This window comes from Hylobates moloch, unplaced genomic scaffold (genome assembly GCF_009828535.3).
Source record: "Hylobates moloch isolate HMO894 unplaced genomic scaffold, HMol_V3 SCAFFOLD_3, whole genome shotgun sequence".
Taxonomy (NCBI): Eukaryota; Metazoa; Chordata; class Mammalia; order Primates; family Hylobatidae; genus Hylobates; species Hylobates moloch.
In genome coordinates, this window is record NW_026652278.1 from 74,277,517 (window position 1) to 74,338,450 (window position 60,934).

General features: G+C 46.3%; 1 protein-coding gene across 3 annotated transcripts; it reads left to right on the forward strand.

Annotated features, from left to right (window-relative positions):
* The first annotated feature begins 23,383 nt into the window (after window positions 1-23,383).
* PRXL2A (peroxiredoxin like 2A) lies at window positions 23,384-49,143 on the forward strand. 3 transcript variants are annotated; one of them, XM_032141401.2, is made up of 6 exons: window positions 23,384-23,505; window positions 36,337-36,516; window positions 38,284-38,375; window positions 41,741-41,881; window positions 43,187-43,351; window positions 48,142-49,143. In XM_032141401.2, exons 2-6 carry the CDS (start codon window positions 36,339-36,341, stop codon window positions 48,253-48,255), a joined length of 690 nt encoding a protein of 229 aa, XP_031997292.1. In that variant the 5' UTR covers window positions 23,384-23,505; window positions 36,337-36,338; the 3' UTR covers window positions 48,256-49,143. The 3 variants fall into 3 exon arrangements, with proteins under 3 accessions (XP_031997292.1, XP_031997308.1, XP_031997297.1); XM_032141417.2 differs by having other exon boundaries at window positions 23,407-23,505; window positions 36,354-36,516; XM_032141406.2 differs by lacking the exon at window positions 23,384-23,505 and adding an exon at window positions 29,041-29,056.
* Window positions 49,144-60,934: the final 11,791 nt, after the last annotated feature.

Consider the following 60,934-nt stretch of genomic DNA (forward strand, 5'->3'; position numbering starts at 1 on the left):
GGGCTCAACAGATTCTCCTGCCTCAGCCTCCTGAGTAGTTGGGACTCCAGGCATGAGCCACCACACCCAGCTAATTTTTCAATTTCTTAGATACGGGGTCTCACTATGTTACCCAGGCTGGTCTCGAACTCCTGGCCTCAAGTAATCTTCCCACTTCAGACTCCTGAGTAGCTGGGATTACAGGCATAAGCCACAGTGCCTGGCTTGTTACTGTTTTAATCCATGAGACGGAAATAGGTCTCCATTTATTTAAACCATCTTTGACTTAGTTCATCAGTATTTTGTACTTTTCCACATGTAGATCCTATATATATTTTGTTAGATTTTTATACTTAAGTATTTTTGGTGCCATTATAAATGGAATTTTTTATTTCAAATTCCATTTGTACATGGCTGGTATATATAAAAGCAATCTTTTGTATATTCACCTTGCTGTACTCACTTATTAGTTCCAAGAGTTTTTTTGTTTTTGTTTTTGGTAGATTCTTCGAGATTTTTTTCATAGACAATCATGTCATCTGCAAATAAAGACAGTTTGTCTCTCCAATTTAAATATGTATTCATTTTATTTTCTTTTTCTTATTGCAGTAGCTAGGACTTTCAGTATAATGTCGAATAGGAGTGATAAGAAGGATATCTTTGCCTTGATCCAGATACTAGAGAGAAAGCATTCCTTCTATTTGCTACTTTTTTGTTGATCATTTTTGTGTCTATGTTCATAAAAGATATTGGGCTATAGTTGGCTATATTGGCTATAGTTTTCCTTTCTTGTAAAGTCTTTATTTAGTCTTTATTTAGTTTGGGTAGTAAGATAATGCTGGCATGACTTTCTCAAGTGTTTCTCCATACTCCCTTCCCTGGCTGCAACACTTCTAGCTTATTTTCCTGAAGTCTGGATACCTGTTGACTGTGTGTTTCCCCCTTAAGTGAGACAGAAAGGTTAGAGGAAACTAATGTTTCTTCTAACATTATGGAATGTTAGAATGTTATTTTTCCAACTGAGTGGAATGAATGTTCTTTTCCCAACTGAGATCAGCTTCTGCCAGAGTCTTTTCCTCTGAAGATTAGATCTCTGTTATGTAAAATATTCCAGGCATATTTCACAGGGATTACTCTTCTTCTCCACTTCCAGAACCACTAAACCATAAGGGGAACTTCCTCAAGTCTTCACCAGGGGTACCTCGTTTGTTTCTTGAAAATAAAGTCCATGAAAGTGTGGGGGCCAGCCGGGAGCAGTGGCTCATGCCTGTAATCCCAGCACTTTGGGAGGCCGAGGCGGGAGGATCACGAGGTCAGGAGATTGAGACCATCCTGGCTAACACAGTGAAACCCCATCTCTACTAAAAACACAAAAAATTAGCTGGGCGTGGTGGCGGGCACCTGTAGTCGCAGCTACTTGGGAGGCTGAGGCAGGAGAATGGCGTGAACCCGGGAGGCGGAGCTTGCAGTGAGCCGTGATTGCGCCACTGTACTCCAGCCTGGGTGATAGAGCAAGACTCCGTCTCAGAGGAAAAAAAAAAGTGTGGGGGCCACCACTAAGACTGCAGCTGTAGATGTTTGTCCTTCTCACACTAATCCACACACTACCTGCAGTAATTCATCAGAATTACTACAGATGCTCCTGGACTCATGATGCCGTTATGTCCCAATAAACCCATCATCAGTTGAAAATATCATAAGTTGAAGATGTATTTTACACACCTAATCTACCAAACATCACAACTTAGCCTACACTACTTTAAGTGTGTTCAGAACACTTACATTAGCCCAGCACTGCAAGAGAGCATTGTGCCACATATCACTAGCCCTAGAAAAGATCAAAATTCAAAGTATGGTTTCTACTGAATGTGTGTCATTTTCACACCATTATAAAATAAAAAAATTGTAAGTGGAACCATTGTAAGTTGGGACCATCCGTTCTGAGGCATCACTGAGCTGGCTTCTGCTCCAAGTAAGGAGATCTCAGCTGGACTTCTTGGAAGAGCCTTTCTCTCCAGAACTGAGATGGAGATTCGGCCTCCAAACTCAGTTTGCTGATAGATCCAGAAAAAGTCATTGATTTTCCAGTTTCCCCTATTTTTTTTTTTTTTGTAAGGATGAGAGTGCTTCTAACCTCTTTATATATCAGAATTGAAATCAGAAGTCCTCTAGAGAGACCACTTTAGATAGAAGGTCAGGGAACACTGAAAGTGACATTAGAATTGAGCTCCAAAAATAAGCAGGAACACAACAGCTCTGCCAGGCAGGTAATGGTCCCATTTTACAGACAACAGTCCTAGGGCTAGAGAGAGGAAGTGATTTTGCCAAGAGTCAAAGCCCAAGGCTTTGAAAGGGCCCAGCTGGCTTCAGAGTCAATCCTTTCTTCATTCCACCAAGCAGCCTCAAACTCATAATGCAAAGGGAGAGGCTGGAGGAGCCATCTGTCTATGGAAATGCTCAAATATATATTCAGAGACTTTGAAATTGTGCCTTCTGGCTGGGCGCGGTGGCTCATGCCTGTAATCCCAACACTTTGGGAGGCCAAGGTGGGCAGATCACCTGAGGTCAGGAGCTCAAGACCAGTCTGACCAACATGGCGAAACCTCATCTCTACTAAAAAAAAAAAAATACAAAAATTAGCTGGGTGTGGTGGCGCATGCCTGTAACTCCAGTTACTCAAGGGGCTGAGACAGGAGAATTGCTTGAACCCAGGAGACAGAGGTTGCAGGGAGCCAAGATCGTGCCACTGCACTCCAGCCTGGGCAACAGGGCAAGACTGTGTCTCAAAAACAACAACAACAAAAAGAAATTGTGTCTTCTTTTAGCTTTGCCTCAAATAAGCAAATTGAGTTTAAAGCTAAGCAACTGTGTTATGGTGGCTAGAGCTCTGGGCAGGGAGCCAGGAGACCTCAGCAGTAGCCTGGCTCTAGCAGGAGATTGCTGGTGACTTTGGGGAAGTCACTTACTCTCCCTGGGTCTTATTTTTTTCACCCTTAAATGAGAAATCATAGACAAATGACAGGAAGTTTTTTTTTTGCATAGTTTTTTCTTTTTTAACAGGAAATTTTGAGTAGCCTGAAAACATTGAATTTTTCCATTGAATGTCATTCTCCTTAGCTGTCTGCAGGCCAAAGTGAGTTAACCCTGCCTCAAGGTAGAGATTATCCATGTGAACCTCAGCACTGGTTCAGGTTCTGATGAAGGGTTTAGAGCAAGTCAGGATGAAATAGGGTGCAGACAAGGACAAGTTCTCCACCCTGCTGGCACCCTAAAGGTACAAATTTTCTGGACAAAGCCTGGCCTCTGGCCCCAGGCAAAGCCTCAGCATAGGTGATACTGACCATTCTCATTGTTGATGTGCTCATGGCCTTATTTAATTCTTCTTCAGTGCTTATCTCACTGAGGACAGCTATAAAGATGAAGCCAGGGAAAGAACAGAAGCCACTGTGCAGATCATCTTGGATAGTCTAGGGGCTCATTAATTTGGCAGCCCCAGGCTGGGTCTAACTGACAGCAGCCCACATTATGATGCTGGGCTAGGCTGTCTGGGGGAAGCCAGCTGTCTTCAGGCTTGCATGCCCAGGTTCAGATTTGAGGTGGAAATTGTGCAAATGCAGTGATGCTCCGTATGTGTTTCACATGGCCACCCGCACATCTCTCCATTCAGATGGAGACTGAATTAAAACTCCAAATCTACCTTTTCCTTGCTCTACGACCTTGACCAAGTCACTTAATCTCTTTAAGCCTCCAGTCCTCCTCTTTAAGAGGGTAGTAATGCTTTCCTTACAGAACTGATGTAAGGCTGGCAGATAATGTATGTAAAGCACTTAGCATGGTACAAGGCAGATCATGAGCATGTGGTCATTGGTAGTTACAGTCTTAACTATTACAACAATTAAGTTAATAGTTATAACCATTTAGTACCTAGCCACTGAGTACTAAGCATGAGCTAGGTCCTATGCTTGGTTCTTCACATGAAAGAGAAATTAGTCCAATATAATCCCAGCCCTAAAGAAGCCTCTAATCCAATAAAAGAGCAAATCATATACTAAATAATTACACAAGGCTGATTGGCATCATGTTCCAGGAGAGGAACCGCAGTCCTAAAATAATCCAAGGCAGGAGCACTTGCTGTGGATGTAGGAAAGGAGAATTAGGCTGGACTTTTGGATCTTACACAGGCAGGAGATGGAGGGGTAGAGGTCAAGCCCATGGACTCAGGATGGTGCAAAGAGAAAAGGATCCTACTACCCAGAGTTCCATTTACTAGTAAATTGGAGCACAGCCTACAGCCCAGTAGGAAGACCCATGCAATATCCTTATGCCTTTCGTAAGGGTATGTCTGTCTTCAAGACTTGCAGTGGCCAATAATGGGTCACGAAGGTATCTCCCTGAGGTCTCAGACTTCCTGTGAAGACAGAATCTGTGGAATCTTCTCAGAGAACTTTCCAGGATGCCCAGAGGAAGCCAGAGCACCTATGTCAGGTCCTGTGGCCTCCTGCATTCCATGACCACCCACGAGGGCACATTCAACAAACCCATCCTTAGCAGTTTCCTCACAATTACATTATTACCCAGACATGTACAAATCAATCTCCACCACAGATACTTTCTAGCAGAGAAGGTCAGTGAAGCCTTTAAAAAGAGGTTGGCATTGAGCTGAGTCTCAGTAGGATTTGGGGAAGATTCTCCAGGAAAGGGGAAGAGCAAAGCAACGCAGAGACGGAGGCTGGAACAACAGACCACCTCTAGATCTGATAAGTGAAGCTATTCTGCTGGAGCAGAGGGCATCTCTGCCAATGACAATGGCTCAAGTTTCCAAGTGCTTTAAAAGACAGTGTATCAGGTTCTAGACTAAGATCTGGAAAGCATTAACTCATCAAACCCTCACACACTGAATACTGTTATCTTCCCGTTTTTCTTTTTCTGTTTTTTTTTTTGTTTTTTTTTTTTAGACAGAGTCTCGCTCTGTCACCCAGGCTGGAGTGTAGTGGTGCAATCTCAGCTCACTGCAAGCTCTGCCTCCCGGGTTCACGCCATTCTCCTGGCTCAGCCTCCTGACTAGCTGGGACTACAGGCGCCCGCCACCATACCCGGCTAATTTTTTTTTTTTTTTTGTATTTTCAGTAAAGGCAGGGTTTCACCGTGTTAGCCAGGATGGCCTCGATCTCCTGACCTCGTGATCCTCCCACCTCGGCCTCCCAAAGTGCTGGGATTACAGGTGTGAGCCACTGCGCCCCGCCATCTCCCCGTTTTTCTTAAAAGAAAGCTGAGGCTCAGTGAGATCAATGATTACCTAAGGTTACAGAGATAAAGCCTAAAGCAGAATTCAACCCTGACCGAAATCCAGGCTTTAACCACTAAGCAATGTTAGTTTCCAATGAGAAACGATAGGAAAAGGAGATTAGGGTCAGAGCAGGTCACCTTGAATAACTAGCAAAGAGCTTTGCATTCAGTGACACTAAAGCTCTGCATCGAGAGTGTTTTGGAGGCCTCCAAGCTTGTAGTAGAGTTTCCTTAAGCCTGAGCAGAAAGTTGCACGCAGACCCAGGCCAACAAACAACCCAACCTGGAGGCCAGAAAAATTCTAATCTGAGATAAGGTAGTGTCTACTGGGAATGCGACTGCAAACCCCGGGCTTAGAAAGGTCTTCCCAGGTGCTAGGTGTGCTCATTTTACCATTCTTTGTCAACACTTTGGGCTTCTGTCATCTTCAAGACCCAAGGTGCCTGTCTCTGATCCAGGAGAAAAGTTCAAAAAAAGACCCAAGATGGCACTTGACTTGTTCTCATGGATATATATATTTGTGTCCAGGCTGAGCACGGTGGCTCGCGCCTGTAATCCCAACACTTTGGGAGGCTGAGGCAGGTGGATCACTTGAGCCCAGGAGTTTGAGACCAGCCTGGCCAACATGGTGAAACCCCATCTCTATCAAAAATACAAAAAAAATTAGCTGCGGTGGTGCACGTCTGTAGCCCCACCTACTCCAGAGACTGAAGCAAGAGAATCGCTTGAGCCTGGGAGGTGGAGGTTGCAGTGATCCCAGATCACACCACTGCAGTCTAGTCTGCGCAGCAAAGCGAGACGCTGTCTCAAAATAAAATAAAATTTAAAAATCTGTGTCCAGTAAAAATCGGCAACCCAGCAGGCAGATGAGGGTATGGAAAAGAAGACAGAGAGAATGATGAGAATCTAGAGCCTTGCAGAGCCTCTCCCCACTGACCTGGCTTTGTTTGGGAGCACCATAGGGCCTTGGGTACCTCCTTTCCCCTGCAGAAGAGGAGAGGGAGCTCAGGCCAGGCGCCGTGGCTCACGTCTGTAATCCCAGCACTTTGGGAGGCCGAGGCAGGCGGATCACGAGGTCAGGAGATCGAGACCATCTTGGCTAACATGGTGAAACCCCGTTTCTACTAAAAATACAAAAAATTAGCCGGGCGTGGTGGCGCGCACCTGTAGTCCCAGCTACTCGGGAGGCTGAGGCAGGAGAATGGCGTGAACCCGGGAGGCGGAGGTTGCGGTGAGCCGAGATTGTGCCACTGCACTCCAGCCTGGGTGACAGAGCGAGACTCCGTCTCAGAAAAAAAGAAGAGGAGAGGGAGTTCACCACAGCTACTGGAGCATGACGAGCATCTGGCTGTGAATCAGGTCATCTTGAGGAAATGAATGATGACCTTGGACAAGTCTTTGTGCTGTCTATAAAAGGATGGACCAGGTGATCCTGAAGACCCCTCAGCGTTTTGTTTGTTTGTTTAAATTTTTTATTGTGGTTAAAAAAACACATGATGGCTGGGCACAGTGGCTCATGCCTGTAATCCCCACATTTTGGGAGGCCAAGACAGAAGGATTGCTTGAGCCCAGAAGTTTGAGACCAGCCCGAGCAACATAGTAAGACCTTGTCTCTGCAAAAAATTTAAAAAGTAGCTGGGCGTGGTGGCACATGCCTGAAGTCCCAGCTAGTCAGAGAGACAGAGGTGAGAGGATAGCTTGAGCCTGGGAGGTCGAGGTGGCAGTGAGCTATGATCATGTCACTGCCCTTCATTCAGCCTGGGCAACAGAGTGAGACCCTGTCTCAAAAAAACAAACAAAAACACATAAAATTGTTCCTAATCATATCTAAACGGTTACAGTTCTGTAATGTTAAATATGTTCTCATTGTTGTGCAACACATCTCCAAGTTTTTCCGTGTCGCAAAACCGAAACTTTGTACTCATTAAACAATTCTCCATTTATCCCGTCCTCCCAGCCCTGGCAACTACCATCTATTTTCTGTCTCTATGATTCTTTTCTTTTTTTGAGACAGGGTCTCACTGTGTTGCTCAGGCTAGAGTGCAGTGGCGCAATCATGGTTCACTGCAGCCTCAAACTCCTGGGCTCAAGCCATCCTCCCACCTCAGCCTTCTGAGTAGTTAGGACTACAGGCATGCACCACAACACCCAGCTAATTAAAAAAAAAAAAAATCTGTAGAGATGGGGTCTCACTATATTGCCCAGGCTGGTCTCAACTTCCTGGCCTCTAGCAATTCTCCTGCCTTGGCCTCCCAAAGGACTGGGATTACAAGTGTGAGCCACCAATACCTGGCCTGATTTTGACTACTCTAGGTGCCTCATAAGATTCCACTCTAGGTGGAATCATACAATATTTGCCTTTCTGTGATGGGCTTATTTCATTTAGCATAATGTTCTTATGATTCATCTATGTTGTAGTGTGTGTCAGAATTTCCTTCCTTTTTAAGGCTGAATAATGTTCCATTTTGTGTGTGTGTGTATGTGTGTATGTGTAACATTTTGTTTATCCATTCATCTGTTGATAGACACTTGAGTTGCTTCCACCTCTTGGCTACTGTGAATACTGCTGCTATGAACATGCGTATGCAAATATCTCTTCGAGATCTGACTTGGCCTTTCAGGTTTAAAATGTAATGAATTTGGTTGCATATTTTACTACTACTTATTTTTATTTTTATTTTTATTTTTATTTTTTTTGAGATGGAGTCTCGCTCTGTCGCCCAGGCTGGAGTGCAGTGGCATGATCTCCGCTCACTGCAAGCTCCACCTCCTGGGTTCACGCCATTCTCCTGGCTCAGCCTCCCAAGTAGCTGGAACTACAGGCGCCCGCCACCACGGCCGGCTAATTTTTTTTTTTTTTTGTATTTTTACTAGAGACGGGGTTTCACTGTGTTAACCAGGATGGTCTCAGTCTCCTGACCTCGTGATCCGCCCGCCTCAGCCTCCCACAGTGCTGGGATTACAGGTGTGAGCCACCGTGCTGGGCCTTTTATTACTACTTATTAAAAACAACAGGGCCAGGCGCGGTGGCTCACGTCTGTAATCCCAGCATTTTTGAAGGCCGAGGCGGGTGGATCACCTGAGGTCAGGAATTTGAGATTAGCCTGGCCAAGATGACAAAACCCCGTCTCTACTAAAAATACAAAAAACTAGCTGGCTGTGGTAGCAAGTGTCTGTAGTCCCAGCTACTGGGGAGGCTGAGCCAGGAGAATCACTTCAACCTGGGAGGCGGAGGTTGCAGTGAGCTGAGATGGCGCCACTGCACCCCAGCCTGGGTGACAGAGTGAGATTGTGTCTCAAAAAAAAAAAAAAATGATAAAAATTTTAAAAATTAAAATAAAAAATAAAAACAATGGCTGGGCACAGTGGCTCATGCCTGTAATCCTAGCACTTTGGGAGGCCGAGGTGGGTGGATCATGAGGTCAGGAGTTCGAGATCAGCCTGGCCAACATGGTGAAACCTCGTCTCCACTAAAAATACAAAAATTAGCTGGCGTGGTGGTGGGTGCCTGAAATCCCAGCTACTCAGGAAGCTGAGGCAGGAGAATAGCTTGAACCCAGGAGGCAGAGGTTGCAGTGAGCTGAGATCATGCCATTGCACTCCAGCCTGGGACAGAACGAGACTCCGTCTCAAAAAATAAAAATAATAAAAAATAATAAAAAAATAAAAGCAACATCACCAATCTTCTTGAAGAATGAACAAATTAAAATTAACACTTCAGATGCTGCAAGGAGACATTCATTTTAGGAAGTTCAGACACTCAAAGCTAAGATTTTTGGCACTCAATAAAGTCCTAAAGCTGTACCACCAGAAGGAGCTAGAACAGTGGTAAACTTGGGCCCTGCACAGAGAGGTCTGGCATTCTGCAGTATAATTATAAATTTCAGTCACAGCATTATCTAGGAAATCTTTTCAGTAGAGATAATGGGTGTCTATTAATGTAAGTAATTTGCTGGATAAGCCATGCATTGACTTGTTGGAAAATATCAGAGATTACATGCTAGGTGTGCAGAAAACATCCTTCAGACTCAGTCCTGTGTGCTGTCCCCCTGGGGGAAATCCATACATTCTCCTTTGAAAGAAAAGTTTGGTTTTCTCTCCTGAGTAGCATAGTTGAAAGGTCTGGCTGAGGATCAGACTTGCAGACATGTTTGGAATCATTGCCTCCTGCCCCTCCCAGCATAGTGACTCAGTGGGCCGTGGGTGATAGTTAAATGATTAATATTTTAGGAGTGCCTGCTAATTGGGGTGCAGTTAATCACAGAATCCTTTTTAAAGAAAAATGTAGTGAAAACTTGGGCTGATTCATCAAAACTTTCCTCTCTGGGTTTATTTCCACAATCTGAATGTCCATCCCAGGGCAGTATAAGGACAGCCAAACCATTCTTCTCAATACCAATCACCAAACCTTTGCCTGAGAGTGTGGATATGAAGGGCACAGTCTCTACCCTTGAGATCCTTGTGCAGGGAGGAGACAGAGAGACGTAGGGAGTGTGCTAATAGACATAGGACCAAACTATGGGAGACCAGAAGTGAACTAACTCAGGCAGAAAGTGAAGAAAGGCTTTACAAAGATAATATTTGATATGGCACTGACGGATGAGGAGGAGTTTTTTTGTTTTGTTTTGTTTTGTTTGTTTTGTTTTGTTTGTTTTGTTTTGTTTTTGAGACGAGTCTCGCTCGGTTCCCCAGGCTGGAGTGCAGTGGCACCATCTTGGCTCACTGCAACTTCCGCCTCCAGGGTTCAAGTGATTCTCCTGCCTCAGCCTCCCGAGTAGCTGGGACTACAGGCGCCCGCCACCATGCCCGGCTAATTTTTGTATTTTTAGTAGAGACAGAGTTTCACCATGTTGTTCAGGCTTGTCTTGATCTCCTGACCTCAGGCGATCTGCCGGCCTCGGCCTCCCAAAGTGCAGGGATTACAGGCATGAGCCACCGCACAAAAGCACAAATAAGGGCAGTCTAGGCTGGAGGAATAGCATGTGTGCAAAGGCATCCAGGTGTTTGGAAACATGTAAGAAGGGCAATGTGGCTGAATAGCAGAGGGTATGTGAGATTGAGACTTGTGAAGTCCTCTTAATGAAATGTGAGTGCTCTAGAAAAGGGCCACAGTACCCCCCCAAGAATCCCCACTAGGAGCCCTGGGTGGATCCATCCCCATTGCCAGCCACCCTGAGTACGCACAGTGTCTGATCAGAGAGAAGCCACAGATCCAAGGGCAGAGAATAGGCGTTGCTTTGCAGGCTACACCAGAGCCACTTTCATGGCAACTATCAGGGGGATGGGGACCCTAAATCACAAAAGAGGAGACCCTGCCAGGCAAAAGCTTGGAGTTGATGTCCTCTCTGCTCAGGCTGAGGTGAGTGTGGAGAATGTCCACTTCTCAGCTCCTTCCTGCAGGAGCCCTGGCCACTCCAGCCACCTGAGGCTCACCAACATGCCTGGGATGCAGAAACAGTATCTGCTGGCCGGGCGTGGTGGCTCACGCTTGTAATCCCAGCACTTTGGGAGGCCGAGGCGGGCGGATCACGAGGTCAGGAGATCGAGATCACAGTGAAACCCCGTCTCTACTAAAAATACAAAAAAAAAAAATCAGCCGGGCGTGGTGGCGGGCGCCTGTAGTCCCAGCTACTCGGAGAGGCTGAGGCAGGAGAATGGCGTGAACCCGGGAGGCGGAGCTTGCAGTGAGCCGAGATCGCGCCACTGCACTCCAGCCTGGGTGACAGAGCCAGACTCCGTCTCAAAAAAAAAAAAAAGAAAAGAAAAAGAAACAGTATCTGCTGGCTCCACACAGCTCTCTAGGTGTCCTGACAATGTGCCTATGAGGGGATGCTGTTGATCATTTATGACATCAGCAAGAGAATAGCAGGTAAGGTGCCTGGAGGCAGGTCAGAGCCTTTTGTCTTCTCTCAGAAGAACTGGCTGGTGGAAGCAGGGTGTTATCCAAAACAAGTTATTGATGGTTTGGGAAACAATGCTTTTTACTGTCCCAACCAACTCTTCTATCTGGGACACATGCTATCCTGAATGAGACACCAGGAAAAGAGACAAAAATTTGAACTGTGTTAGACAAACCTAGACTCTCTCTACAATGCTATTTTCCTCTAAACATTTTTAGACTGAAACTGAGAGTCTCTTGGGAGACCCTCTAGTGAATGAAGCAGCCTGTCTCACCAGACAGGCTTCTGCTTGTCTGGGAGCTCTGAGTGTCTTTCCAGCCTCATTGAAAGTGTAGATGGTTTTTAATAGTAATTAATAATTAAATGAGAGATAGGCCCATCTAGGTAGCACTATAGAGAGCAGGGGCACACAAGATGTGGGCTATGAGAACTTGTATTTATTAATATTGTAGCTATTTTTGACCGGGTGCGGTGGCTCACGCCTGTAATCCCAGCACTTTGGGAGGCCGAGGCGGGCAGATCATGAGGTCAGGAGATCGAGACCATCCTGGCTAATACGGTGAAACCCCGTCTCTACTAAAAAATACAAAAAATTAGCCGGGCATGGTGGCGGGTGCCTGTAGTCCCAGTTACTCCGGAGACTGACATGGGAGAATGGTGTGAACCTGGGAGGTGGAGCTTGCAGTGAGCGGAGATCACGCCACTGCACTCCAGCCTGGGCAATAGAGTGAGACTCTGTTGCAAAAAAAAAAGAAAAAAGAAAAGAAATTTTAGCTATTTTTAAATTATTTTGCTTAAAAAATGCCAATACACAAGTCTATAAATTGAAAGGTGAACCTCCCCCTCTCCAGAACATACCCATTGTTACTGATTTGCAGTTTCCTTCTAGAGCTTGTTCTATGCACATACAATGTCAAGCACATAGTCAGACACAGAAACAGTCAGAAGAAAGACAGGCCAGAACTGGGATAGAGGCACATTTGATATCAGCTGTTTCTTCCTGTTCAGATTCCTGAACAGGGAATCTAAGGAGCTGAGAGTGAAGCCCTTGGGAATAGCGAGTGAGGAGTAAAAGATTCCTATTCTCATATAGCTGAAGGGGGTCACAGTGGAGCATCCCCACAGGGAAGGAGAAATGATGCAATGCTTGGAAACCAGGAGAGGCTGGAGAAGCTGGGTTCATGGAGATGTTGAGATTTCTAAGACTAAGAGAAGAGATGGGATCAGAGGTACCCAACATGATGTAGAGTCTGAGCCCTAACTGTCCCTGGATTGCTGCAGCATTTTTACAGAAACTGGACAATATGTACTAAAGCATTGAGAGTGGCTTCAAGGGTCTAGTAGCTAGGATGATGTCGGTAGAGGAAACACCAGGGACAATTGACAACACTTATTATCGGCAAGGATATACTGGAACTCTTTTTTTTCTGTTGTTTGTTTGTTTTTTGAGATGAAGTCTTGCTCTGTTGCCCAAGCTGGAGTGCAGTGGTGTGATATCAGCTCACTGCAACCTCCACCTCCTGGGTTCAAGCGATTCTTCTGCCTCAGCCTCCCAAGTAGCTGGGATTACAGGTGCGCACCACCACACCCGGCTAGTAGAGACCGGGTTTCATCATGTTGGCCAGGCTGGTCTCGAACCCCTGACCTCAGGTGATCCACCTGCCTCGACCTCCCAAAGTGCTAAGATTACAGATGTGAGCCACCGCGCCCAGCCTGAAACTACTTTTTTCTGTTTTTGCCCCCCCAAAACCATCTGCAAGTAGCAACTTGCATGTGTTGCTGGTGGGAATGAAAATAATACAGTCACTTTGGAAAAGAGTTCAACTATATTTTACAAAGTTAAACATACACTTACCACGTGACCACTCATAAATATTGATCCTAGGGAAATGACAATATATGTCCAAACAAAGGTAATACTCAAATGTTCTCAGCTGCTTTATTCATAATTGCTAAAACCTGGAAACAACCTGATTATATCAAATATATCCATTAACAGCTGAATGGATAAGCAAATTCAAGCACATCTATACAATGGAATATCTATGAGCAATTAAAAAGGAATGGAGTTCTAATGCACATGACAACATGAAGGAATCTCAAAAGCATTATTCTAAGTAAGAAAAGCCAAATACGCCAGGTGCAGTGGCTCACATCCTGTAATCCTAGCACTTTGGGAGGCTGAGATGGACAGATCACTTGAGGTCAGGAGTTCGAGGCCAGCCTGGCCAACATGGTAAAACCCCATCTCTACTAAAAATACAAAAAAAAAATTAGCTGGGCATGGTGGTGTGCGCCTGTAATCCCAGCTACTCAGGAAGCTGAGGCAAGAGAATTGCTTGAACACGGGAGGCAGAGGTTGCAGTGAGCTGAGATCACACCACTGCACTCCAGCCTGGGCAACAGAGTGGGACTCTGTCTCAAAAAAAAATTTTTTTTAAAGGCAAATACAAAATACTACACACTGCATGATGCCATTTGTATGAAATTCTACAAAAAACAAGACTAGGGAACAGATAGGAAACAGATCAGCAGTTTCCTGGAGCCAGGTGGCTGAGGGAAGGATTGACCACAAAGGGGTATGAGAGAATTATTGAGGGTAATAGAAACGTTCTATGTGATGATGATGGTGGTGATGGGACATGACTGTGTACATCTGTCACAAGTCTTCAAATCATACACTTAAAATTGGCAAATTTTACCTCAACTATACCTAAATTTAAAAATTATACTTTACTAAAGCTGACAAAAAAGTTTTAAATTCAAGCCAAAAAAGTGAGAAGGAAATTGATCTCAGGATAAGAAATGAGAGATAACTACAGGTAGATTTTTTTAATTTTTAAAATAAATTTTAGCATGTGTATTTAAGGTATACACACAATGTTACGGGATACATATAGTGAAATGGTTACTATAGTCAAGCAAATTAACATATTCATCATCTCATGAGCACCTATTTTTATTTGTTTGCTTTTGTGGCAAGAGTAGTTAAAATGAGGCCTGGTACAGTGGCTCACGCCTGTAATCTCAGCACTTTGGGAGGCCGAGGCGGGCGGGTCACGAGGTCAGGAGATCGAGACCATCCTGGCTAACACGGTGAAACCCAGTCTCTACTAAAAAAATACAAAAAAATTAGCCGGGCGTGGTGGCGGGCGCCTGTAGTCCCAGCTGCTCGAGAGGCTGAGGCAGGAGAATGGCGTGAACCCAGGAGGCAGAGCTTGCAGTGAGCGGAGATCGAGCCACTGCACTCCAGCCTGGGTGACTGAGCAAGACTCTGTCTCAAAAAAAAAAAAAAAAAAAAAAATTAACCAGGCATAGTGGCGGGCACCTGTAGTCCCAGCTACTCGGGAGGCTGAGGCAGGAGAATGGCGTGAACCCGGGAGGCGGAGCTTGCAGTGAGCTGAGATTGCGCCACTGCACTCCAGCCTGGGGCGACAGAGCGAGACTCCATCTCAAAAAAAAAAAAAAAAAGAATAGCTAAAATTCACTCATTTATCAGGAATCCCAAATATAGTACAATTTTATTTCCTATAATCCTCATGCTGTGCATTAGACCTGGAGCCTTGCTCATCCCACATATCCACTACTTCGTATCCTCTGACCTACATCTCCCCATTTCCTCTCCTGGTTCCCCCCACCACCCCTGGTGTTTGCTGTTTTATTCTCTACTCTGTATATTTGGCATCTTTTTTCTTAGATTCCACATGAAAGGGAGATAATGCAATATTTTCCTGAGTCTGGTTTACATCACTTAACATAATGTCCTCCAGGTCAACATGTGTTGTGGCAAATGGCAGGGGAAGTAGTTTTTAGAAAATCAGAAGTACATTTTAAACTTAATGGAAATGGACCATGTTTCAGAAAAATACAATCTAATAAACGGAATCTATAGAAAAGTTATTAACTAGTTTTACTATGCTGGCATAACCCAGAAGCGCCCAAACTGATCAAAGACATCAATGAGGTAGAAGCAGCACAGTCTATCCTACCCTCACTTCTGACACCAAATGTGAGTTTGGGGGTCCTTAAGATCCGTGGGTTTGATAATGCACCAGAGGAACTCAGAACTCACTGACAGCTGTTATGTTCACGGTTATAGTTTATTACAGGAAAAGGATACAGAGTGAAATCATCCAAGGGAAGAGACACATAGGGCAGATTCTAGCAAAGTTCCAAACCTGGAACTTCCAGTGTTCTCTCTGGAGAGTCCTGGACAGTGTTGCTTTCCTGGCATCAGTGTGTGGCAATACACACCGCACTGGCACCCAGAGAAGCTCACTCCAGCTTTACTGAGGCTCAGTCACGTAACCCTGGTTGGCTGCCATGTGGCCCACCTCAGTCTCTGGCCTCTCTAGGGGTCAAGTTAATACTGTTTGGTCTCCACCCAAAATCACACGGTTACTATCTGACTATATCAATACCATAGTGATTTGAATTGCAATGACTTTATGGTATTTTGAGATGTGATATGGAAAACTGACTAACACTGATTTAAGCAATACAAACTTCTAGTATTCACCTAACGAGATGCTTAGAGGGAGACTGGATGGCATCAGACCAATCCTGCAACAGTGTCAGCCATAAAACTGACTCTGCCTCCTTCTGCTTCACCAACCTCAGCTCATTGATAGTATGTTCTGCTTTGTGCCTCACGGTCATGACACAACTGCACAGAACTGAGCACAGCAACCAGATCCAAAGGCAGGAAGCAAGAACTCTATGCTTATGAGACTCTGTTTTTTCCTGAGAATAAAAAAGAATAAAAAAGCCTCAATAGATTACTTGTATCTCATTGGCCAGAACTGGGTCATACGCTCATCCTTGGACCAATCACTGGCAAAAGAAGATAGAAATTAATTACAGTTACTGGTTGAGAACAATTCATTAGTGTTGGGAGAAAGCCCCCCAAAATCTGGCCATAAACTGACCCCAAAACTGGCCATAAACAAAATCTCTGCAGCACTGTGACAAGTTCATAATGGCCCTAATGCCCAAGCTGGAAGGTTGTGGATTTACGGGAATGAGGGCAAGGAACAACTGGCCTGCCCAGGGAGGAAAACCGCTTAAAGGCATTCTTAAGCCACAAACAATAGCATGAGCCATTTATGCCTTAAGGACATGTTCCTGCTGCAGTTAACTAGCCCAACCTATTCCTTTAATTCAGCCCATCCCTTCGTTTCCCATAAGGGATACTTTTAGCTAATTTAATATTTATAGAAACAATGCTAATGACTGGTGTGCTGTTAATAAATATGTGGGTAAATCTCTGTTCGAGGTTCTCAGCTCTTAAGGCTGTGAGACCCCTGATTTCCCACTTCACACTTCTATATTTCTGTGTGTGTGTCTTTAATTCCTCTAGCGCCGCTGGGTTAGGGTCTCCCAGACCGAGCTGGTCTCGGCACATTAGCCTGAGGTAAGGACCAACTAAGGCCTATTCTCAGAAAAGTTGATCCCGTACCTAAACCCAGTGGCAGGTCTGTTTGAAAGAAATAAGTAGGGAATAACTGTTGGGCAGGCAATTGAGTCTGCCACACCTTAACATTAAAAATACTGCACCAGGGTTTTTTTTTTTCAAAATGAATACTTTGAGAGTTCTAGTTTGAGTGTAATTAAATTTATATATTACCTGTAATCCCAGCTATTCAGGAAGCTGAGGCATAAGAATCACTTGAACCCAGGAGGCGGAGGCTGCAGTGAGCTGAGATAGCACCACTGCACTCCAGCCTAGGCAACACAATGAGAATCTGTCTCAAAAAAAAAAAAAAAAATGGGATTACAGGAAATATATATATATATATATAAAAATTTAGATACCTGATATATTTATGATAATCAAGGTTTTTTAATCAAGAACATGGGATTTTTTTAAAATTTGTTTTCATCTTATTTTAAGAACTTTAATAACATTTCTAGTTTCCTTCATGTAAGTCCTGCAATTCTGGTTCACCAAAGGCCCAAGTATTTTAGAGTATTTGTCACAATTGTGAATTGAACATTTTTCCACTGTCCATTTATAGGTGCTTATTGGTATTTGTATGTATCCCTTGCATCCTGCCATCTTTCTAAATTATCTCATGAAAGACAGTACAGCATGGTATTTAATGTTGTGGAGCCAAACTGCAAGAGACTTAATCCCATCTCCACTATGTTCTAGCTGTGTGACCTGTGCAAGTTACTCTCTGTGCTCAGTTTCCTCATCCATAAAATGGGTAATAATAACCCTTGTAAAGGTTGTTACAAGGATTAAATAAACATATATGAAGGTTTAGAACAGTCCCTGGCATATAATACATTATATATTATAATTTTCTATTATTAGAAAATAATATTTTATTAATTACAGTCACTTTTAATAGAATATCTGAGGTTAGTTAGCCAGAAGGTGGCTTATACCTGTAATCCCCAACACTTTGGGAGGCTAAGGTGGGAGGATCGCTTGAGCGCAGTAGTTCAAGAACAGCCTGGTCAACATAGCAAGACCCGGTCTCTGCAAAAAAAAATAAAGCCAGGTTCAGTGGCTCATGCCTGTAATGTCAACACTTTGGCAGGCTGAGGCAGGAAGATGGTTTGAGCCCAGGAGTTTGAGACCAGCCTGAGCAACATAGTGAGACCCTGTTTCTATAAGATAATAAAATAAAAATTAGCGGGGCATAGTAGCATATTCCTACAGTTCTAACTACTCAGGAGGATGAGGTGGAGGATTGCTTGAGCCCAGGAGTTCAAGGCTGAAGTAAGCTATGAGCTATGATTGTGCCACTGCACTCCAGCCTGGGCAACAGAGCAAGACCCTGTCTCAAAAAATAAAAATAAAGATAAATCATATGATTAGCAAAAAGTGATAGTCTTCTCTACCAATGTTTACATTATTTCATTTTTATTGCATTTTTAATACTCCAATACTATGGAGATAAAGGGCTAGTTCCTTTTAGTTGAAATCAACATTTTTCCAGGTAAGAAATTTGCTGTCAGTGTTCGATAAAGAATTTTTATTATATTTAAGTGATTTGCTTTTATTCCTATTTGACCTAGGGCTATGACTAGGAAAGTCTACAATTTTTACTGGATTTCTTTTCAGCATCTATTAATATGATAAGCAGTTTTGTTCCTGTTTTCTGTTCATATGGACTAATAGATCTACTAATGTTGACACCCACTTACATTCCTGGACTAAACTCTACTTGATTATAGAATAGCAAAGCTTGTAATTTCTAAGTTGCACATTTTTTCACATTTTAACATGTCTGAAATTGGGTCATGCATTACACTTAGTGGTATCCTATGACTGCTATTGTAGTAACAGATGCGACAGTTGTCATTGCCTGCACACGTCAATGTAGTCATAGCTGCTTAGATTGTTGACCCTTCAATTGAGTTATGGATGTTGCTTGTACTCCATGAGTTGACTTTAAATGCTCTATAAACTCTTCTAGGGCCAGGTGCAGTGGCTGACGCCTGTAATCGTGACACATTGGGAGGCTAAGAGTGGAGGAACGCCTGAGTCCAGAAGTTTGAGACCAGCCTGGGCAACATGGTGAGACTCCATCTCTATTTTTTTATTTATTATTATTATATATACATTTTTGAGACAGAGTCTTGCTCTGTCGCCTTGGCGGGAGTGCAGTGGTGCGATCGCGGCTTACTGCAAGCTCCCGCCTCAGCCTCCTGAATAGCTGGGACTACAGGCACCTGCCACCACGCCTGGCTAATTTTTTTGTATTTTCAGTAGAGATGGGGTTTCACCGTATTAGCCAGGATGGTCTCGATCTCCTGACCTCATGATCCGACCCCTTTGACCTCCCAAAGTGCTGGGATTACAGGCGTGAGCCACCACGCCCGGCCTCTACTTTTTTAAAAAGTAAAATCTTCTAAAATATTACTCCATGCTTTGACACTGAAATGAAAAAGTTGTTGCAAATGCAGAAATTCATAAAATCAGAGCAGTGGAACATAAATTTGATATTAGTAAAGCAACTTTTGTTATCAGAGGAATTACTTCATTTTCCTATATTCTTGCAAAGCAACAATTGCGACACTTACGGAACCTAAGAAAGCTATACATACACGTACAAATGAAGTCTATTGTATTTTGCTATTGAGAAACACACAAAAGAATTGCAAGGCACTGGAAGAGTTGCCAAATCTCTTGAAATGGGTAAAAGGAATTCCAAAGCAATGAAAGGTTGGTGTCATCAATTCATTTGTTTTGAAGGACTATCATTAAGATGTCAAACATCTTTTTGTCAAAAACTTCTGCTGATGTTGAGCAGAAGACTATATGGAACACCCTTTAAGAAATATTGTGTCACCAATGTTTCTAATGGTCAAAGGATAATATTGTGTGACAAATCCAGAAATCAGCAACTCTAAGTCTAAAAATAGTAAAAAAAAAAAAAAAAAAAAAAGAGTTGGGCTTTGGATGTGAAGATATCTAAGGAATGCCTTATCCTGTTCATTTCACTTATATTTTTCTTTTTAAGTGTGCACACAGTGATAGATGAGATGGGAATGAACCCAGACTTATAACAGAGTGCAGTAGTACCCTGGCCACAATGACTGGCCAATCAGTATGAGGCTCTGGGTTTTGTTCACTCCTTAGTCTAACTGCTCCCTCCCCATGTTGGATCCTAGGAATCATCCTATGACCATAGGGAGAACCATCCTTAACATGAAGCCAACACATGGATAACAGCAGAGAAGCAAGTGAATCTCAACTGTTGATGACATCATGAAACCACAGGATCACCTCAGGCAATTTGAATTGCGTTTTCTGTTAACTTGCAAATCAAAGCTTCCTAACTGAATAAACACTCAGTTAATGTTAGTTGGTAGTGCCTGCAATGATGGTTGAGGACACTTGAGACAATCCTGCTTTCTCAACCTGGTGGCAGAATAATACCACCATCTAGCCCTCAGCCAGCCATTGGTTCACCTGGGTAAACCATTGGCCACATCTATGGAAGGTTTTAGAAAGAGGTCCCTACTGACTTTGCTTTGCTTTGAGACACACTGTGGAAGTATAGGATTTTTTATGCTTAAAAAAAAATAAGAAAGAGCTGAATTCAGGGATATTGGCATATAGAGAAAATATTTGAAGCTGATCTATGCACATCTATTTTTGAGATTCACATACAAGTCTTGTTCTTGATTTTGCTTTTACACATCCACAGAATGGTAACCTGGGCCTGACATATTGAAGTCAAGCACCAATTTTTGCTCTATTTTCATCTTGATGCTAGCTGCTTCCTGAACTGTTCCCAGCAAGCCCAGACACCACAGGGCCATAAGCTTAAAAAGATCATGTTATGCTACTGACTCTTCAGTCACTGCTGAGTAGCAGATGAAGCTGAAGCCAGCTGAATCTAGAAGTGCTATGATGCTGAAAGAGTCAGAAGTCTTTACCCAGATCTGCCCCCTGCAAGCAGTGTTTTCTGCCTGCCCTATGGGACTTGTGAGGGACAGAAAAGTTTCCCAGCCCCTGTCAAGATGGTAACATTATCTGAAGTTATCACAAAGCTTCTAGTCAACCTTAATTTCTACCACCTGAAATTCAGAACCTAAGGCTATTTTACAACCTTTACAACATTTAAATTATTCTTCTCTTAAAAGCTGGGCAGGTTGGTGAGTTTTCTTGGTTTATTCTTCAGGTTTTTTGTTTTGGTTTGGTTTTTTTTTTTTTTTTTTTGAGGCAGAGTCTCGCTCTGTTGCCCAGGCTGGAGTGCAGTGGCACGATCTCGGCTCACTGCAAGCTCCACCTCCCGGGTTCACGCCATTCTCCTGCCTCAGCCTCCGGAGTAGCTGGGACCACAGGTGCCCGCCACCAGGCCCGGCTAATTTTTTGTATTTTTAGTAGAGACGGGGTTTCACCGCGTTAGCCAGGATGGCCTCGATCTCCTGACCTCGTGATCCGCCCGCCTTGGCCTCCCAAAGTGCTGGAATTACAGGCGTGAGCCACCGCGCCCGGCCTTGTTTTGGTTTTTGGTTTTAGTCGTTGAGCTTTGTAAATAAGTTTTCCTGTGCCTGCTTGCCTGTAACTTATTTTCTGGTCTAATGACTGTTTTTTAATGAGTTCAGCCTGTGCTTTCTCGTACAAAAAGAAACGAGGGCAAGTGAGGAGCATATTAATTAGCTATCAGATGTAGCCTGGTTTTTGAAGTCCAGAGCTTCAGGATGTTACCGAAGTGTAAGTATAATCATGACTTTTGCATGTGATTAGTAATTACATCACAGTTAAAGCCTCAGGGGACCTTTCACCCCAGAATTCTGCTATCCCCAACCCCTGAATGGCTCTGTCATTAATGGTCAGTCTCCGAGAACTCATTTCCCAAGGAAATGACTTCCTGTTTTGTTCTAAGTGGCCTTCCCTGCAAACCCTCCTCACCTTTGAACTTCCTATTTTGGGATGGAAAGAGTGACCCTTCTCCTGCTCCTCTTCACAAGGTAAGGAGAAATAACAGAGGAGAAAGAAAGGTCCTCTGGAGATAGATAGAGATATATATATACACACACACTATATATCATATATAGTATATTTATATATAAATATGTGATTTATATATAAATATATGATATATATATATATGATATATATCTTAACTATACCCACATTGCACTAAAGTATACGAAATATTTTCTGGCCTTCAAATCATATGCCTAACTCCTGCAGGAAAACTGCATGGGCACTCAAGCTGATCTCCCTTACCCCACAACTTAAATCCACCTCTCACGTTTTCTAAGTACATTTCCGCGCTGTCCCTGAGCCAGGCTCTAGGGTCCCAGAGGTGAAGTGGAGGAACTCACAGTCTGGTTGAGGAGAGACCCCCTTGAATAGATCAAGCTCCCCAAGTGTTGCTGTACGTTTACATGGAACATGGAGTCTGACTGGGAAGTCAGGGAGGTGAATCACGGAAGCCTTTGGACTTTGTACACCTGTGGGCAGCTCCCAGATGAAGGGGGGAAGTTGCAGGCAAATGGCCACCTTTGACTGGCGGGCATCGGCCTGCTTTGCCACTTCACCATATGCTGCCCTGTGACTGGTCTTTGCACTGCGTCACCGATATGTCTTTTTTTTTTTTTTTTATACGGAATCTCACTCTGTCACCCAGGCTGGAGTGTAGTGGCACCATCTCGGCTCACTGCAACCTCCACCTCCGGGGTTCAAGCGATTCTCCTGCCTCAGCCTCTTGAGTAGTTGAGACTACAGGTGCGCGCCACCACACCCGGCTAATTTTTGTATTTTTAGTAGAGACGAGGTTTTGCCATGTTGCTCAGGCTGGTCTCGAACTCCTGCCCTCAAGTGATCTGCCCGCCTTGGCTTCCCAAAGTGTTGGGATTACAGGCATGAGCCACCCAGCCCGGCCAACCACTGATATTTCTTGTGAGTCAGCTCTGCTGTCTCTGAAAGTCCAACCTCCTACTTTGTGTTTTTTGTTTTTAAGACAGGGTCTTTTTTTTTTTTTTTTTTAAGACAGGCTGGAGTGCAGTGGCGCGATCTGGGCTCACTGCAATCTCCGCCTCCCGGGTTCAAGTGATCCTCCCACCTCAGCTCCGGAGTAGCTGGAAATACAGGCACGCGCCACTATGCCCAAAGCCCTGAGAATACAGGCGTGAGCCAGCGCGCCGGACACAACCTCCTACTTTCATTAAAGTGTGGGCACTTCCAACACGAGGAGTAAGTGGATGGGCGGTGTGTGACAAACCCGCCTCAGCGTCGCTCAGAGTTCGCAGGCTGCGGCTCACCGTTCTCTGCCCCATAGCCAGCATTGTGGAGTGAAAGGGAACGTGGGTGGAGGATTGAGGTTGGCAATTCTGAATCTGTACATACAGCTTGAAGGGGCTCATCGAATGTGTCGGTCCTTAAGATTCCCCCTGCCCATGGAGGTTTAAAAAAAAAAAACAACTATCAAAAGAGCTATTCAAAACCAGGTTGATGATTGGAAGGAAGTTGGCCGGCCTCGGCTGCAGGACAGGTGCTTCCAGACTCCATTAGGGGTGTCCAGCGCCTTCTTTTGCCCTAGGCAGCGCCCTGAAGAACGCGTCGGGGCCTCGGTTCGCGGACTGGAGGAGTGGACCGACCGAGCGCTGTGCGTAAAAGGACCGGTGGGGCACACGCCCGAGCGCCACAGGAGGCCCCGAGGTCGGCTAGTCGGGGACAGGCCCGGAGCTCCTCCCACGGGGGGCGGGGCAGGTCACATGGCGGTGGCGCGGCGGCGCGCGAGGCAGCGCAGGCTCGAGCCTGCGCAGGCGCTGGGCCCGCCCCTGGGACCCTCCGGGCCGGGCGGTTTGGCCCCTCGGCGCCCGGCCGTCGGGGCGGGAGAAGGCCGGCAGAAGGGAGGCAGTTGAGGTAGGTGCTGCGCGCGGGTCTCCGCGAGGCACGTGATGTCCGTTGGCGGGGCCTGCCGCGGCGCAGGTGGGGAAACTGAGGCAGGGCAGGGCCAGCGGCGCGCAGTAGGGTGGGTGCTGGGCTGGTGAGGCGCGCCCCTCGGGCCCGCGCCAACTTTCCTAGGAGCATCCTCAGCGCTGGCGCTCCCTCCGAGGACGACGTCCCCTCCGCCACCCTGCGCGGCGTCCGGTGGAAAAACCCTGCGCCCGGGCGTCGGAGACGGGAGACGGGGACCCGGCGCTGCTGCGGCGGGCTAGGGCCCCCTCTGTCCCCGCCCCCAAGCCTTGAGTGACGCCGGTGGCGCCCACCTTCGCGAATTGTTGGGACGAGGAACAGAGGAGAGGGCTCTGCCTTGGAGCATGGGCCCGGGGGCGGCCCGGCTGGACCAGCCCCAGGGGCGGACCTGGCAGTCCTCGTCCTCGTCTCTGTGCCCGCTTAGGGTCGTCTCTTTTAAGAGGGCACGGTTTCTAGCGTTGTTCAGCGTTTCGGAGGCACCTGTTCCCTCTCTTTGCCAAAAGTCAGAAACGCCTGACTTTAAATTGGGTAGAGCCCAGTTGTAAACCTAACAGCCCTGCTGAGGTCTAGGAATGAAAAGATGAACAATCTGCCCCCAGGGTTGTTGCTGGGGCGGGAGGTGAAGGCGCAGGTGGAGATGGTTACAGGCAAAGGAAGGGAAGTTAAGGCCCAGCCGGTCCAGGGCTGTGGGAAGGAGGCACACCCGGGAGTCCACTGCCGGACCGGGGTTCACAGCTGCTCCTGCGCCTCTTTTCCTTGCCACATCATGCTGTCTCCACAGCCCAGCAACCCAGAACTCAGCTTTTTTGTTTGTTTTATTTTAATGTGTTTTCCTTTGAACCTGGCAGGTGATTTTTTTTTTTTTTTTTTTTTTTTTTTTTGAGACGGAGTCTCGCTCTGTCGCCCAGGCTGGAGTGCAGTGGCGCAATCTCGGCTCACTGCAAGCTCCGCCTCCCGAGTTCACGCCATTCTCCTGCCTCAGCCTCTCCGAGTAGCTGGGACTACAGGCGCCCGCCACCACGCCCGGCTAATTTTTTGTATTTTTAGTAGAGACGGGGTTTCACCGTGGTCTCGATCTCCTGACCTCGTGATCCGCCCGCCTCGGCCTCCCAAAGTGCTGGGATTACAAGCGTGAGCCACCGCGCCCGGCCCAGGTGATTTTTTAAAAAGAAAATAATCAGGGTTTGTTTTGAAAAGCATTGTGAAAGAGTTAGCTTGAATAGTCTTGAATGCTCCTGCTTGGGCCCAGCTTCGGAGAATGAGGATTGGGATTTCGGCTGCAGACCCCGACTCGTTACCATACTCATTCATCAGGAAACTCTTCATTTTGTGTACAAATAACGTTTTGAGGGTAATCATTGCTCTAGAAATGAAGAATTATACATCGTATTTATTGTACTTTTTGTAAGGTACTTCACAAGGCACCTCCTATACATTTAATCCTTTAATTCTTGCAACTCTGTAGAAGGTAATTAAGGAGGCATTCCCATTTTGCTGATGCAAAACAGTTCCTTGTCCAGGTTTATACAGCTTGCAAGAATTAAAGTTAGATATTATTCTTGGTGTGGGCCTTTCCTATATCCCCCTCTTTTTTATAAGAGCATGTCATTTAGCTGAGACCTTCTGCATTACTTCTGAAGGGGTACAAAAGACATTTCTGATGATTGTCTCATCTCGTGTCATTTAAATGGTGCTCAGAAAGTTTGGATAGGACTGGAACTCTAGGGCTCAAGCCCCAGGCTCTGTCCCTATCTAAGAAATAAGGCAGCTGTCCTGCCAGTTGGGTTCTTGCCTCTTTGTGAAATGTTGAGCAGAAGCTCCAAGTCTCTTTCTGCTGTGGCTTGTGTGGCAAGAACCATCCTGAGGTGCTGTGCAGGGAGCCAGCCTCACCTTTGAGCTCAGTGGCCTCTGGCACAGGGAAATTACAGCTGGGCAGTGTCCTTTGCCTTCTCTGGCGCTGCTAGTGCAGGAGGCAGTGTTAGCTGCTACAGGAATAGCACGGAGCGGGCCTGCAGGCCAGAGGGGCTGAGAAAAGCCAGTGTTCCCACCAGACCTAGAACGTTCACCAGAAAGCAGGCCTGCAGTGACACAGCTGCAGAAGTTCACTATTCTGTGCCTGTCCTGCTTCAGATATCCTGTCTTTATAGGGGCATGAGTGAATCTGAGCCCTGCAAAAGAGAGAAAGATAATGCATTGCTTTGCCGTTTTCTAATGCGTTACCGCGTTGCAAATTGCTCTTCTTATATAATCTTTATGACAGCTCTTTAAAGTGCCCTTGTTTTTAAGAAGACACTGAGGTTCAGAAGGATAAAATAACTCTCAAAGAGAGAAAACCCAGGATTATTGGCTTTTAGTCCAGTGTCTTCTGTGGTATTGCCTTGCTTTCCTATCCACACCCATATAACTTGATGCAGCTGGAGTTCTGAGCCCAGACAGGAGGCTGTGCAAGTGAGATTAGAATGGCTTGCTCTTTGGGGGGGCCCCTACAGCTTGAGGAAACAAGAGGACATAATCAGCTACTGGGAAACCCTGAGATATGCCCAAGAGTGAGGAATGTGGGGGCTGGTGCTGCTTTCAGCATCTATTCAGAGGTTTCTGAATCTGGCATTTGAGAGTAGGGCTGGGCCAGAACCAGGCAGATACACACCCCAAGGAGCAGGGCTGAGAGTTGGAGACTGAGGCAGGTAGGTGAGAGCTCATTGCAAGTGACTAGTTTTGTGGTATTTGAAGACAAAGTTGGGTGGAAGGGCATCTATTGCTCATAAGGCTCTGTGTGCCTGCATCAGTCTGCTAGACAAGGATGGACAGTCTTGTTACCGTGGGGAGGAGAGGTGCAGAATGGCTTCTCAGCGGAGACTAGGCAATGAGACCCTTAAGACATTTGGCTTCAGATTATAAGCTGCTTACCAAGGACTGGGCTTGGGAGAGGCTGATGTTCTCTCCAGGCAGCAGATTTCCCAGGCCCTGTGTAGGGGCAGTCTTGCTCTTAGCTTGCCTGAGGCCAGTGAACAGGCTTCAAGACCTGCAGGGCCCCACTTCCTGAGCCCAGACTCCCATGCTATTCCAGCCTTAGAGGCCACTGGCCCGTGGCTGGCTACCCAGGACCCAGCGTGTCTGATGCAGGATAAACAGTCAGGGACTGAAAGTTGGGAGACCCAAACCTGCGTCCCAGCGCAGCCACTGACAACGTATCCTGCCCATGTGACCTTGGACTAGCCAGCTCCTTCTCTGAGCTTTACTTTCTTCATTTGCTCAGTAAAATGAGCTGAACGAGAGCTTTGAGGGAAAGAGGGGAACAGAGGAGACCAGAGAAGGAAGATGAAGCATCCTTTCAAGCCTTGTTCACTGAGGGCCTGAAGCAAGAAGGCCCACGTGCACTCTTAGTTTTTTGTCTCCCTCAGCACCCTTTCTTGCTTCTCCTCTGTCTCTGCCTCAGGCCAGCTCATTCTGAAGAGGGAGGATTCCCTGGGTGGGGCTGGGCTGGGCAGGTGTACTCTTGATGTTTAGAATATGATGCTGTCTCTACTTGTTTCAGACATGATTTAACTCACCCAGTGCTGATACTTTGTTTCATTAAGACTTTATCAGTTCCTGCCCAGAGGCAGCTCCTGGAACAGTCAGGAGTTAGGCCCAGCAAAGGAGGCAGGGTGAATGTGCACACTCAGCAGAAGAACAGTGGTGGCAGGGGTTCCCATGGCTTTCTAGACATCAGATCCCTGTAGTTGCAGTCACATGGTACTTTAGAGTCTTTGGATGTCAGAGCAAAGACAACCTCATAGAATTTTGAGTTCCTTCCTCTGTCTATACAGATGATGAGATCCAGGCCCCAAGTGTCTTCATACCTTAAGTTGGATTGCCCTGCTAGTGAGCAGTAGAGCGAGGACCCAGCCTAAGGTTACCTAAGTCCCAAGCTAGAGTGTTTTCTTTAATGTCAAGCCAGGCCTGTCCAAAATTACCTTTCATACTGAACTGAAAGTGGAATTGAGTAGCTATAAGTTCCAAGTCTGCCTCACTGTGGAATTCTAAGAGTAAAATTCAGATCATTTCATTAACATTTAATGCCTGGTAATTACCAGGATCTGTGTTGAATGCTGGGGATGCAGGAATGAAGACGACAACACATTGTGCCAACATATTGTGGAGACAGATGTAAATAACTAAAATTTACAAAATTCATTTGTGCATTGTGCAGGGTTATGGGTGTGTGCGCACACACATGCATGCTATAGAAGAGGTCAGTGAGCAGTCAGTTGTCAGGGCTTTCAGGAAAGGCTTTGGAGAGAAAGTGTTATGTGTGCTGGGCCTTACGAATAAGTAGGCATTTACGTGGTTGGCCTGGGTCCGGGGGGTGGGGTGGGGGGGGGCATCCCGGGCAAAGGAAACAACATGAGCAACACTTGCTGAAGCCAAGCTGTGGAGGGCCCCCTCAGCTGGCATGCTGAGGAGTTTATTGTTAGTGAGAGTCTGAACACGAGGGAAAGGTGTAATCAGGTTGGGGTGTGCTGGGATCGCTCTGACTACGGCATGGAAAATAAACTGTAGAGGACCAGACTAGAACCAAGCCAGATTCAGTTCTGTGGTTCTTGAAATAGGCTAGGGATAGAGTTATAGGATCCTGGGTTTGGACAGCAGCAGTGAGGTCGAGAAGAGGATGGGTAGCAGATACATTTTAGAAGATGGACAGAACTTCCTGAGTCGATGTAGGCAGTGAAGGCAAATGAACAGTAAAATGTGAACCCCTGTCCCCCACCGCCCCCCCTCCCTGCCCCCCCATCTGCTGACCATGGAACTCCAGCAGAGAAATCGACTAGTTTTGGATGTGGTACAACAGAGATACCTACAAAACCCCCGAGTGGAAACTTTGGGTCAGAACAGCAATAGGAACTTGGAAGTCAATAACAAAGTGGTGAGAGAAGTGCTGGAAGTCACCCAGGAAGGGAGTGTGGGTTGAGGGAAGCCACTGATGTGGCAGAAAAGGAAGGAGAAGCAAAGGGAGGTAAAGAATAGACAGCAGGTGAGGGGCCTCAGAGGTGCCAGCTGACTTTCCAGGCCTGGGGTGAGGAATGGGGCAAGGGAGCAGGCTGCACAAGGAGCCACAGAGAAAAGGACATCTTCTTTTATTTGCGCTAGTGTGACATGTGGGCTGTGTTACAGGCTTTGCTTTGCTTCTTTAGTCTGCACCGGATAGCAGAGGAGTCTGGTGGCACTTGGGAAATGTTATAATCTGCATGATTGCAAATGACTCAAAGCTTTGCTCAACTTTTTGAAGGGCTAGGGGGCCTTGGCAGCTTTCCATTTAGATGTTTTCTGGAGACTGACTGTTGGCAGCTGAAGGAGCCGCAGGGTTTCTGGGTGGCCTGGTCCTGCCTACGGAGTGACTGAGCCTAGGGACCTAGTCCCGCCTCCAGCCCTCCCCTTGCCTCCTGCCCAGGCCCGCCTGCTCACCCCTGGGTATACTTCTTTGTCAGGAGAAGCAGAGGTGTGGACGCTGTGTATGGTGAGTGCCTTGTTCCCAAGTTTGAAGTGTCCGAGGTTGGGGGTAAGAGACCATTTGAGGAAGGGAGCTGCCTTGTATAGGAAAGAGACAGAGTCTCAAAGCTGGAAACTGAATTTGGGGTGGGGGGTGGTGGGCAGTGTTGAGGAACCTAGAATGTTCTGACTCCAAAGTGACCTGTTTTTGTTAGACTCATAGGATATCACTGGGGATCATTGGGAACTTCCTCATGGAGTTGAGAAAAATGGGGCCTGGGGAGGAATTGACTCAGCTTAGCCTAGGGAGCCCAACTGGGTCTCGTCCTCTTGCCCCCATGTTCAGACCAGAGCTGCCACTCTGAGCTGCCACAGCTGTTGTTTGTTTGTGGCTTTATCCTACTTCACCTTCTGTGGGAGAGGGTGGATCAGATAAGCCCAGCAGTGGGGAACTGAATGCTATAGCTATGTCAGGTGGGGGCTGGCTCTTCTGTAAACAACCCTACTATTCTGTTTCAGAGAAACTGACCCTTTCCTTAATGGAAGGGGGATAGAAAGGGGGAGGAAAGAGAAGGAACATCTGGTGTATGGTAAATTTCCTTTAAACATGGTTTGACTGTACATGATGACTGAAAAAATAAGGTGATTAAAAAAAATTCTCTTTAAGACAAAGGGAATCATACTCCTGGATCTCCAGGACCGATTTCTTTCTTCTTTTCTTTGTTAATCAACAATTACAGCAGACGTAAACCTACTTCTGAATGTGTGGCGAGGAAAGGTAGTCTTTCAAGCTTTGGGGTCCTGTTCCTGTTGACTCGGGTCCAGGTTATAGTACTGCTGCCTGCTGGCTGTGTGACACAGGAGGAGTTACTGAACTCTGAACCTCAGCGTTAGCTGCTAAACAGGATAATCTTTGCATCACAAGACTGTTGAGTGAATGAAATTAGGACATTACTGACAGGCTTCTAAGACCACTGGCTGCAGAGGTACGAAGGATTGCTGGCCTCCATACCTCTGCAATCTTAGAGGCCCATGTGAAAATGCATCGTTTCTGTTTAGAAATTAAAGTTCCTTTGATTGTCCTTTTTTGTGTGTAGGAAAAATTGTGATTTCAGAATTCAGGGTCTGCTCACTGTGCAGCAGGTCACAGAAGTACATGCTTCAAGACATGCCAGGATGGGAGTTGCTTTGTAGCCCAGGGGACTTGGATAAGAGGCTAGGCCTGTGTGCTCTCCAGGTATTCCTGAAAGTAAATTTTCTGTGCTTCTCTCTGGCACAAGAGTGGGCTGCTAGAGGCCCACTGGGTGCGGTCTGTCCATGGAGAGGCCTGATGCTCACCACTGGTCCCGATAACACTCTCAGCGTGGTGCTGCAGTGCCTGAGGATGGGGTCCACCGCCCCAGAGGGCTGATTCTCTGCTCACACTTTCAGGATCACAGTGGGAGGTTGGAAGACAGCACTTCTGGGGGTTTTGAGGTCTGGATCTTGTACCCAGCCCTTGAACTTGAGGTATGGAGATGGGGGTCTTTGGAACTTAGAAGTTTGAGTTCTCAGGGCTCCTTCAGCACTGACACTTGCCCCAGTCAGCCCGCTGTCTCCCAGCTTAGCTGGCCCCATCCCAGCCTAGCCTCCTGTGTCCTACACCGGCTCCAAAGCCACTTCCTTCTGGGTGCTTCTGTGGCTACCCAGACTGGCTATTCCTGCACCACCATAGCCTCATGCCCATACATTGCCAAAGCTGCCTAACCTTCCCACTTGATTTTTTTTGTTATTTGTGTACCAGGTCCATATTTTCTTGAGGATTGTGTATCATTTTATGTCCTCCCAAATCGCCATTTATTGAACAGGTCAGTACTGAATAAATGTTTGGAAATAAATGTTGAGTCTAGTTGAGTTGAATTCTCTTGTGCCTAGGAGCAAACATGCCAAACGCCCATAACTGGACAGTGGGAAGGTGGAGGCTGTTTGAGTGTGGCAGGAATGTGTTGGAAGAATGTGGAGCTGACTGTGAGGGGCCCTGGACTTTGTGAATGCACTGATGTGTCCTAGGAGTCAGAGTCCATTTGTGGGATAGATGTAAGCTGGTGTTTGTATACTGACGCAGAAATGCCCATCAAATCTGTGATCAGAGACCATTCTATGTGCTCCTGAGTCATAATACAAGTCAGAAATCCAGGAACATTTTGGAAGTGCATAAAGGTACAGAAGTTGTTCCAGGCTCTGGGAAATCTCTTGTTTACAGCAAGTAGATAAGAGCTGTGGTTTTCCTCCTAATTGTTCTGTGAACTATCATCCAGTAATGTGTAATTTTGTCAAATTAAAGAATTGGAAGCAGGCCTGTGGCAGGTTCTTTCCTGTTTGTCCCAAGAACTTTGGTTGTCCATAAGCCATTGTCTCTGTAATTCAATTCTGTTGAATTCATTTCAGCATGCACTTGTGGTGAGCCTGCTTTGTACCAAATGTGCGCTGTGCTAGGCATGAGAGATTCAGAGATAAACTGCAGAATGTCGCCAAAGGAGAGAAATCTGACAGGTCCAAACCAGTGTGTCAAGCACATCAGAAGAAATGTGGGTGATGTTTGGGCACAGAACTGAGAAGGGGGTGAATCAACACCTCTTGGGGGTAGAAGTGGGAGGCTGGAAGTAGGGGGCTGGCAGAACATCAGGGAAGCTTTCTTAAAGAGGCCTCTGAGTTGTGAAGCGCAAAATGAAATAGGATATTCCAGGTAGAGGGGTAGAGATGTGTGCTTGTCTGTAATGTTCTGCTCTCAGGGTCTTGGCGGGGGGCCCAGCTCTCCAAGGCCGGACCGCCCTCGTGACTTAACTTTATTCTGGCGGCTGATGGCCAACCAAGCACGAAGTCCTGAATTCTTTGCTCTAACACAATGCTTCTCAAACTTTAATGTGCTTATGAATTGCCTGCCAGTCTGACTAAAAGGCAGTATAAGATTCCTTAGTTCTGAGGTGTGGGTTGAGATTCTGCGTTGCTAGATGGTGCCATTTATGGGTTACATTTTGAATAGTGGGTAGTAAGAAACTCTTCTTTCTCAGCACAGGTCCCTCATGTCATACTGTTGTACCCAAGCGAGTTAGTGAGAACGCCACACTTTGAGACGAGTTAAGAGTCCTTTATTAAGCCGGCGGCCAAAGAGATGGCTAACGCTCAAAATTCTCTCGGCCCCGAGGAAGGGCCTGATTAACTTTCATACCTAGGTTTAGGAAGGGGAGGGGGACTCAAATGCAATAATTCTACAGAAGTAAAAACATGCAAGAATCAAAAGAAGCAAAATGATTACAGAGAGATAAACAATTTAAAAGACAAATAGTTACAAAAAGAGCAAACCAGGTGCAAGGCTCTAAATCTTTCATTATAATTAGATATAGGGAGTAGGCCGGACACAAACTCAAGGCTTTTTGTTGTTATCTTTTTAAGAAAAATCCTGGGAACTTCATACATTGTTGGTGCTAGTACCTTATCAGTTAATTGGGCTCCTTTGAAACACTGAGGATCTGCTTACACAGGTCAACTCCTTGCGGAGGGGGGTTGGGTAAGGAGCCCTTAGTGTCTTGTAAATTAAGGGGTCAATTGGAGTCTGTCCTGCTTTCCCAGCTAGAGAGAGTCTTATTTACATGAGAAGCAAGGCTAGGTGATTAAAGAGACAAGCAGGATAAAATTCAAAGTAGCGAGTTAGAGTAAAAACAAGGTTACGCATTTCAAGACAACCATAGCAGCACCCCCTTCCCCAACACACACACACACACACACACACACACACACACACACACACACACACACACACACACACACACACACACACACACACACACACACACTGATTTTCCCCTTCTTTTTCCTCTTCCCAAGTATATAGATGCCAAATTCCTCTTTCTTAGATGTTGTTTTTTTGTTTGGTTACCCCCATTACCTGGAACTTCTTTTCTTCTTTTTCATCTTTTTTTTTTTGAGACGGAGTCTCGCTCTGTCACCCAGGCCAGAGTGCAGTGGCGCGATCTCGGCTCACTGCAAGCTCCGCCTCCCGGGTTCACGCCATTCTCCGGCCTCAGCCTCTCCGAGTAGCTGGGACTACAGGTGCTCGCCACCACGCCCGGCTAATTTTTTGTATTTTTAGTAGAGACGGGGTTTCACCATGGTCTCGATCTCCTGACCTCATGATCCGCCCGCCTCGGCCTCCCAAAGTGCTGGGATTACAAGTGTGAGCCACTGCGACCGGCTTTTTTTTTTTTTTTTTTTTTTTTAAAGACAAGGTCTTGTTCTGTCACCTAGGCTGGAGTTCTGGGCTATAGTGATCCTCCCACCTCAGCCTCCCAAGTAGCTGAGACCACAGGCGTGTGCCACCATGCCTGGCTAATTTTTTATAGACAGGATCCTCCCATGTTGTCCAAGCTTGTTTCAAACTCCTGGGCTCAAGCAACCCTCTTGCCTCAGCCTCCCAAAATTCTGGGATTACAGGCATGAGCCACCGCACTCAACCAAGGTTCTCTCTTATTCCTTTTATTTATTTATTTATTTATTTATTTTTTTGAGACAGAGTCTTGCTGTCGCCCAGGCTGGAGTGCAGTGGCGCCATCTCGGCTCACTGCAGGCTCCGCCCCCCCAGGGTTCACGCCATTCTCCTGCCTCAGCCTCCCGAGTAGCTGGGACTACAGGCACCCGCCACCTCGCCCGGCTAATTTTTTGTATATTTTAGTAGAGACGGGGTTTCACCGTGTTAGCCAGGATGGTCTCGATCTCCTGACCTTGTGATCCGCCCGCCTCGGCCTCCGGAAGTGCTGGGATTACAGGCATGAGCCACCGCGCCCGGCCTATTACTTTTTTAAAAAAAAAAAAATTATTTTAGATTCATGGGGTACATATGCATATTTGTTACATGGGTATATTGTGTAGTGATGGAGACTGGGCTTTTAGCGTACCCGTTATCCAATAGTGACCCTTATACCTGATAGGTAAAATTTCACCCTGCCCCCCCCTTCAGCTGTCCCCAGTGTCTGTTATTTCTGTCTTTATGTCCATGTATACTATCGATTAGCTCCCACTTGCAAATGAGAACATGTGGTATTTGATTTTCTGTTTCTGGGTTAGTTCACTTAGGATGATGGTCTCCAGCTCCGTGTTGCTGCAAAGGACATGATTTCATTCTTTTTTATGGCTGCCTCTTTTATTTCTTAAATCTGAATTTCTAGGTGGCTTCAATGCTAGTCTGGCCTACCCTTTCCTTCCCAAAGTCACCACCGACTCACTCCCACCCCCACCCCATGCAGTGCACCCCTCACAGCACGCACCCTTGGCAGTGACATTCAGATTTCCAGGGCCTTTCCTGATCCTTTAGAGACATCCTCTCCCGGCCAAGTCCTGCAAGGGAGACTTGAGTCAGAGGTTCTATGGGCTGGGGTGAGGTGGGCCACACAATTACCACACCCACTCCCAGGTCTATCCCCAGTGATCTAAGCCACACAGAAGCAGGCTGGTACTTAGGGAGGAAGGCACCAGGGTATGCCAGAGCTTAGGATGGTGTGAGGACCAAATGGAAAGATAGATATTGTAAGTGGTTGTTGGGAGAAGGAAGGCTGGAGGTGGGGGTACCTTGTGGGCTGCTTCCAGGAGCTCCCACCCACAGGCACAAGTCTTCCTAGCTGGAGAGGGGCCTCAGTGAGGCACCCAGGCAGAAGCCAGGAACAAGGCTGAATTCTGACAGAACCCACCTGGAGCTCCATTTCAGTTGCAGAGACCCTTATCTTACGCAGCTATCTTTTGCCCAGCCTCCTCTGCAGATGCCATAGAACCTCCTCTTTCTTTTCTTTTCTTTTTTTTTTTTTTTTTTTTTTTGAGACTGAGTCTTGCTCTATGACCAGACTGGAATGCAGTGGCACAATCTCAGCTCACTGCAACCTCTGCCTTCTGGGTTCAGGCAATTCTCCTCCCTCAGCCTCCCGAATAGCCGGGATTACAGGCGTGCGCCACCATGCCCAGCTAATTTTTGTATTTTTAGTAGAGACAGGGTTTCACTATGTTGGCCAGGATGGTCTCGATCTCTTGACCTCATGATTCACCCGCCTCAGCCTCCCAAAGTGCTGGGATTACAGGCGTGACCCACGGCGCCCTGCCAGGACCCTCCTCTTTCTTTTTTTTTTTTTTTTTTTTTTTTTTTTTGAGACGGAGTTCCGCTCTTGTTGCCCAGGCTGGAGTGCAATGGCACGATCTCAGCTCACCACAACCTCCGCCTCCCAGGTTCAAGCGATTCTCCTGCCTCAGCCCCTTGAGAAGCTGGGATTACAGGCATGCACCACCACACCCGGCTAATTTTGTATTTTTAGTAGAGATGAGATTTCTCCATGTTAGGCTGGTCTCGAACTCCCGACCTCAGGTGATCCGCCCACCTCGGCCTCCCAAAGTGCTGGGATTACAGGCATGAGCCACCACGCCCTGCCAGGACCTCCTCTTTCTGATATAACACCTGCATTTGTTTGGCAGACATCTGTGTAGTTCTGTTCACAGGAGAAAAATGTCAGATGACTAAACACCAGTGTTTAACAGTGGCCATCAGTAGGTGGTAGCTTCAGAGAGTATTTGCTTTCTTATTGACTATGGTTTCATGTATTCTCTTTGTTTTGTTTTTTACTGTAAGAGTATTTTGTTTTTATAATGAGGGATAAATAAAGCTCTTCTCAATTGGGAGAAGTTACTGCCTGCCTATAGTGAATGAGGCCCTGCTGGGCACTGGCTGGGGGCTTGATGAGTGGGATATGGTCCCTGTTTCTGGAGGGTCCTCAAACTAAAGAGGAAAGAAGTTAGGGGAACAAAACAGTGTGGTTGGTGTTCTAAGTATCCTCTGATCACAGAAGAGAAAGCTGCCCCTACCCAGGGACATGATCCTGAGCCACCTGGATTGTGAGGGAGAACCAGGCATTGATGAGGAGGGGAATGAGGAAGTAGTCTGCCTACAGGGGACATAGCTTGGCACAGCTCCACAGAGCTAGGGGCTGCAACTTGGGGCATGAGAAGAGAGAGCAGCAAGAGAAGCATTTGAGAAGGCTGTCGTTTCTCTGTCATCACTCCTGACGCCCTGGTGAGCTCCACGGTGCAGGAACCTCCATGTGTGTGCTGCATCCCCAAGTTCTGGTGGCAGCAGGGTGCTTAGCAGCCCTTGTCCAGTCTCGCCTCTGACACTGCTGCTCCCCTCCCCTGTCCTGACCTCCTGGTTGGCTGTCCTGCCGTAGCCTTGCCTGGAAGATGAAATTCCAGCTACCCTGTGGGAGCAGTAACGCCTTCTTCCTTCTTCTCAATCTCCAGAAATGTCTTTCCTCCAGGACCCAAGTTTCTTCACCATGGGGATGTGGTCCATTGGTGCAGGAGCCCTGGGGGCTGCTGCCTTGGCATTGCTGCTTGCCAACACAGACGTGTTTCTGTCCAAGCCCCAGAAAGCGGCCCTGGAGTACCTGGAGGATATAGAACTGAAAACACTGGAGAAGGGTAAGTGGCGACCCTTCAGGTCTCAGTACTTTTCCAAGGAGCTGGGATACAGGCTTACTTACTGTTTTCTTTCTAAACTCTCTCCTTTTTTTAATTGAAAAGATAATATAACAACATTAGGAAAAATTTAATAACAATTTTTAAACTAGCAATAATTCTATTACCCTAACACAGTAATTTTTATTTTGGCATATTCCTTTCCATGTGTACATATTACATAGTTGTGCTTGGCTTAGGTGCTGTTTTATATTTTAGCTTTTCTTATCAAAAGCATTTTTCATTCTCTGTTGTTGTCTCTGTAACTATAATGATAAATTGTTCCATAATATTTAGTAATAATTACAATCTTTTACTAAACCAGTGCTTCCAGAGTGTATTCTGAGGAATTCCAGGCTTGTGGGATTGTCAAACTAAAAGGAGTTCCTGAGTGAACAAGTATGGGAGACACCTTTTATCCAATTCCATGCTCCTGATGCTCAGCACAGACATGTGCTTATTAGAATGAGGTGTCTGGATTGCTGCTGATTCAGGCATGGCCAGCCCCTCCTTGTGAAGAAGCTGTGGTGTCTTGAGGAATCACTTCAGGGTCGCCCATTAGAGTAGACCTGCCTATCTCCCTCTTCTGGGGGACTGCTAGAGTCCATTGTGGACAGCTTAGAGCCACACACTCAAATGTGTTAGCTCTGCCTCCTTGCTGTGTGCTCTCAGTGTTAGAGCTGTAGCTTGGTGGGATTTCAGTCATGCCAGTGGTGTGGCAAGACAGTTGGAGTGGTGAAGGTCTCACTGATGGTGTGGTCACCATGTTAGCCCCCCAGGTGGAAGTCATGGTCATCTGTTTAGTAAGTAAGGAAGCTTGCCAAAGGCAGGCAGGAGATTGTGCAGGTTTATGCTAGGTCACCTTAGTAAGATAACTAAGAGAGACCTGTTAAGCTTTGTTCGGCCCAGGGTTTCCCAATCTTATTTGATTACAGACTTTTCTCCCCACCCTCTCACCCACCTGACCCCACTTTTTTTTTTTTCCACATAACATCTATGGGAACATGGATCCCTCTGGGAAATACTAAAATAATTAAGGACTCATATTTATTGAGCCCTCACCAACTCTATATTACCAGACATTGTGGTGAGCACTTTTATATTCATCTTTCAATATGCCCTGTGGCCCAAAGTGGAGCTACTAGATATTTGCATTTTACAGATGAGGAAGCTGAGGTTCAAAGAGCAAAAATAACTTGCCCAGAGTTACACAGCTAGATTCAGACTTAGTTGGACCTTAGAGCTGGGCTTGAACTACAGTACTGTACTACCCCAAAGCATTTTATTCCTAGGCATCTTCTATCCTCCTTTGTTAATAATATTGCAGTTAACATATTTAGGTTAAAAATTTGAGACTTTTTCAGTTTGGGCCATGTTTCTGTTCTAAAGGATTATTATACAATATCTGATGACATCAGCAATAGACAAAATGGCCATTTTTCCAGAAATGTCCCACTTCTGAATGTTCAGGTTGGAAAAAAGATTTTCATGGTGGGAGGGACCTACTGGGTATATAATAGGATTCTTAAGCTTGGTTAACTTTCCTCAGGAAGGTGAGTATTCTGTCTGTCTGTGTTTCCCGTGTGTCTTTTCCCACGTGTGAAATGCCTGTCCAGGTCCTCTGCTAGGCCGGGTCCCTGACCTCGGCTGGACTTAGTGTGGTTCATGAGCTGCTTAGTGATTGGGGCTGGGCTGGGAGGAGATATCGAATTTCCTTTTTTTCTCTCTTAGAACCAAGGACTTTGAAAGCAAAGGAGCTATGGGAAAAAAATGGAGCTGTGATTATGGCCGTGCGGAGGCCAGGCTGTTTCCTCTGTCGAGAGGTGAGTGCAGATGAGGATCTATTCAGAGAAAAGGATCCTGGCAAGTAGGGGCCATTGTTTTCCGGCCAGAACCAAGGGCCTGTAAGCCAGCTTTAGCCTTTTACCCACGTGGTCTGTTGTTATTTGCTCTAGGTGTTTCTTTTGATTTGTGCTCTATTTCTGTTTTGTTTTGTTTTGTTTTTTAACAACTCACCCCCTCCTACTGGGATTAGCAACACATCTCAGTTTCCCTTAGTACTCCCAGGTCTTTCACCCTGTGCTGTACCTTCTGAGTCCTGGACCATATTCCACTTTAATCAGGGGCAGCGACCAGGTCCAATTCCGTGCTTCTGATGCTCAGCACAGACATATGATGTGCCTGGATTGCTTCTGATTCGGGTGTGGTCAATCCCTCCCTGTGATGAAGCTGCAGTGTCGGAGCAAACACTTCAAGGTTACCTATTCGAGCAGACCTGCCTCTCTGTCTCCTTGGGGAGCTCCTAGAGTCCATCGTGGACAACTGAGAGCCACATTCTCACGTGTTAGCTCTGCCTCCTTGCTGTGTGCTCTCAGCATTGAATCTGTAGCTTAGTGGGATTTCAGTCATGGCAGTAGTGCATTTGGCATGAGAGTTTGTTGAAAGTTGGAGCTCACTGACTGGGTGGTCTCCAGGTTGGCCCCTCGAAGGGAAGACATCATCTATTTGTATGTGATGGAGCTTATCAGTGGAAGGAAGGAACGGTGATTGTTGAAACACAAAATGCTAGTGTGAGAAGGAACATTGCAAATACTTGGATCTAGCCTTATCCCTTTATAGGTGGGCAAACTGAGGACCAGAGTGGTTAGTGGCCTGTTTGTGGTCATACAGCCAGTCAGTGGCAGAAGACCCAGATTCTGAAATTACTGCCCTGCCTGGGAGAAAACTGGGAATGACAGCATTCCTGCTCTTGAGACAACTTTGCCTCTCAAGCAGTGGCTGTGGCGCTGTCCAAATTGTCATCCTCATTCTCCTGGTTCCCCTCCCTGACCCTGAGGCACCACCTTTCAGCCTTGCTGATCTCTCCATGCTTGTGTGATTGGGCTGGTAAAGAATCCACTTGCACTGCTGGATGCATGTGATGCCTGCAGTACCCTACTTCCAGGGCATTGTGTGCCTGCTATCTCAGTGGGTCCTCACCATAGCCCTTGGAAATACAGCTTGTTGTTTTACTCTCATTTTATTATTCTCATTACAGAGGAGGAAACAGTTACAGAGGTTGTAACAAAGCCACCCTGATTGGGGAGATGCATTAATTTTCTATTGCTGTAACAAATTACCTGAAACTCAATGGCTTTAACCAGCACAGATTTATCTTGTAGTTCTAGAGGTCAGAATTCCAAAGCGGAATCTAGTTGCATTCCTTCTGAAGACTTATAGGGGAGAATCCATTTCTTTTGCCTTTTCCAGCTGCTAGAGGCCACCTATGTATATTGGCTTATGGCCCCTTCCTCTGTTTTTAGGTCAGCAATGGCTGGCAAGTCGGCAACAGCATGGAAGCCTGTTTTGACTTGATTTCTCAGGGCCATTAAAATCCAGAAGGTTCCAAGAGCAACAGCTCTCCCTAATTATAACCTGTTTCCCTCTGTACTGGTCTCTGCCCACACAGAACATTTAGTGGAAACTTACGTTTCCAAAAAGATGGGTGGATGGCAATCTGAGTTATTTTGAGTGGCCCAACTAGCAAGTATGTGACTCAGTTTCCACATCATGGCTTTGTATAGTGCCACACCAGGAGTAAAGAGCCAGGAAAAGTGAGTAAGACGTTTCATCTCAGCCAGGTGCAGTGGCTCACATCTATAATCCCAGCACTTTGGGAGGCTGAGGTGGGAAGATCACTTGAGCCCAGGAATTTGAGACCACCCGAGGCAACATAGCGAGACCTTGTCTCTACAAAAAAAAAAAAAATTAGCCCGGCATGGTGGTGTGCACTTGTAGTCCCAGCTTTTCAGGAGGCCGAGGGAGGAAGATTGCTTGAGCCCAGGAGTTCAGGCTACAATGAGCTGTGATTGTGCCACTGCAGCTGGGCAACAGGGCAAGACTCAAAAAAAAAAAAAAAAGGCCAGGCGCGGTGGCTCACACCTGTACTCCTAGCACTTTGGGAGGCCGAGGCAGGTGGATCACTTGAGGTCAGGAGTTCAACATTAGCCTGGCCAACGTGGCGAAACCCCATCTCTGCTAAAAATACAAAAAATTAGCCAGGTGTGGTGGTGCACCCCTGTAATCCCAGTTACTTAGGAGGCTGAGGCGTGAGAATCACTTGAACCCAGGAGGTGGAGATTGCATTGAGCTGAGATTGTGCCACTGCACTCCAGCATGGGCGAGTAGCATGGGCGACAGAGCAAGACTCCATCTCAAAAGTAAAAGACCTTTCATATTACAAAAAGGTGGTTTTTGATTATATCAAACACTGTAGTCCTCTGCTCTAGGGCAAAATTTGCCAGTCACTGAAACTCTTGATAAATGTATTGTAATCAATTCTGCCTCATTAGTTGTCTTTTTTCTTACTCTAGAAAATAAATGAAAAATTAAATGTACCTGCAACCATACAACAGCATATTTTTATTGGAGATGAGTAGACTGCATTTAAAAGGATTTGCTGCTCATTCTTTAATTCTGACACCAAATGTGAAAAAAGGATTGAGTTCTTAATGTTGAAGCTTTACCATGACTCATGCAGTTTCCCTCATTCATCTAGCACACAGTTCCTGAGAGTCAAGGGCATCTGCATCTCAGCTCAGCTGCATTCTCCCCATTGTCCCCCTTCAAATCTTTCCACCTGGTATTTAGCACCTGTTTTATACCCAGCCATGTTCTAGGCACTGAGGGTTCCAAGAAATGGAAGACATAGTTTCTAACTATTAGAAACATTTGGGAATGTAAGAGACAACACTCAACTTAGTGGTAACATGCAGACTCAGTACAGAAAATGTCACCAAACAGGGAAGATAGGATATGCACAGAGAAGCAGGGCTTTACTTCAGAGTGGACTAGCCAGGGAGATCTTTTTAGAACAGGGATAACTTTCCAGAGGGTAGGGTTGAGCTGAAGAGAGAAGGAAGGTTATGGCTAGAGGAGTGTGTGTCTGCTGGGCCCTTGTGTTAGTTTGGTCTAGTGCAGGGAAGGGGCTGGGAGATGATGTAGGAGAGAAGCATTGTGGGCAGGAGGAGAGGATGTGTTTGGGTATGGCTGCTGCCAAGCTGTGGTCAGGACAGCCATAACAGGAGCCTTGCCTCTGCTTTCCACTGGAGAAGACAAGGAGCCTGGGCTGCAGAGGAAACCTGACACCCTACGTGGAGGCCCACAGCCAGCTGGGACAGATGTCCCTGAACCCTTGTGTCTTCTACAGGAAGCTGCGGATCTGTCCTCCCTGAAAAGCATGTTGGACCAGCTGGGCATCCCCCTCTATGCAGTGGTAAAGGAGGACATCAGGACCGAAGTGAAGGATTTCCAGCCTTATTTCAAAGGAGAAATCTTCCTGGATGAAAAGGTGTGTGTGCTGGGAGGCTTTTAGACATAGACTGCTGGGGATTGTGCTCACCTGTGTGATAGTCGGGTGGCCCAGGTATATCTGGCCTGGAGCTGGAGGCTGGCCTTCCCTTCAGCTGTCCTGAACTTGCAACGCCTTTTTCAGCCCCCTGAGCAGAGCATGATCAGACATTTTAAAGCTGTCCTCTCAGTTACAGACAGTCCCTGACCGTCCGATGGTTTGACTTACGATCTTTCAGCTTTGTGATGGTGCAGAAGTGATAAGCATTTAGTTTCTACATTTCTTCAAGAACCCATACAGCCATTCTGTTTAATATTCAATAAACTACATAAGTTATTCAACACTTTATTTTAAAATAGGCTTGTGTTACATGATTTTATTCAACTGTAGGTTAATGAGAGTGTTCTGAGCATGTTTAAGGTAGTGTGGGCTAAGCTATGAGGTTAGGTGTATTAAATGCATTTCAGTATAAGATATTTCAACTTATGATGGGTTTACAGGGACATAATCCCATTGTAAATTGAGGAGCATCTGTATTACTGAAGCCTTTCCTGCCACGTGAACGGTGAGAGTAGGGAATAGCTGAAACTCCAACAGGTTCCTCCACTGTTGGGGGCCTAGTACAAAGCCCCACACCCTGTCCCTTAATTCATTTATTTCTTTCTCTTCTGCTCCCACCTCTGCAGAAGGTAGCACCGTTACCATCCTGTCAGGTGGAAGACTAGTGAGAAGGTAGAGTCAGAATTGAAAGCTACGGGTGTCACCCTAGGTCAGGCCTACCTTGAGGTCCAAAACTGGACCCAGCAGGGTTCTGTTTCCTTGGCAGTTGAGAAGGGACCTGGATTGGCTGGGCATGGTGGCTCATGCCTGTAATCTCAGCACTTTGGGAGGCCGAGGTGGGCAGATCATTTGTGGTCAGGAGTTCAAGACCAGCTTGGCCAATGGGGTGAAACCCTGTCTCTACTAAAAATTCAAAAATTAGCCAGGCGTGGTGGCAGGCACTTGTAATCCTAGCTACTTGGGAGGCTGAGGCAAGAGAATCGCTTGAACCTAGGAGGTGGAGATTGCAGTCAGCTGAGATTGCGCCATTGTACTCTAGCCTGAGTGACAGAGCAAGACTCCATCTCAAAAAAAAATGTGGACCTGAATGTGGGCAGTGTGTTTGTGTTGGGTGGGAGAGAATACTGGAACCAGCAGCCTTTTGAGTCTTTGCGTGAGAACCAATGCCCTGTCAGGAGCCTTTCCTCCTTGAGGAAGGCAGGCATATAGAGTACTCATATGGGATCTGTCTTTCTCACTCCATAGAAAAAGTTCTATGGTCCACATAGGCGGAAGATGATGTTTATGGGATTTATCCGTCTGGGAGTGTGGTACAACTTCTTCCGAGCCTGGAATGGAGGCTTCTCTGGAAACCTGGAAGGAGAAGGCTTCATCCTTGGGGGAGTTTTCGTGGTGGGATCAGGAAAGCAGGTGAGTTCTTGATGTTTACTTGTGGTCTGTAGGGGTCTGTATTTGTGAGTGTGAGACTCCAACCAGAAGCTGGAGTGGGGGTTGACTTTCCCTGTTTTGGGTCTCCTAGCCTTCCTTCTAGCAAGCCAGGGAACATGAAGAAGGGAAGGGAAGGCAGTTGTTGTTTATCACAAATCTTTCTCTGCTTGTACCTCATACTTGCATCTACTCACTCATCACAGTGACACCATGAGACAGTCTGATCATTTTGCAGACAAGGAACTTAGAACTGAAAAGGGATGAGCAGCTGCACAAGGAGCGCAGCTCATGGGTGGCCCTGCTAGGCCTGAACTCAGGTTTGCTGACTTTAAGTTCAAGGAGCACAGCTCATGGGTGGCTCTGCTAGGCCTGAACTCAGGTTTGCTGACTTTAAGTTCAAGGAGCACAGCTCATGGGTGGCACTGCTGGGGCCTGAATCCAGGTTTGCTGACTTTAAGTTTTGTTTTCTGTGCTTGAACAAAAGCATAGTTTTATTCTGTTTTTGAATTTACTCTCTTGCAGTGTTCCAGGCCACCATGGATGGATGATAGAAAAAAAAATAAGATGGCCGGGCGCGGTGGCTCACGCTTGTAATCCCAGCACTTTGGGAGGCCGAGGCGGGCGGATCACGAGGTCAGGAGATCGAGACCACAGTGAAACCCCGTCTCTACTAAAAATACAAAAAAATTAGCCGGGCGTGGTGGCGGGCGCCTGTAGTCCCAGCTACTCGGAGAGGCTGAGGCAGGAGAATGGCGTGAACCCGGGAGGCGGAGCTTGCAGTGAGCCGAGATTGCGCCACTGCACTCCAGCCTGGGCGACAGAGCAAGACTCCGTCTCAAAAAAAAAAAAAAAATAAGAGGAGAAAATAAGGAATAGAACCAGGCCTAATTAGGGGAAGTGGCAAAGAGGTGGTGGGGAGACGATGCTTTTTTCTGTGGGGATCTTGGCGTCAGGGCTGGCCTAGGAAAGGGGTCTGACTCCTCTGCAAACAGGCTATTATTATAGGTCCTGGCTGTGAGGCTCCACAAGCAGCATGGAGACCTAGAGGTGTGGAAAGGAGGAATGGGGTTTCTGTAGGCCCAAGAGTTGTTTGTGTCAGAGTCTAGGCAGCCTTGAGCCATGGTGGCTCCCCTGCCCTGGAGGGCAGTGTCAGCAGAGGCCAGGAGGATGTGTAGCAGGGATGGAGCAAAGTGGATGAGGGGGCTGGGTGCAGTGGCTCACACCTGTAACGCCAGCACTTTGGGAGGCCAAGGTGGGCGGATCACTTGAGGCCAGGAGTTCCAGACCAGACCAGACTGGCCAACATGGCAAAATCCCATCTCTACTATAGAAAAGCTTAAAAAATTAGCCGCGCGTAGTGGTGCGCGCCCATAGTCCCAGCTACTTGGGAGGCTGAGGCAGGGGATTTGCTTGAACCCAGGAGGCAGAGGCTGCAGTGAGCTGAGATTGTGCCACTGAACTCCAGCCTAGGCGACAGAGCAAGACTCTGTCTCAAAAAAGCAAGTGGATGAGAGAAGGGTATGGGAGAAGGACCTGGAAACTGGTAGCCTGACTTCTAGGCCTGTCTCTGTCAATTTTGGACATGACATTAACGTGTAGAAAGTGTTTTCTTTCTGTAGAAAGACGGAGTTTATCTGCATTGTTGGATCTCACTATTAATGTTAATAATTACATACTCTTCCCAATTTGGGAGGAATAAAAGGGAATAGAAATCCTTCAAGTTTAAGCTGTAGTTCTGTTTTTTTGTTTTTTTTGTTTTTTTTTGTTTTTTTTTGTTTTTTTTTGTTTTTTTTTTTGAGATGGAATCTCACTGTGTCGCCCGGGCTGGAGTGCAGTGGTGTGATCTCAGCTCACTGCAAGCTCCGCCTCCCGGGTTCACGCCATTCTCCTGCCTCAGCCTCCCGAGTAGCTGAGACTACAGGCACCCACCACCACACCCAGCTAATTTTTTTGTATTTTCAGTAGAGACGGGGTTTCTACTCGTGATCTGCCTGCCTAGGCCTCCCAGAGTGCTGGGATTACAGGCGTGAGCTACCATGCCTGGCCTGAGCTTTATTTCTTATGTCTTCCTTTTACAGCTTGGTAACTGATTCGCTTGACTATATTAGAATTTAGCATAAAATGGTGTCTGATTTAACATAAACCTATTTGCTAATTTTCTGGTAAATCTGTCAAAGTGTCTTAGTAATAATGGTTTCCAGTGAGTGCCTGTCTTGTTCTACATGCTCAAGTACATGGTCTCATGTCTTCCTCACAACCAATCTAGGATGTTAGGCATTTTTATTCCCATCCACATATACAGCAGTCGGCCTAGAGATTTAAAATAATTCAGCCAAAGACACAGCTAAGTGGTACAATGGAAATGAAACTTAGGAACTCAAATCTGTCAAACTCCGGAGACCCTGCCAGGCCCTACCCTGCCCTGCCCCGCACCTAGCTTCTCCTGCCCTGCCCTGCCCCTAGCCTCCCCTGCCCTGCCCAGCCCCTAGCCTCTCCTTGGAGGTGTTTCCCAGTGACCACTTCCTGATGTCCTTATGCTTGGGCAGGCCACTTCCCCAGTGGATTGCCCATCCTCTTCCCACTCTGACACTGTGGGGTTCCTTCCCCTACTCGCCTCTGCCTTCTCATGGCCTCTAGGGCAGGGCTTGGCATGCCTGCCAGCCTTTTCTTGCCTGGCGATGACTCATCTAGTGCTCATGGGCTCTGCTGGCACGTTTCTGATGTTGCTAGGTGTGTTTGACTTTTGTTGGTATTCCCTGGAGCCCCTGGCCTTTATTCTCCTAGGCGGAAGGTTAACTGGCTAGCTGAACTTCAGGACTTATTTCAGTTCTTATTGGGTGTAGAGTTTTTGTAGTCTAAAATTGGGGTGGTGGGGATTTCCTTTTTTTTTCTTTTTTTTGAGACAGAGTTTCACTCTTGTTGCCCAGGCTGGAGTGCAATGGCACGATCTCAGCTCACTGCAATCTCCACCCCCACCGGGTTCAAGCGATTCTCCTGCCTCAGCCTCCTGAATAGCTGGGATTACAGGTACCCGCCACCATGCCCAGCTAATTTTTGTATTTTTAGTAGAGACAGGGTGTCACCATGTTGGCCAGACTGGTCTCAAACTCCTGACCTCAAGTGATCTACCCACATTGGTCTCCCAAAGTGCTGGAATTACAGGCGTGAGCCGCCACACCCAGCCTGAATTTTCTTTTTAATAACAATCTTGAAAGCATTCTTAAAGAAGAAGCAGCTAGGCAACATAGCAAAACCCCATCTCTATAAAGAATAAAAAAGTTTAGCCGGCGTGGTGACATGCACCTGTAGTCCTGGCTACTTGGGAGGCTGAAGCAGGAGGATTTCTTGAGCACAGGAGTTCAAGGCTGCAGTAAGCTATGATCGCACCACTGAACTACAGCCTGGGAAACAGAGCAAGACCCTGTCTATAAATAAATAAAAAGTGTGTTTGCACTACAGAAAATTTAAAAACAGCAGAACATTAGAAGGTGGGGAAAACCATCCTATGAGCTCAACCACCATGGAAAATCCATTGGAACAAAGCTGAGTGGCCTTTCCTTTTGTTTTGCTTTGCTTTAGAAAATTGTACCTTACTAAACTAGATGTTCTTTTTTCATTTAACAGTATATTGTGAACATTTTCCTATGTCACTATATATTCTTAGTTTTTTGTTCGTGTTTTTGTTTGTTTGTTTAGATGGAGTCTCGCTCTGTCGCCCAAGCTGGAGTGCAGTGGCGCAATCTCGGCTCACTGCAGCCTCTGCCTCCCAGCCTCCCAGGTTCAAGGGATTATCCTGTCTCAGCCTCCTGAATAGCTGGGACTAAAGGCTTGAGCTACCATACCTGGCTAATTTTTGTATTTTTAGTAGAGACCAAGTTTCACCATGTTGGCCAGGCTGGTCTTGAACTCCTGACCTCAAGTGATCCGCCCACCTCAGCCTCCTAAAGTGCTGGGATAACAGGTGTGAGCCACAGCACCCAGCCTGTTAGTATTTTTAATGTCTGTATTACGGTTTACTGAGCAAGTAAATACAATTTTCTGACCTGCTTGCCCATAATCACCACAGTGTGGTGGGCCTTTTTTTTTTTTTTTTAAGTCTTTAGAAATAATGACACAGTGTATTTACAGAATTTCTTTTTAAGATGAGTTTCCAGATATAATGAATCAAAGAACTCTAACAAGGATTCCTTGATGCTGATCTCAAACATGTTATTTTGTCTTTTTTTAGACTTTAGATAACTTTGGGGTATCCTGTGTCTTAGTGCATTTTTCTTCACCGTATGAGAAGAAAGTGGTCTCCAATTTCTTAGGAGAATAAAGAAAAAAGAGGGTCTCTCTTTTAGATGGTCATTCTGGGACTTTCAAAGTCTGACCTCTGAGCTCCACTTCCACACCTTTGGGCCTTTCTGTGTTAGCTTCATTTTTCTCTCTTTACCTGGTATGTTCTTTTACCTGCATCTCTACTTGTAGACATCTTGGTTACCCTCCATGCTTTATCATCTATGAGGCCTTCCCTGATTGCCCTTGTCATGCTTTATCACTTCTGACTTCCTGCTTCTAGAGAGCTGTTGGTACAGGCCAGATGGATGTGGCCTTCCCCAGTCTGTCTTCCCTCAAAGACTGAACTCCTTGAGGGCAGGAGCCAGGCCATATTTGGATCCGTGTCCTTTGCTGTTCAAGCAAAAGGCTTGACAGACAGCTGGTCCTCGATGCCTGTCTCATGAACGAACGATTTAGGATGAGGACTGACATTATCTCTTGTTTCCTTTTAGGGCATTCTTCTCGAGCACCGAGAAAAAGAATTTGGAGACAAAGTAAACCTACTTTCTGTTCTGGAAGCTGCTAAGATGATCAAACCACAGACTTTGGCCTCAGAGAAAAAATGATTGTGCGAAACTGCCCAGCTCAGGGATAACCAGGGGCATTCACCTGTGTTCATGGGATGTGTTGTTTCCACTTGTGTCCCTAAGGAGTGAGAAATCCATTTATACTCTACTCTCAGTATGGATTATTAATGTATTTTAATATTCTGTTTAGGCCCAGTAAGGCAAAATAGCCCCAAAACAAGACTGACAAAAATATGAAAAACTAATGAAGATTATTAAGCTAAAACCTGGGAAACAGGAGGCTTAAAATTGACTGCCAGGCTGGGTGCGGCGGCTCACACCTGTAATCCCAGCACTTTGGGAAGCCAAGGTGAGCAAGTCACTTGAGGTCGGGAGTTCGAGACCAGCCTGAGCAACATGGCGAAACACTTCTCTACTAAAAATACAAAAGTCAGCCGGGTGTGGTGGCATGCACCTGTAGTCCCAGCTACCCGGGAGGCTGAGGCAGGAGAATCACTTGAACCTGGGAGGTGGAGGTTGCAGTGAGCCGTGATCACGCCACTGTATTCCAGCCTGGGTGACTGAGACTCCATCTAAAAAAAAAAAAAAATTGATTGCTGTGCCTCATTACAAATGCATATGGTGTTTGAGTGCTGTTGTTTGAAATTATTTTTCTTTTCGGGACTTCAAAAATCCAAGAAAAGTTGATGATTGACTTGAAGATTACAGAATTTAAGGTTTTTTGGCATGTGTGTTTTCTATTAATAATTGATTATATGATGTCAAAGTAATACTTTCATAATAGAATTGACATGCTCTGGGATAGTTTGACAAAGGTAAATTATAAAGTGAAATCTCTCGTTTCATTATCTTCCATTCTAACCTCAGAGATCTGTTTCTCTAGAAAAAATGACCATCTCTGGTTTTAATAAAATTATGCATCAGAAATCACCTGTATGTATAAGATTTTCTGATAAAACTAATAATTATATTTACCATATCATTGGCTGAAAGTAAAAAAAGTCAGCATTCGCCGGGCGCGGTGGCTCACGCTTGTAATCCCAGCACTTTGGGAGGCCGAGGCGGGCGGATCACGAGGTCAGGAGATCGAGACCACGGTGAAACCCCGTCTCTACCAAAAATACAAAAAAATTAGCCGGGCGTGGTGGCGGGCGCCTGTAGTCCCAGCTACTCGGAGAGGCTGAGGCAGGAGAATGGCGTGAACCCGGGAGGCGGAGGTTGCAGTGAGCCGAGATCGCGCCACTGCACTCCAGCCTGGGCGACAGAGCAAGACTCCGTCTCAAAAAAAAAAAAAAAAAAAAAAAAAAAAAAGTCAGCATTCTCCATGGCTGAGGCGTAAAGTGCCTGGGGGGATTCCTCTGGTTCTAGCTATCTAAGTGGTTTGAAAATGACCAGGAAAAATTCATCCCGTCATTCATGTTAGTAATTTTGCTGTCTTTCTTAGAGGAATGACTTTGGTGTTTAAAATTGGTAGCTGTTTTTCTATTGGTCTTTTAGCCTAATTAGGCAAATCAGAACAAAGGACATAGAGATGATGAAATATAACTTTATCTTTTTTGTTTGAATTTTGTCATGTAAGTTTGAGTGACATCATCAAGACCTACCAGGGAGCTCGGCCGCAGGGAGTCTACTCAAGGCATCAAACTGGCCCAGGAGTAAAAAGGTGGTGGTGGAAATAGGAAATAGTGTTTACCCAGGGGACTGGCCCAGCCAGGAGGAGAAGGGAATCAGTGTTTACCCAGGAAAGCAAGAATGGATACTGACGTTGGAGGTAAAGCTGGGAAAGTAGGAGAGCATCCGGATTGAGTATGCAGAGTGAGTTAGGGGTGAGTGGTTCAGGACTAAGACCCACTAAGACCATGCTTGCATCTGACTTCATGTAGCAGTGGCTGCACGGGGTATGCATGGGCCCATAAAGGGCTGGGCTTCTGCAGCATTTGAGGCCACAGCCTTTGGTACTTGCACAGGGTTGGTACCTGTCATCCTTGGGACTCCAGCTACTGACAGGATAACTCAGTACCTAAACTTAGAACTTGAATACCTAAGACACTTGATGGTGAAACAGTTCTCTTGCAACTAAAGAAGAACCTGAGGTCAGGTGTGGTGGCTCATGCCTGTAATCCTAGCACTTTGGGAGGTCAAGGTAGAAGGATCACTTGAGGTCAGGAGTTCAAGACCAGCCTGGCAAGCATGGTGAAACCCCATCTCTACTAAAAATACAAAATATTAGACGGACGGGGTGGTACATGCCTGTAATCCCAGCTACTCGGGAGGCTGAGGCAGGAGAATCACTTGAACCCAGGAGGCAGAGGTTGCAGTGAGCCGAGATCGTGCCACTGCACTCCAGCTTGGGCAACAAGAGCGAAACTCCGTATCAAAAAAAAACCTGAGAGGACACTGCACCAATGGAGATGCATCAAGAGAAACATTTTTGGTTTTTTGTGAGCTCTCACCAACTTTTTTCCCCTGGGTACTCATGTGCAGTGTGGTCTTCTCTTTCTGATTAGCATGTCATTTTGGAAAGAGCACTGGATTGAGTCATGAGGCATATTCAATTTCTAGTTTACCAGTGTGATCTTAAGCAAAGATCTAACTCATTGGCAAAATGGGCATAATTCCTTCCCATTCAGGGCTGTTTATGATAAGTCACTGAGGGAATGATAAATATTATGACACTGCTTCTCAGACTATAATGTACATGCACATCATATAAGGACCTTGTTAAAATGGAGACTTAAAAAGCTGGACACTAAAGGCAATAATGACAGATTTTACTCAATAACTACTGCAGAAGGAGAGTCCTCAGTATAGAACTGAGGTTAGCTCCAATCTGTGCAGAGGTGACGGAATTTTAAAGAGGGGAAGGAGGAGGTTCAAATAGAACTAGGGAAATGCAAAATTACAAAAAGCTGGTAAGGAGATTGGTCAATGTCATTCAATGTCCTTCGGCTATCTGTGTCTAATAACTCTCAAGTTTATCTATCAAAGTTAGGATCCTAGCCTCCCACAGAGACCAGGAGTTGGCCTTATCATTCCTGATAATTATATGACAAAGGGATGGCTCCCAGAAAAAGTGAGAAACACATTCCTGTGCAGCAGAAGATACATATATCCCTCAAAGGGACAGAAAGGATTTACAATTGTAAATTTTATAAAGTACGTCCTCTAAGAAGAGGGAGGGGCTGGGTGCCTTGGCTCATGCCTATAATCCCAGCACTTTGGGTGGCCAAGGTGGGTGGATCACCTGAGGTCAGGAGTTCAAGAGCAGCCTTGCCAACATGGTGAAACCCCGTCTCCACTAAAAATACAAAAGTTAGCCTGGTGTGGTGGTGCGCACCTGTAATCCCAGCTACTCAGGTGGCTGAGGCAGGAGAATCGCTTGAACCTGGGAGGCGGAGGGTGCAGTGAGCCGAGATCACGCCACTGCACTTCAGCCTGGGTGACAGAGCGTGACTCCATCTCAAAAAAAACAAGAGGGAGATTAGAAATCTATGATCAGGCATTGGCTGAAACAAATGGCAAATTCTTTTGGCAGCCTTGAGCTTCCCCAGGCAGGGACCCAAAGGGGCCTGGGTTATCCCTGAGACACAGCCTCGAGCTGCTAGAAACTATGCTAGTGTTTGTTCAAGTCTCTCCGTGTCTGGGGTGGGCAAAATCGTTTGTGCTGAAAATCAATGATTTGCAGCTCTCAAGATTCCGGTAGGCAGTCAGGGTGGGCCTGAGTTTCTGCTTTTTTTTTCTTTAGGTACAGGATCTTGCTCTGTCACCTAGGCTAGAGTGTAATTAGTGGCCCAATCATGGCTGACTGCAGCTGCAAACTCCTGGGTACAAGCTGTTCTGGCTCAGCCTCCCAAGTTACTGGGCTTACAGGTGGATGCCACCATACCCAACAGATTTTATTTTTGTAGGGATGGGGGGGGTCTCCCTGTGTTGCCCAGGCTGATCTCAAACTCCTGGCCTCCCAAAGTGTTCAGATTACAGGTGTAAGCCACCGCACCTGGCCAGCCTCTGCATTTCTAACAGGTTCCAGGTGATCTTGATGTTCTGCTGGTCCATGGGTCACACTTGGAGAAGCATGGTTCTAAAGGACTGTACAGATTAGTCATTAATCTCTGTGGGCTTTGGACTTGAAGCTTCAGCAGCCTTTGACAGGCATTTGCAGGTTTTCTTTTTATTTATTTGATAAACTGAGAATCCATATGCAAAGAAATGCAAAAAAATTCAAAGAATGTAAGAAAATGTCCTTGCTGTAAAGCTGGTGGTTCTCAATCTCGGATACACAGAATCACCTGGTGCAGGGGTTGGGGGCGGGGTGCAGTATAAAAATTATTAAATCAGAATCTCTGGGGTAGGCCCCAAGCAAGTTTTTTTTTTTTTTTTTCTTCAGATAGAATCTTGCTTGTCAACTAGGCTAGAGTGCAGTAATGCAATCATGGCTTGCTGCCGCTTTAACTTCTGGGCTCAAGTGATATCCTCCCACCTCAGCCTCCCTAGTAGCTGGGACTACAGGCATGGACTACCACACCCAACTAATTTTTAAATTTTTTGTAGAGGCAGGCTCTTATACTATCTTGCACAGGCTAGTCTCGAACTCCTGGGCTCAAGCAGTCATCCTGTCTCAGCCTTCCAAAGCTCAGGGATTATAGACATGAGCCACAGCGCCAGGCCAACAATAGTTCTTAAAGCTCCTGGGGTGATTCCAATATGCAGCCAAGGTTGAAAATTACCCTTTAAAAGGCTCGGCATCCAGTATGGAAGACCAGCACTCACACGTCGGGAGACCTTACCCAGAGCCAGGCTGCCCCGATCATCTCTGATAACTTTAAAAGGAAGGCCTCTGAAGCAGCCTCAGAAGCAAAAGTTTCTGTCTGACCTTCTCCTGCCCTCTTGTTTCTGGCTTCTCATTCTCCCCCAAGGCTACCCATAGAAAGTAGAATCCCTCTTCCCCAAGGCAGGTCATCAGAAACCAGAACCGGTTTTACCCAAAGCCAGCCATAAAACCTAAACATAGTCCTCTCACTCCCCACTCCCCTCTCTGTAAAAACTGGTCGGAAAGAAATGATCTGACCTACCGTGTTTGACTGTCATGAGATACCCATTCCAGAGAGGGTCCCACCCCATGCCCAGAAGGAAGGAATGCTGCACAGAGAGGCCAAGAAGAATCTAGACAGGCCTTGCTGGGTTTCCCCTCTCAGTCTATTACTATTAGATCATACCCTTCTTGTCCAATCATATTTCTACACAGTCCGTAATCTGTTGAACCTAAATATAAAAATGGACAATTCCCCTGTATCTTGGGGTCTTCATTCTGAAGGCTCACATACAATTATGATCAAATAAATTTGTTTGCTTTTTCTCCTATTAATTTGCTTCTTGTCAGTGATTTTTTCAGCAATTCCTTGGCCCTGGCAGTGGCAAGGGTCACAGATGGTGTGGACATGGGTGCATGGGGAACCCCCAGCTGGAGGAACTTTCAAGGCAGGGATTTGGATAGCGAAGCATGACTAGGGGAAAACAGGGAAGAGTCTAGTCTGTTTTGTTTACCTGATTCTATGTCCTCTCTCCCAATATGCAGATTTCTCAAAAGGAATGCCTGTGTCTACTTTCTTTCCCAGAGCAAAGCATACCATTGCAGTGTAGGGGAGTGGAGGGCAGGGAAGGTGAGCTGTGGGGAAGAGGCTGTAGGGGTTGTGAGGATAGAGGGTGGATGCAGTCAGGGCAGACTGAAGTTTCTCCCCAGCGCTGGCTGGGTTGAACCCTCCCTCCATTCTGGGTTGCCAGTGCCCCCATGGGGCAAGCAAGAAGGTGTGTATTTGTCAGTTTATGTTTGGGAGGGGAAGGGAAAGAAAGTTGACTTGTTCTCATTTAACCCTTCAAATCCTGTCTACATTTAAATGAGGATTTATTTGTCATTTTGTTTTGAAGACAGTTACAATTGAGGATGATAGTGGGTTAGATCCCTGGATTAAGGAGGTGTGGGGAGGTCCTTTCAAGGACATGCTTCTTCCAGCTGTACCTGGTCATCTTTCTGTATTATGTAATGATGGTCAAGGTCAACCCACACACTAGTTACTGCGGTAGGGGATAGGAGACAATTCTAAATTTTACTGGGAGCGATGGGAATTCGTTTAGAGGGTTTTTAGAAGAGTGACATGATCTGATTTCTATTATTCTGGCTGCTTTGAGAGAATAGATTTTAGAGGATCAAAGGTGGCAGCAGGGAGCCCATTTGGGAGGCTGGTACAATGATCCAGGCAAGAGAGAATGGTGGTGGCAACCATGTGGGAGCACAGAAGACAGTGAGATGTGTCATGATGGATATATTTGAAGGCAGAGCTAAGAGGATTCTTTTTGGATGTAGGATGTGACAGAGGAGCTAAGAGGATTCTTGAACTATTTGGATATAGGATGTAAGAAAAAGAGGAGTCAGGGTTACCTTCATGATTTTTCTCCTGGACAACTAACTGCTCATGAATTTTTGATCATTTTACAGCAGAAAATGATGGGGTAGTAGAAGGTTTTACTGTGCTATAACAGTTAACAATGAATGAATTAGAGGTATACGTGTCAACTTGGATGCACTGAAACAATGCTAAGGAAAAAAGCTTCAGAATGTACATTCAGTAGGATACAATTTACATAAATGTGTAAGGCTTGCAAACAGTATTGTGTAAGCTCCATGTATAAATGGTAAAAGTGTAAAGACAAATACAGAATAATTACAGTCAGGGTTGAGCCCCGTCTGCGTGCTCACACTAAACAAAACAAAACAAAAAACAAAAAACATGCCATTGCTCAGTCCAGATCCTAGTCCAGTTAAACCAGAATCTCTGGGGATGGATCCAGGCATCAGTATTTTTTAGAGCTCCCTAGGGGATTCTAGTATGTAGGCAACGTGGAAGACCACTGCCTTACATTGACAAACAGTTGTGAAATCTTTAAGAAGCAGAGGAATTTTCCCCTTTCATGCCAAGTCTTGGTCCATGTCTGTTCTGAAGTTAGTTAAGAGACACCCATGCCCTAATTTCCATGGTGTTCAGCCAGGAAACATGAATCAAGTCTCTCAAGAGACAGCTGAGCCCAGAACATGGTCTTCCAATATCAGTTTCTGCTAAAGGGAACTCCTTGGGGAAATGGCTGATTGCAGGGTTGGGGCAGAAAATGTACAAGATGAGCCTGTAACATCTTGTTGTACCAGATACCAAGCAAGCTCTCAATCACCACTAAGGGCTTGTATAAAGGACAGACTCAGGAGACAACTCTCACCAAAGATGGGACTCTTTGAGCATCAATAAGAATAATGGCAATGAATTAAAACACATCAGATGTTTAAATCAATGAGTTCATAATGATCCTTTAAAAAAAGAAAATCTCTGGATGATGCTAAGAAAGCAACTCATTTGAAACCTGGTAAAGAAAGACAAGCATTTATCCTGCCTTTGTTACTTGAAAGTTACCGAAGAGTTGATGATAGAAGTTTCTCATTGCAGAAGCACTTATTAAGGCCCAGGTCCAGACATAATTAGAGTGAGAGTTGCCAAGGGGTGGCCAATGGGAGACACCTGAGTGCCCGAAAATGCCTCTCTCAGTCTGTCCACGGGGCAGCTCCTTGCAGAGCTTTGTTGCAGCAGAAGATGCCTCTAATTGCACTCTTCATCCAACAAGATGTGCTGGTCCAACTTGCTTCACTAAATGCTCTTCCAGCACAGTCTGAGTCAGTCAAAAATCTTGATCTTGGGGCCGGGCACAGTGGCTCATGCCTGTAATCCCATCACTTTGGGAGGCCGAGGCAGGTGGATCACTTGAGGCCAAGACTCTGAGACCAGTCTGGCCAACATGATGAAACCTTGTCTCTAATAAAAATACAAAAATTAGCCGGGCGTGGTGGTGCACACCTGTAGCCCCAGCTACTCAGGAGGCTGAGGTAGGAGAATCACTTGAATCCAGGAGGTGGAGGTTGCAGTGAGCCGAGATGGTGCCACTGCACTCCAGCCTGGCCAACAGAGTGAGACTCTGTCTCAAAACAAAAACAAACACACAAAAGAAACAAATGTTGGAAAGGATGTGGAGAAAAGGGAACCCTTACACACTGTTGCCAGGAATGTAAATTAGTACAGCCATTATGGAAAACAGTATAGAGTTCCTTAATATAGAGTTCTTATATGATCCAGCAATCCCACTACTGGGTATTTACCCAAAGGAAATGAAACCAGTATGTTGAAGAGATACCCGCATGCTCACGTTCTTTGCAGCACATTATTCACAATAGCCAAGATACGGAATCAAGATAAGTATACATCAGTGGATGAATGGATAAAAAAAAATGTGGTATATGTACACAATGGAGTACTTTTCAGCTTTTAAAAAGAAGGAAATCTAACACTGGGTATGTTAGTGCACATGTAGTTCCAGCTACCCAGGAGGCTGAGATGGGAGGATTGCTGGAGCCCAAGAGTTTGAGACCAGCTTGGGCAACATAGCCACACCCCATCTTTAAAAAATAATAAAATAAATTCTGTCATTTGTGACAACATGGGTGAACCTGGAGGCCATATGTTAAGTGAGATCATGCAGTATCTGTCTTTCTGTGCCCGGCTTCACTTATTTGTGGATTTTTTTTTTCTTTCAAAAACTGAACCCATAGGCCAGGCACGGTGGCCCACGCCTGTAATCCCAGCACTTTGGGAGGCTGAGGCGGGTGGATCACCTGAGGTCAGGAGTTCGAGACCAGTCTGGCCAACATGGTGAAACCCCATCTCTTTTGTATTTTTGTACTAAAAATAGAAAAATTAGCCAGGCTTGGTGGCAGGCACCTGTAATCCCAGCTCCTTGGGAGGCTGAGGTGGGAGAATTGCTTGAACCTGGGAGGTGGAAGTTGCAGTGAGCCAAGACTGCACCATTGCACTCCAGCCTGGGCGACAGAGTGAGGATCCATCTCCAAAAAAAAAAAAAAAACCCATAAAAGCAGAGAGTAGAATGCTAGTGGACGGTGAAATTCTGCACATTAGATGGGCTGGGGGTGCCATTGGATATCACCCCTGGAAATGAGATGCATCATTGGGCCAGCAGCCTAAAGCTGTACACCAAACTGACTAGGGAGCCTGCCAGGAGGTGTAACTGATTCTGGGTTTATGTTCTTTACGAGCTCTTTGGTACCTACCTAGGAGTCAGTGCTCATAAAAGAATGATAAGAAATCTGTCCCTGACCATGGCAGATGCTGCCTCCTTCACTGCCACTGTCTTGGCAGCCCTGCAGACATCCCTCATTTCTCTTGGGAAGATTGTTTTACATACCAATATTGCTCTAGACTTTCTTTTAGCCCAAGTGGGAGGAGTGTGTGCAATTGTTAACACCTCCTGCTGTAACTGGATAAGCACATCAGATTTCATAGAAACACAAGTAGGCTGGGCATGGTGGCTCACACCTGTAATCCTAGCACTTTGGGAGGCCAAGGTGGGCAGATCACCTTAAGTCAGGAGTTTGAGACCAACCTGGCCAACATGGTGAAACCCCATCTCTACTAAAAATACAAAAATTAGCCAGGCATAGTGGTAGGCGCCTGTAATCCCAGCTACTCAGGAGGCTGAGGCAGGAGAATTGCTTGAACCACGGGCAGTGGAGGTTGCAATGAGCCAAGATCGTGCCATTGCACTCCAGCCTGGGCAACAAGAGCGAAACTCCATCTCAAAAAAAAGAAAAGAAAAGAAACATAAGTAGAAGAAATTTAGGAGCAGACCCACACAAGCAGAAGAAATTTAGGAGCAGGCCCACTGGCTGCAGACAGTCGGGCCACCTGAAGGATCCTTCCTTGACTTCCATAGCAACTTCTTAACTGGATCGCTGGGTCCAAGGCTAGGTCATGCTCCAGGCAGCCCTGGTTATTCTGCAGTTGTAGGGGTCCTCCTGGGCCTGGTGAAATGGATTCTGGCTATGGCTCAATAATGTTGCACTGAGATTGTGTCAGTTAAAGTGTTAACATTGAGCTAATGAGACAAACCCCTGCCTCCAAATCCAGGGAGGTTGGTGGGATATGAAATTGACCAGCTTTGCTAAGGGGGATATCTGGGTTTCGGATGGACTACAGGGCAGTTCTCCAGATGGCCTTGGACTGACCCAGTTCTCCCAGGTTTCTCACTGTAGTTCTCAAGAATAACGGTAGAATGTGCTGGGAATGCAATAGCCTGAGGTCAGGAGGAACTGGCCAGAACAGCCTGGGCTTGCTCCTGTCCCCACTATGAAAGAATGCCCTTCAGGCTGGGAGAGGCGGCTCACGCCTGTAATCCCGGCACTTTGGGAGGCCAAGGGGCAGATCACCGGAGGTCAAGAGTTCAAGACCAGTTGGCCAACATGGCAAAACCCTGTCTCTACTAAAAATACAAAAATTAGCCAAGTGTGGTGGCACACACCTGTAATCCCAGCTACTTGGGAGGCTGAGGCAGGAGAATCACTTTAACCCGGGAGATGGAGGCTGCGGTGAACTAAGATTGTGCCACTGTGCTCCAGCCTGGGTGACAGAGCAAGACTCCTCAAAAAACAAAAGAAAACAAAACAAAAGATGATGACGAAGAAGAAAGAATGGATTTGGGGAAAAAAAAAAAAACCCAGCAGTGTCTGCCATAATATATTTATGAGAAAATACATGAAAACTTGTAACAGTATCTGCTCTAGGAACAGGATACTGGTGATTGCGGACATAAAGGAGAATGTCCCTTTTAATACCCTTTTGAACTTTTATAATCTGTTCCATATGAATATATTAACTAATCACACACTTTTAACAGAGTAATAAAAATGCACCATACTGCGTGCTTGGTAAACCTCCCTAGCTAGTTCACTGACAAGAAGTTTTTGTGCCCTCACCCTTAGCCCCTCAGAGAGGGCTATTTGTGTTGTGAAACTCAGGCCACATAGAACTGTAAGAAATCCATTTGATTCAAGGAGCACAGGAAGTCTCATGGGCCTGCAAGGGCAGGAGCCTGGAAAGGGACACAAATCCAGCTAAGTGTCCTGGGGGATGCCAGTCTTCCTGAACCAGTGGACCCAGCTGGTACTGGTCCTCCCTTGTGTCCTTCATGACTGTGCTACGCTTCCTTAGGGGGAGAGAAGGCCAGTTCTGCTGCTAAGCTCTCATCCCAGCACTGCTTATACACAGAGGCGGGAGGAGGCCAGATGCTTCTGGCCAGGAGGGGCTAGGGTGTGGAGCTTGGGGGCCAAAGCACAGCCAGCTCCTGGGAAAGCAGGTGCTGCTTGAAGCAGGAAGTCTTTAAAGTCTCTGCCATGCAGAGCTCTCGGCTGCCCTTATCAGACTCTCATCTTTCCCCAGCCTTCATGACTCAAGAGAGCCAAATTTATGAACCTTGTCATTCTTCAGTTGACGATAATTTTTAGAAAGTAGATTTTCCTTGAACATTTAAACATTAAATGTAATCAGTTACACTCTTCCCAACTGTAATGACTCAGTCTCATAAATGTTTAAAATGCCTTTAAAAATTGATAAATAATAACATAATCATTACAAAACTGGATCTGTATATGCGTACTAAAACCAGTTACAAATGCTAATATGTGGCTCTAAATCTGCTTCTTTATTATTTGCAGTTAGCAGCCTTAGCAGCAGGTGGCAAGATATTATGTGCCCAGATGTTGCTGTCCCATCCTGGGGACCTCAGAGTTGGCCATGCCATACCTTCCATTGGAGGCACCCAGACTCTCCACGGTCTGCACCACAAACCCCGATACTGGGCACATCGACTGGACCAGGGGTGGACCCTGGACCCTAACTCAGGCCTCTGTGAACTAGCCAGGGATCTGTAAAACCTGTACAAAGTTTTTCCCTAGAAGGGGCGCAGATGGTGACAGAGTGGGTGACGTGGAGGCAGTACTAGATCCTGACCTCTGCTGGCCAGTTCTCCTAAGGGCCTGGCTGTGAGGTTGTGCTGGGTGGCTTTCTACTTCCTGTGCTCAGACAGGCAAAGGAAAATAACTCGAAAGCTGTTCTGAGCCAAAGTGATGGCATGTGCCAAGTGCACAGGAAATGGAAGCTGGTCCAGAAATGTGTATGCAAGAAGTGAGGGGAGCAGGACTGAGTGGAGGGTGACATGGAGCTATGAGGCCTCAACTGATCCCACAGGAGCTCTGAGTTGGGATCACCCAGCAGATGCCCCGAAATGAGACAAGGGGGCTTTGTAACTCCCACCCATCACTCATTTAGTGGACATAGGCTGCACCCTGCACCAGGGATGGGGGTGGGGCAGAGCCCTGGCCGGGGGCAGCTTCCTTCTGCCAGGAGCAATTCCAAGTGAGTGATCTAACACAGTGGGTCCTGAAGTGTGGTCTAGGTGGTCACAAACCAGAGGTGACAGGCTAGGTCACTGTGTTTGAGGCAGGCCTGTGGTCAGAATATGGTTGGAGCAGCCCACTCAGAGGCCAGGCCTGGTTAATCCCTGTAGAACAATGGAAGGAGCTGTGTTCATGAAATGAACCTCTAAGGGTTTGCAGGAGGAGGACTGATGGGAACAGATTTTCTTTAGTGTGAGGGAGGGGGAGCCGGAGCTCAGGAGAGGGATCTGGCCATAAAGATAGGTGGGGCCAGTGCACAGAGGATTCTTAAAGACACAGAGTGGCATAGAGGGCAGAGAGCCTGTGGAGATGAGAGGGGGAAGAAAGTGGTGTTAGATGTTCCCAGCATCTGGGAAAAGTAGTATTTGCAGGAAATGA

Coding starts and splice junctions, on each gene's coding strand:
- PRXL2A (XM_032141401.2), top strand. CDS start 36,339: ATGTCTTTCCTCCAGGACCCAAGTTTCTTCACCATGGGGATGTGGTCC. Junction 36,517..38,283: donor ACTGAAAACACTGGAGAAGG/GTAAGTGGCGAC, acceptor TTTCTCTCTTAG/AACCAAGGACTTTGAAAGCA. Junction 41,882..43,186: donor AAATCTTCCTGGATGAAAAG/GTGTGTGTGCTG, acceptor CTCACTCCATAG/AAAAAGTTCTATGGTCCACA.